The sequence below is a fragment of the Heteronotia binoei genome, unplaced genomic scaffold (assembly GCF_032191835.1).
Source record: "Heteronotia binoei isolate CCM8104 ecotype False Entrance Well unplaced genomic scaffold, APGP_CSIRO_Hbin_v1 ptg001438l, whole genome shotgun sequence".
Taxonomy (NCBI): domain Eukaryota; kingdom Metazoa; phylum Chordata; class Lepidosauria; order Squamata; family Gekkonidae; genus Heteronotia; species Heteronotia binoei.
Window position 1 is genome coordinate 1 of NW_026800274.1, and position 56,923 is coordinate 56,923.

Consider the following 56,923-nt stretch of genomic DNA (forward strand, 5'->3'; position numbering starts at 1 on the left):
CCAGCAACTACTCATTTGCATAATAGGCCACACCCCCTGACAACACCATTGTTTCACACGGGGCTTTTTTGTAGGAAAAGCCCAGCTGGAACTCATTTGCACATTAGGCCACACCCCCTGACATCACCATTGTTTCATGCAGGGCTTTTTTGTAGGCAAAGCCCAGCAGGAACTCATTTGCACATTAGGCCACACCCCTAGGGCTTTTTTGTAGGAAATGCCCAGCAGGAACTCATTTGCACATTAGGCCACACCCCCTGACATCACCATTGTTTCACACAGGGCTTTTTTGTAGGAAACGCCCAGCAGGAACTCATTTGCACATTAGGCCACACCCCCTGACATCACCATTGTTTCATGCAGGGCTTTTTTGTAGGCAAAGCCCAGCAGGAATTCATTTGCACATTAGGCCACACCCCTAGGGCTTTTAATGTAGGAAATCCCCAGCAGGAACTCATTTGCACATTAGGCCACACCCCCTGACATCACCATTGTTTCACAAAGGGCTTTTTTGTAGGAAACGCCCAGCAGGAACTCATTTACACATTATGCCACACCTCCTGATGGGGCCATTGTTTCACACAGGGCTTTTTTACCAGCAGGAACTTGTTTGCATATTATGCCACACCCCCTGACACCAAGCCAGCTGGAACTGTGCTCCTGCGTGTTGTTGCTCAAAAAAAGCCCTGAGGAACTCCATTTTGCCTAAAATGGAGTCTGGAGGAAACTTCGGGGCTTTTGTCAGACAAAAAACCCACATCCAATGAAGCTAAAATGTATCTGTGTTTTTTAAAATCTCTTCTTCCCTGCTGACCAAAGAGGCTTCAGGTGGGTCAGAAGAGGCTGACCAGACTATTCAGCTGGGGTGGGGGGCGGAATTCTGTATATTCCTTAGAGAAGGATCGCTAGTTTGGGACCCATTAACGCCTTTCCTGGCCCTCACCGAGTGTTTTTAGGAAGTGGGCAGAGCCAGGTAGGGCGTTTGCCCAGCAAGGTTTTGATTGGCCACTGGAGATTTGATTGGTTGTGCATATTTTTAAAGAAGAAGAAGAGATTGGATTTATACCCCACCTTTCACTCTCCGAAGCAGTCTCAGAGCGGCTTGCCGTCTCCTTTCCCTTCCCCTCCTCACAACAGACACCCTGTGAGGCAGGTGGGGCTGAGTGACAGAAATGGCTCCGAGTGAGTTATGACTGACCAAGGTCACACCAGCTGCATGTGAAGGAGTGGGGGATCAAACCCGGTTCGCCCAGATAAGAGTCCGCACACTTAACCACTACACCAAATACATTGCTTTGGCAGCAGGTGTCACTGCAACACAAGGTTCTTCATGGTGTGACTGAAGCCAAGCTGTGGCAGCCATTTTATGGCTGTGCCCACTACACTGTGTTATAAGTGCAAATGTGCCCAAAGAGGTTGGGACTGGATAACCACTGCCTGGTTAGTCAACAGAGTTCATTTAAAGAAGAAGAAGAAGATGTTGTGAGCCGCCCTGAGTCCGCTTGCGGAGAGGGCGGGATATAAGTAGAAAGGAAGGAAGGAAGGAAGGAAGGAAGGAAGGAAGGAAGGAAGGAAGGAAGGAAGGGAGAAAAAAGAAAGAAAGAAAGAAAGAAAGAAAGAAAGAAAGAAAGAAAGAAAGAAAGAAAGAAGAAAGAAAGAAAGAAAGAAAGAAAGAAAGAAAGAAAGAAAGAAAGACTGCAGATTTATACCCCTCCCTTCTCTCTGAATCAGAGACTCAGAGCGGCTCACAATCTCCTTTTATCTTCCTCTCCCACAACTGACACCCTGTGAGGTAGGTGGGGCTGAGAGAACTTTTGCAGCAGCTGCCCTTTCAAGGACAACGCCTAAGAGAGCTATGGCTGACCCAAGGCCATTCCAGCAGCTGCAAGTGGAGGAGCTGGGAATGAAAACCCGGTTCTCCCAGATAAGAGTCCGCACACTTCACCACTAAACCAAACTGGCTCTCTAAAGCGACAGAACAAACTGCGAGATTCTCTTTTTGTTTTCCAAAAAAATAACACCTGCAGGATTTTCTGAGAAGCTAGAAGACAGTAAAAAAATTGGCAATGTCTTGATGTAAATCAGGGATAAATTAAAGATATAGGTAATGAAGAATGAAGGTAACGCATGTAATAAATTATTACTAAAGAAGCTATGAAGATAAAAGAGAATGTTAGAATAAAGAAATGTACAAAGATCATTTAAGCAAGTTTCACATTAGTACAAGTAATTATATGATATATAGGATGTATATGTTTGTAGGTTTTAGAAAATTGATGATTGAGTTACATATTTATGTTACATGTTAACAGGGCTTTCTTGTAGCAGGAACTCCTTTGCATATTAGGCCACACCCCCTGATGCAGCCAGTTCTCCTGGAGCTTACAGTAGGCCCTGTTCTAAGAGCCCTGTAAGCTCTTGGAGGATTGGCTACATCGGTGTGTGTGTGTGTGTGTGTGCGGCCTAATATGCAAATGAGTTCCTGCTACAAAAAATGCTCCGCATGTTGTATGTATGATTTAGAGATCGTAAGTATTTTCTTTTTTTTGTGTATGTTTGATGGTTGAGATTGTATATGTTTCCTTTTTTGGAGTATGTTTTATGTTTTGCTTAGCAATATAAACTTAATTTTAAAATTGGGGAAAAAAAGATTTGGCAATGTCTTTATGCAGGACAGGAAAGGGAGAAAGAGAAAAGAAAAGATGCTTACGAGCAAATTTCAAACTCTTCTGGAGAACGAGCCCAAACTAATCCAATATGTGCAACGGCTTTGAAGCCATTCCCCTGGAGAAGGGCCTTCCTCAAAGTGCGCTGGGGTCTTTTCTTCTTTCAGGGGTTTGTGCATCCTGATTTGGAAATACAAAGTGTGTCCTCCTGATTTTAGGATTAGGAATGAAGGAAGAGCCATGCAGCCCACTCTCAGCTCCTTGGAGAAGGGTCAGGATAGAAATCAGATAGACGGGCAAGCTGACAGATAGATATAGATAGAAGAACAAATCTTCGGCATTAAACTGCTAAAGGATAAAAAGAAATGAAGCATAAAGGGCACACTTGTTATGAAGCTGTTGGCAGCTCAGATGAATTCAAACAGAACAATTTAAACATAAATAGCTTCCCCGAAGGATATTGGAAGACGGGAGGGCCTGGCGTGACTTTGTCCGTGGGGTCGCAAAGAGTCGGACTCGACTGTGCGACTGAACAACAACAACAGCTGTCCCAAAGCTGTCTAAAGTGCAGGCCTCAGATTCAGCAGGAGCTCACAGGAGCGCAGGTCTTGAACCTTTTCGAGGGTTCCCCTCTTCCTTCCCACCTACCTTGTGTCAAGTCGGCAGATTCAGTAATGAGTCGTTGTTGATACAAAGAAACTACTTTATTGATACTGATACTTGAGGCTAGGCCAGCATTGAAAAGACAAAGAATAACCTGTAGATACATTGCATATAAGGGACACTTCAAAGCGATTCCTAAGACTCAGAGCAGCTCACAATCTCCTCTGTCTTCTCCCCCCACAACAGACACCCTGTGAGGTGGGGGCAGATTTATACCCCGCCCTTCTCCCTGAATCAGAGACTCAGAGCGGCTCACAATCTCCTCTGTCTTCTCCCCCCACAACAGACACCCTGTGAGGTGGGGGCAGATTTATACCCCGCCCTTCTCCCTGAATCAGAGACTCAGAAGGGCTCACAATCTCCTATGTCTTCCTCCCCCACAACAGACAACCCTGTGAGGTGGGGGCAGATTTATATCCCGCCCTTCTCCCTGAATCAGAGACTCAGAGCGGCTCACAATCTCCTATGTCTTCCTCCCCCACAATAGACATCCTGTGAGGTGGGGGCAGATTTATACCCCGCCCTTCTCCCTGAATCAGAGACTCAGAGCGGCTCACAATCTCCTATGTCTTCCTCCCCCACAACAGACATCCTGTGAGGTGGGGGCAGATTTATACCCCGCCCTTCTCCCTGAATCAGAGACTCAGAGCGGCTCACAATCTCCTCTGTCTTCTCCCCCACAACAGACATCCTGTGAGGTGGGGGCAGATTTATACCCCGCCCTTCTCCCTGAATCAGAGACTCAGAGCGGCTCACAATCTCCTATGTCTTCTCCCCCCACAACAGACACCCTGTGAGGTGGGGGCAGATTTATACCCCGCCCTTCTCCCTGAATCAGAGACTCAGAGCGGCTCACAATCTCCTCTATCTTCTCCCCCCACAACAGACACCCTGTGAGGTGGGGGCAGATTTATACCCCGCCCTTCTCCTGAATCAGAGACTCAGAGCGGCTCACAATCTCTTCTATCTTCTCCCCCCACAACAGACACCCTGTGAGGTGGGGGCAGATTTATACCCCCGCCCTTCTCCCTCAATCAGAGACTCAGAGCGGCTCACAATCTCCTGTATCTTCTTCCCCCACAACAGACACCCTGTGTGGTGGGGGCAGATTTATACCCCACCCTTCTCCCTGAATCAGAGACTCAGAGCGGCTCACAATCTCCTCTATCTTCTCCCCCCACAACAGACACCCTGTGAGGTGAGTGGGGCTGAGAGGGCTCTCCCAGCAGCTGCCCTTGCAAGGACAACTCCTGCGAGAGCTGTGGCTGACCCAAGGCCCTTCCAGCAGCTGCAAGTGGAGGAGTGGGGAATGAAACCTGGTTCTCCAGATAAGAGTCCGCACACTTAACCACGACACCAAACTGGCTCTCACTGCACCTGTGTCAAGAGGCCAGTTGCCAACCCAAGTGGCGTCAGCTCCCCCAGGCCCCAAAGAACCCCCCTGGAGATTTATGTGTGCTCTACAACTGAGCTCCATGACATGGATGCACATTTCAGATGTGTGCTGCCCCACCTACCTCACAGGGTATCTGAGTGAAGGGTATACGTCCACTCTTCTCCTCTCCTTCTCCTCCTTTTCCTTCTTCATGTTTCCCTCAGTGACTTCACCTCAGCTAACCCCTGTCTGTTCTGGGTTTTGCAGGAGGATTATCTTGCCGGAGTGAGGCATTACGACCAGGAGGGATACCATTTGGCCATCCAGTTCCTAGAGCGGGCGCTGGAGGCATACAGCACTGCCGATGTGGAGTGTCGGGTCTTGTGTGAAGGCCCCAGCGGTTTGAAGAGTATGAATATCTGGATTACAAAGTCACTCTCTATGAAGCCATCGCAGGTAAGGGCCCAGGTGGGAGAGGCGTGGGGCTTCTGGGCCCATGACCATAGAGCCTAAGCTGGAAGGGAACACAGCTGGGCCTAACTCATGCCCTCCCAGCAGCGCATGCAGAAAAGAGTGGGAAGGGGATTTTTGACAGCATTTCCTCAAAGGGGCACTTCCGCACAGGCTGAGACAACATTTCCATGAAGGAAAGTGTTATGGCAGATTTTTGGTTACCATGGAGAGCGGTAGGTTTCATAAAGTTTCTTCTAGGCCCCAGGATCCAAGAGGACATGTGCACCATCCACTAGATTTCTACAGCCATTACTCTCAGTTCCTCTGGAGGGCCAACAATAGGGCAGAGAGGCTGAGGCCATAAGAACATCAGAAGAGCCCTGCTGGATCAGACCAAGGAGAATCCATCTAGTCCAGCCTCTTGTCTCACACAGGGGCCAACCAATTCCAATGGAGGGCCAACAACAGGGCAGAGAGATTGAGGCCTCCATAAGAACATCAGAAGAGCCCTGCTGGATTAGACCAGTGATGGTCCATCTTGTCCAGCCTCCTGTCTCAAACAGTGGCCAACCAGTTCCTCTGGAGGTTGAAAAACAGGGCAGAGAGGAACATCAGAAGAGCCCTGTTGGGTCAGACCAGGGAGGGTCCATCTAGTCCAGCCTCCTGTCTCACACACTGGTCAACCAGTTCCTCTGGAGGGCCAACAACAGGGCAGAGAGGCCAAGGCCTTCCCCTGAGAAGAACATCAGAAGAGTCCTGCTGGACCAGACCAGTGAGGGTCCATCTAGTCCAGCCTCCTGTCTCACACAGGGGCCAACCAGTTCCTCTGGAAGTCCAACAACAGGGCATAGAGGCCAAGGCCTTCATAAGAACATCAGAAGAACACTGCTGGATCAGACCAGGGAGGGTCCACTAGTCCAGCCTCCTGGCTCACACAGGGGCCAACCAGTTCCTCTGGAAGTCCAACAACAGGGCAGAGAAGCCGAGGCCTTCCCCTGAGAAGAACATCAGAAGAGCCCTGCTGGATCAGACTAGTGAAGGTCCACCTAGTCCAGCCTCCTGTCTCACACATGGGCCAACCAGTTCCTCTGGAGGGCCAACAACAGGGCACAGAGACTGAGGCCTTCCCCTCATGTTGTCTCCTGGAAGCCGTATTCAGAAGCCTCTGAATGTGGAGGTTCCCTTAAGTTGCCGTGTCTAGCAGCCACTGATAGACCCGCCCTCCATGAATCTGTCTAATCCCCCTTTAAAACCATCTATGCCTGTGGGCATCACTACATCCTCTGGCAGTGAATTCCACATTTTGATCCCTCGCTACGTTTAGGAGTAGAAAAGAGTTAAGAATCCAGCAGCACCGTAAAGGCTAACCAGTAACACCTGAAGGACTAACAGATACAGCTAGAATTGTGTGAAGAAGAAGAAGAGTTAGATGTTGGATTAATATCCCGCCCTCCACTCCGAATCTCAGAGCGGCTCACAATCTCCTTCCCCTTCCTCCCCCACAACAGACACCCTGTGTGATGGGTGGGACTGAGAGGACTCTCACAGCAGCTGCCCTTTCAAGGACAGAGTCTCAGAGCGGCTCACAATCTCCTTTCCCTTCCTCCCCCACAACAGACACCCTGGGAGGTGGATGGGGCTGAGAGAACTCTGACAGAAGCTGCCCTTTCAAGGACAACTCCTACAAGAGCTATGGCTGACCCAAGGCCATTCCGGCAGCTGCAAGTAGAGGAGTGGGGAAACAAACCCAGTTCTCCCAGATAAGAGTCCATGCACTTAACCTCTACACCAGACTGGTGTATGTCCTTTTGTACGTTCTGAATCTACAGCCCATCAGCTGCCCAGGCAAATGTTAGATCTCCAGGATAATCACCTACAGCCATCCCAGGCTCTCTCTCCCTTAGTCTCTATGATTCTAGACTCCATTGCTTTGGAGCAGGAGAGCTAGCTTGGTGTAGTGGTTAAGTGCGCGGACTCTTATCTGGGAGAACTGGGTTTGATTCCCCACTCCTCCACTTGCACCTGCTGGAATGGCCTTGGGTCAGCCATAGCTCTGGCAGAGGTTGTCCTTGAAAGGGCAGCCGCTGTGAGAGTCCTCTCCAGCCCCACCCTCCTCACAAGATGTCTGTTGTGGGGGAGGAAGGGAAAGGAGATTGTGAGCCGCCCTGAGACTCTTCGGAGTGGAGGGCGGGATATAAATCCAATATCTTCATCTACCTCACAGGGTGTCTGTTGTGGGGGAGGAAGGGAAAGGAGATTGTGAGCCGCTCTGAGACTCTTCAGAGTGGAGGGCGGGATATAAATCCAATATCTTCATCTACTTCACAGGGTGTCTGTTGTGGCGGAGGAAGGGAAAGGAGATTGTGAGCCGCTCTGAGACTCTTCGGAGTGGAGGGCGGGATATAAATCCAATATCTTCTCCTTCTTCTTCTTCCCTCCCCACAAGGCCAATCTGAAAGCCTCACGGTCTGTTGAAGACCCACTTCCTTCCCCCAGTGGGTGAGCAGGACACCGTCCGGCAACAGCGAGGGCTCCGTTGCGAAGATGCGTCAGAAAGTCCGTGGAAAGAGGCAAGCGCTCGGAGGATCTTTCCCTCCCCGATCTGGCGCTCATCCCGGCAGGGTTAAGAATGCAGACTATCATGAATGGCTTGATTGGCCTTGGGGGGAAATGCTGAAGATCACCAGAGCCCGCTTGGCTGCAGGAGGTTTATTTAGCTGCTGTCGAGGCCTGACGCAGGCTGTGGCCTGAGGTTTATTTTTCCTGCTCTTGCAGCTACGACGGAATATAAATATCGCCGCTCAGAGCAAGAGACCTAGCGGAGGGCATCCGTACGGATGGGCGCAGAATCCAGCTGCCCTACCGAATTGACTCTGGCTTGGATTGTTCAAGGGGGGGGGCTGTTTCTATGGGGCTTGCTCTCGGCCATTCCTTCATCCCGAGTTTGTTCCTTCCCCCGCTAAGCTAGAGCCTGTTGCTCTTTCCAAGTGGAGTTGCTGCAGATGGGTTAAAGGATGATGATGGTATTGGATTGATATCCCGCCCTCCACTCCGAATCTCAGGGCGGCTTACAATCTCCTGTATCTTCTCCCCCCACAACAGATACCCTGTGAGGTGGGTGGGGCTGAGAGGGCTCTCCCAGAAGCTGCCCTTTCGAGGACAACTCCTGCGAGAGCTCTGGTTGACCCAAGGCCATTCCAGCAGCTGCAAGTGGAGGAGTGGGGGAATCAAACCTGGTTCTCTCAGATAAGAGTCCACGCACTTCACCGCTGCTCCAAAATGTCAGGGGCCAGGTGCACACCAGACCAAAGTTCCCTCTAAGCTGCAGAGTCTTGTGAGCAGAAATTCTACTTTGTGAGCTCCTGGCATTAAAGTTGTGAGCTCCTGCATCAATTAGTATGCTCTGGGGTCCTCCTTCCTGAGCTAAGACAAAAATGTGTGAGCTGGAGGCTGAAAATCTGTGAGCTAGCTCATGCTAACTCAGCTTAAGAAGAAGACGACGACGACATTGGATTTATATTCCGTTCTCCACTAAGAGTCTCAGAGCGGCTCACAATCTCCTTTCCCTTCCTCCCCCACAACAGACACCCTGTGAAGTGGGTGGGACTGAGAGGACTTTCACAGCAGCTGCCCTTTCAGGGACAACTCCTGCCAGAGCTATGGCTGACCCAAGGCCATTCCAGCAGCTGCAAGTGGAGGAGGGGGGAATCAAACCCGGTTCTCCCAGATAAGAGAGCTATGGCTGACCCAAGGCCATTCCAGCAGCTGCGAGTGGAGGAGTGGGGAATCAAACCTGGTTCTCCCAGATAAGAGTCCGCGCACTTCACCACTACACCAAACTGGCTCTCTATTAGAGCTATGGCTGACCCAAGGCCATTCCAGCAGGTGCAAGTGGAGGAGTGGGGAATCAAACCCGGTTCTCCCAGATAAGAGTCCGCGCACTTCACCACTACACCAAACTGGCTCTCTATTAGAGCTATGGCTGACCCAAGGCCATTCCAGCAGGTGCACGTGGAGGAATGGGGAATCAAACCTGGTTCTCCCAAATAAGAGTCCGCGCACTTCACCACTACACCAAACTGGCTCTCTATTAGAGCTATGGCTGACCCAAGGCCATTTCATCAGGTGCAAGTGGAGGAATGGGGAATCAAACCTGGTTCTCCCAGATAAGAGTCCGCGCACTTCACCACTACACCAAACTGGCTCTTAGAGGGAACACTGCTCCAGACCCCTCCTCTTTGGTCCGATCTTGGCTGCAGAGCGTGGGCTTCACCTGCTGGAAGGTCCACTACCTTTGCACCAGGCAGGCAAGTCACCATATGGTCAGTACGCGGTTTTGCCACCCATTTGTCTACTTGCCTAAGGATCGAATCACCAACTACCAAGACCCCCCCTCTCTCCCTGCCCAGGGATAGTTCCTTGGCACGAAAGGATTCCCACTCACCAACTGAAGAAGAGGTCCCTTCTGAGGGCGCATTCCCCTTATCCTCAGCACGGTGCCCTGTTCCCTCTCGACCCTCATGCTCCCTGGCAGCAACAGGGCTGCCACGTTCAGAGCGGGGCTCATCTAATACACCCCTGAGAGCCTTCCCTGAGCGCCTAACTGACTGTCTCTGCTTCTCCAGGTCAGTCACCATGGTCTCAAGGGTACGAACTCGTTCCCTGAGGACCAGGAGCTCCATGCATCGAGAACACACCCAAGACTTCTGTCCTGTGGGCAGATAGTCATACATGTGACACTCAGTGCAAAACACTGGAAAGCCCCCACCCCCCTGCTGGCATTGTACCTTCATGATAGCTTTTTTTTTGTAAATATACAGTCCCCTTTAAATCCTGTTTGTTTAAGTGGCTCCCCTTCTGGAGGGTCAGCTTACCTTATTGGGAGCACAAGGAAGTTAGGGATCTGGGTTCCTGGTCCTTACAGAGCCCTTTAGCTCTCGCCTCTGGCATGGCGCAGCTTAACAATGCAAAGAGGGTGGGGAACACAGCCACTCCTAATCAATCAGCAACAATCACCTTCACCTTCAGCCCACTCAACCAAACAAACAGCAGGTTCCCAGCAACCACAAACTCAGAATTTTCAGCAGTCACACAAACTCAGAAATTCTCAGCAACTTTCCCAGCTGCTCACCCTTATATCACTTATTCTCTGCTCTATCTCAGAGCTTCTCTGCTCTCTCTCAGAACTCTCTGAAATGCTTGCCTAGCCCTAGGACTTCTTCAGTGTGTGGGTGCGTGTGTGATGTGTGTGTGTGTATAAGGTACACGGTGCTCAAAGTAAAGAGAAAAGGGGAGGAAGGGGGCCCTATCCGATCTTAAATAGTCCTGACCTATCCTCACGAACCCTCCCCAGATAGACACGTTGAGAAAGGCCTCGAGACGACAGCCGGAGATTCACGAGATTCTCCCCTTGCGTTCCAGGCAGGTTCAGCTCCTGTACAGGTGGTATCTGGCCCTCTAGGTGCGGCTAGAGAATCTGCGCTGAATGATAGAGCGGGAGCAGCCCAACCCACAATATAGAAATGCTCTCTAGAGCCGTTCACACAAGTCAAAAATCACTCATTCATTCACACAACAGCCTAACTAGCAAGACTTTCTGGATGGTGTATTCCCACGTCTGGCTGTCTGAAGACACGCGTGTCGACTCGCTTGTGTTCAAACAGTCAGGATTCTGCCCACGCTTTCTCCACCAATATCTGTTAGCCAAAATGCCCTCCAAACAAGGTTGGGGAATTGACAGGTGGGCACCTGGCTTAAAAAGGATCTAGAATCTATGTATACAGGAGACGCGTCCAGAAATTATTGCCTAAATTTGCCAAGGACGCTAATTAAGTAAAACAATTAAAAATGTATTGTAGAAAAATATAGAACACACATACAAGGCAATGAATACATACAACACGCATACAGTCCTAATAAAAATAGAGAGAAATACAGAGACAGCACAAGGATGGACAAACAGGGTGATAATTACCGATCGTAGTCTTCAAGGAAGGCTCCAATGGCGACAAACGAGGGCTAGGGGGAGGGGATCCTCAACTGGCCAAGACTCGGGGATTTATCTAGACAGCGGAACTGGGGTACTTCTTCTCCTTCTCCTCCTTCTATGGGATAGAAATTGGCAGAGATATTGGGGGGCAGAAATGATCTCAACTGGAAGTGATGTCATCGCATCAGGGCAACACCGTGTCATGTAGGGCGTCACTACCACCTCATGATGTCACTTCCTGTTTCGGGGAGGGACGGTGGCTCAGCGGTAGAGCATCTGCTTGGGAAGCAGAAGGTCCCAGGTTCAATCCCTGGCATCTCCCAAAAAGGGTCCAGGCAAATAGGTGTGAAAAACCTCAGTTTGAGACCCTGGAGAGCCGCTGCCAGTCTGAGAAGACAATACTGACTTCGATGGACCGAGGGTCTGATTCAGTATAAGGCAGCTTCATGTGTTCATGTGTTCACACTTGAAGTGTTGTTATGTTTCAGCGTGATGCCAGGGTGGTCGTCACACTCCCCACCCCCCGCTGGTCACTCAAGAACAGGGTGCCCACCTGTCGCTGGAGTCCAGGCCCTCTGGTCGTGGGAAGTTCATGGAGCCCGGCTAGTAATGATCAGGGATTATTCCGGAGCACAGACCCTGTCAGCTGCATGTTGGCTTCAGCGGCATTTCTCCTGCCTACGCCGATGAATTTTGCTGGGTTCCTGCTGCGTTTATTCCTGCTGCACACAGCAGTATTTTTGGAAAGTGTGTGGAAGGTCTGACCTCCTCGCCCACGGTCAGCTCTCCAAGCTGCCCCGGGAGGAAAATGAGAAATTGCTTTAAGTTCCTGCTTGGTTGCACGGTTGCGCAGCAAAGTCCCAGGACAGGGGAACACATCTTTCGTTAGGAGCCTGCAGCTTTTCCTGAGACAGATTTGTAGCTCTTAACGAGACAGGACGTGGGGTACTAAGTCATTTTATTTGGAGAGTCTTGGGTCAGCCGTAGCTCTCACAGAGCTGTCCTCAAAAGGGCAGCTGCAGGGAGAGCTCTTTCAGCCCCACCTACCTCACAGGCTGTCTGTTGTGGGGAAGAGGGTAAAGGAGATTATAAACTGCTCTGAGACTCTGAGATTCAGAGTGGAAGGTGGGCATACAAATCCAATATCTTCTGAAGGGAGCCAGTTTGGCGTAGTGGTTAAGTGCGTGGACTCTTATCTGGGAGAACCAGGTTTACTTTCCCAATCCCCCACATGCAACTGCTGGACTGGTCTTGGGTCAGTCATAACTCTCTCAGAGCTTTTCTCTGAAGAGCAGTTTCTGTCAGAGCACTCAGCCGTGTCTGTTGTGGGGAGGGGAAGGGAAAGGAGATTGTAAACTGCTCTGAGACTCCTTTGGCTAGGGAAGGGCGGGGTATAAATCCAATTTCTTCTTCTTCTTCTTCTTCTTCTTCTTCTTCTTCTTCTTCTTCTTCTTCTTCTTCTTCTTCTTCTTCTTCTTCTTCTTCTTCTTCTTCTTCTTCTTCTTCTTCTTCTTCTTCTTCTTCTTCTTCTTCTTCTTCTTCTTCTTCTTCTTCCTGACCTCCTTAATTCAGGCAGGCAGTAATGGATGTGGCTGCTCAGTCTATGAACTTCTGCTTCCATCAGTTGAAAAGGCCAGGAGTAGCTGGAGTGTTTGCCCATTTGGCTTCATTAGGCAGAAAGCAAAGGAACCCACAGTGTAGGGTCAGAGCTCTTCCTCCTGTTTCCATGCATGTAGCGTAGCTGGGAGATCTTATGATTGTCTGCAGATGGGTTAAATGGCAGGGCTTACACACCGCACTGCACCATGAGGAGGCAAGCTGGAATTGGACCTCACTGAAAGATATCAAGGATATTCTTGTGAGCTGGATATCTGAAGGATATCAAAAGTGGAAAGACACCAGGCTTTGACTGTATCCCATAATGAGTTCTTGATCAGCAGCGGCATGTTCACTAAGAAGTGGCTTACAAAGTTTTTCACTGACATGAGAACAGAAAGACTCCCAGGGGAACTCAGGAAGAAGAAGAAGAAGAAGAATTGCAGATTTATACCCCGCCCTTCTCTCTGAATCAAAGATTCAGAATCAGAGACTCAGAGCAGCTCACAATCTCCTATGTCTTCTCCCCCCACAAGAGACATCCTGTGAGGTGGGGGCAGATTTATACCCCGCCCTTCTCTCTGAATCAGAGTAGCTTACAATCTCCTATATCTTCTCCCCCCACAACAGACACCCTGTGAGGTGGGGGCAGATTTATACCCCACCCTTCTCCCTGAATCAGAGACTCAGAGCGGCTCACAATCTCCTTTATCTTCTCCCCCCACAACAGACACCCTGTGAGGTGGGGGCAGATTTATACCCCACCCTTCTCTCTGAATCAGAGTAGCTTACAATCTCCTATGTCTTCTCCCCCCACAACAGACACCCTGTGAGGTGGGGGCAGATTTATACCCCACCCTTCTCCCTGAATCAGAGACTCAGAGCGGCTTACAATCTCCTCTATCTTCTCCCCCCACAACAGACACCCTGTGAGGTGGGGGCAGATTTATACCCCGCCCTTCTCCCTGAATCAGAGACTCAGAGCGGCTCACAATCTCCTCTATCTTCTCCCCCCACAACAGACACCCTGTGAGGTGGGTGCGGCTGAGAGGGCTCTCACAGCAACTGCCCTTTCAAGGACAACCTCTGCCAGAGCTAATGGCTAACCCAAAGCCATTCCAGCAGCTGCAAGTGGAGGAGTGGGGAATCACACCCAGTTTTTCCAGATAAGAGTCCGCACGCTTAACCACTACACCAAACTGGCTCTCACACCAAACTGGCTCACACCAAAGGTAGTTGCTATTCTGAAACCTGGAAAACCAAACCATCTGGCAGAAAGCTGCAGACCTATTTCCCTTTTGAGCTTCTGTCAAAAACTGCTTGAAAAGTTTACAAGTTTATGCATGGGATAGAGAATGCTCTTACGTTCTTATGATTTAGACCTCATTGTAGTTGTGAAGATCAGGCTCTCAGTTTAACAACTTTTATCACGGCAGGGTACCACAGGTGTCTTCAGACATCAGCAGTTTTTGTCAATCTGACTGCCACTTAACGACACAGTCTGGGAGGGATGTGCAAGTTTTTACACGTTTTTCCCTCTTTGGAAGGGAGGGGAAAGTGAGCGTGGAGCTGAATATCACCGCCTGCTCAGGTCTGCAAGTCTAGAGGCTTAGGAGCAGGGGATGATGAAAAAGATGCCCGTTCCCAGGTAGGGTGAGGTCCTTTGCCTACCTTCACGAGGACAGGGCTCAGTCCCACTGTGCAGTTCACAATATCTGGTCCAGACCATTGACGTCGTGGCTGAGTCTAGACCAGCTGTTTGGGGCACGTGGGAGATGTCTGGAAACCAGCCGGCTCAAAGAGGAACGACCAAATCCCCTCCACATGTACAGGGGTAGGGAACAGTGGCTTTCCAGATGTTTTTTGCCTACAACTCCCATCAGCCCCAGCCATCATGGCCAAAACATCTGGAGAGCCACTGTTCCCAACCCCTGTAGCAAAAGGCACCCCTATCCTGCCCGCAGGGCCTCTCCCTCCCTTCTTCTTCCCCCATATATTTGCTTTCTTTCCACCTTTCTTTCAATTTTTCCTCTCTCCCTCCCTCCCTCGCAGCTCTCAAACATCTGACGTTTATTCTATGTGACTCTTATGTTAAGCAGGTTTGGTCACCCCTTGTCACATTCTCAGGGCACAGGCAGGCAGGAGTCCAAAGCCAGCCCAAGGTCAAAGTCCAGGAAGTCAAGCAGGAGCCAAGTCACCAATGCAGAATCACAAACCGGAATCAGAAGTCAATGTCCAAAAGCCAAAAGGTCAGGGTGCCAAGGAAATCAAGCAGGTCAGGATCAGGAAGAAGCGTGGATGCAAACCAGAGAATAAACTTGTTGGGAGCTATATGGGAGTCACAATCAGCCTGCTCCCTGGGTGGCAGTGACTCTGCTAGAACTCAGGGCTGAGAGAACTGAAGCATCGGTGTGCCTCATGTCTTCGCTCTGAAAGTTCTTTCCGGAGCCTGCTTCGAACTCTTGAGATGGGAGGAGAGCTTGGAGGAGATTGATTGTCAACAGCTCACACTGGTGCCTGGAGAGTGATTGATGGGCCAGCTGCTGTTTGTTCAGCTGAGGAACTGGCTGGCAACTCTTCCAGGTCTGTTAACCCTTCCAGCTCCTCCTTGTCAGGGCTCATGATACCCCTGTTCTAGATTCTCTATGGTAATTGTGGGTAACTGATCTGTACAGATCTGGATGGAATGGAAGCCCAAAGAGACTTCAGTCTGGCGTCCAGAGATTAAATGCCTTGCGCTAGGAACGCTAGTCTCAAGGGCAGCCAACTGCGGGTGGCCCACGTTCCCTTCTGTTTACGCAGCCACTTTAAACTTGTGCATTTTCAGTTGACCTTCAACCCTCGGGGTGATGGCACCTCATCTTTCCTGAAGCAGCTGCTTGTAGTCTCTTCTGCAGAACGTGTTCCAGCTGGGGGGGGGGGGGAACCATTATTTTCTCCTCTGGCAGCAAAATGTGTCTTTTAAGGCAGGAGTCTCCAACGTGGTATCCATGGATGCCGTCACCATGGCGCCTGCCACTTGTTTCTTAGAAAGTAGACGGGGTGATATGGGCCTTTTCCCCCAGCAAGGTTTCTGACTGGCTGAACAGATTTTTAAAATGTCGTTTGGGCAGCACAAGAACCTTCTGGCCGTCACTGTGTGACTGAAGGTATGCTCCGGTGGCCATTTTGTAGCTGGCTCTGCCTCCTGCAGACGCCATTTTGGGGTCAGGAAACAGGAAGCTGTCCGGGCTTGTTCAGAGCTGCTCTTTATGATCCCAGAGGATGCTCTCAGTGTTCTTAGAGTCAGTTTGATGTAGTGGTTAAGTGCGCGGAGTCTTATCTGGGAGAACTGGGTTTGATTCTTCACTCCTCCACTTGCAGCTGCTCGAACGGCCTTGGGTCAGCCATAGCTTTTGTAGGAGTTGTCCTTGAAAGGGCAGCTGCTGTCAGAGCTCTCTCAGCCTCACCCACCTCACAGGGTGTCTGTTGTGGTGGGGGGGGGGGGAAGGTAAAGGAGATTGTGACCGCTCTGAGATTCAGAGTATAGGGCGGGATATAAATCCAGTATCTTCTTCTTTTTATACACACCACAGTGTCACAACAGAGTTCAGCATATAGCAAATTACAATGAGATTTTGTTCATGTTCTTGCTTTTCATTCCCATCTGAAGTGTGTGCTTTTTGTGTTTCTTCTCTCTCCCCCTCACCTCAGATCACTACATGCAAGTCCTTGTGTGTCAACACGAGTGTGTGCGGGAACTGGCCACGCGGCCCGGGCGTCTCTCTCCCATCGACAACTACCTCCCCCTCCATTACGACTTCTTGCAGTTTGCCTATTACAGAGGTAAAGCTCACTTGCCTGGATTTCCCCCCGATTCAGACATTCCAGGGATGGCGTGGCAGCCGCCAAGACCTTAGGAATAGGATGGCCAACTCCAGGTTGAGAGATTCCTGGAGATTTAGTAGTTGAACCTGGAGAGAGCAGGATTTCGAGAGGGGAAGGACCTCAGCGGGATATCACGCCACAGCATCTGATGGTCAAAGAAGCCGTTTTCTCCCTGAGAACTGACCTCTGTCGTGGGGTTGCCAAATCCCCCGTGGCCTCTGGTGCCATAGAGTTTCTCTCCCAAATTGCCAAAGCATCTGGAGAAACCATAGAGTTTCCCCAGAAGCTCCTAGAGCAGCCGGCGCACGACGTCGCCGGCACGATGACATCACTTGCGAGTGATGTCATTGCACCAGCGACATCGGAAGGGGTTCCCCCAGCTGGCCCAAAGGGGGCCGGCGGGTTGGGGACCTCCAGAGGGAGAGAACCCTCGCCCAAGAGTTTGGCAACCCTTCTCTGTTGTCTGGAGATCAGTTGTAATCCCGGGAGATCTCAGGTAGTTGGCAATCCTACTTAGCAATTGTGTGTCCCAACGCTTACTGCCTGGTCCTTTTTAATTGGAGAGGCCGGGATTTGAACCTGGGACCTTTTGCATGCAGAGCAGGTAGGCTCTCCCACTGAGCCAAGGCCCCTCCCCAAATCAGTCTTGTCTACTCAGACCGGCAGCGGCCCTCCCCTGCTGGATTCTTGCTTTTTCCCGCCGCTACAGACAGACTGATGTGGGTGGGAAATTTTTCATTTTTCCACCCACGTAACAGCCATTTTTCATGAAGCTGTCCCCACGGTGGCCATTTCCTCCTTTTTTATAGTTGGTTTTTTTTTGGTTTTTTTAGATGGACAATTGAATATCTATGGTACCGTAGAGCAGGGGTGGCCAACGGTAGCTCTCCAGACGTTTTTTTGCCTACAACTCCCATCAGCCCCAGCCAGCATGGCCAATGGCTGGGGCTGATGAGCGTTGTAGGCAAAAAACGCCTGGAGAGCTACCGTTGGCCACCCCTGCCATAGAGTATTCCTTCCAAATTGCTACAGCGTCCGGGAACATATGAACATATGAAGCTGCCTTATACTGAATCAGACCCTGGGTCCATCAAAGTCAGTATTGTCTTCTCAGACTGGCAGCGGCTCTCCAGGGTCTCAAGCTGAGGATTTTCACACCTACTTGCCTGGACCCTTTTTGGAGATGCCAGGGATTGAACTTGGGACCTTCTGCTTCCCAAGCAGATGCTCTACCACTGAGCCACCGTCCCTCCCCATGGAAAACCATGGAGTTTCCCCGGAATCTCCTCGAGCAGCCAGAGCGCGACGTTGCCAGTGCAATGATGTCACTTATGAGTGATGTCATCGCTACGTTAGGAGGGGATCCTCCCACCGGTCCTTATAGGCTGGCGGGTCGGGGATCCCCAAAACCGGAGAACCCCTGCCCGCCCTTGACCTTGGCCATCCTGCAGCAAAGATACAAAGAAGGCTTCTCTCGCCAACGAAAGAGACTTCCTCTTGAAGGTGAGACTTGGAGGATAAAAGGAAGTACTTCTTCACCCAAAGGGTGATTAACATGTGGAATTCACTGCCACAGGAGGTGGTGGCGGCCACAAGTATAGCCACCTTCAAGAGAGGTTTAGATAAAAATATGGAGCACAGGTCCATCAGTGGCTATTAGCCACAGTGTGTGTGTATATATAGAATTTTTTGCCACTGTGTGACACAGAGTGTTGGACTGGATGGGCCATTGGCCTGATCCAACATGGCTTCTCTTATGTTCTTATGTTCTTACTTCCTCTCTGAGAAATCAGAGAAGCTGCCGCGGAGGTTCTCGGAGCATAACGTGTGTCCTTATTCAGTTGCCTCCCCATTCAGACTGGAGGCAACCCAACCCTAAAGGCACAGGAGTTATTTAATGAAACCTTAAAGCAGTCAAAACACAGGCCACAACCATTTCCCAATTATAACAATCTGTCAACACCCCCCCGTGTAAAACACAGCGTAGGCCCTCTTAAACCGTTCTGCCCTGTGCAACTTCCTGAGCGCTTGCATTCCTGATCAGCCCAGGGAATCGCACTACAATGCAGGCTTGTGCTTTCTCTAGTATGCTTTTTAAAAAAAAACAACAACCAAAATCCAGCACAAGCATTGTCTTCATGCAGCCCAAACGTTGAGGATATCCTTTGGGTTTAGCACAGAGCGGCATAACGCACACACACCCCTCCCCCCAAGGCTGAAAACTAGTCCCTGGGATTGGGGAACGGCTAGCAGCGGGTTCCCCTCGTTTCACCGTTAAAGCTCCAAGAATATGGAGGCTACAGGAAGGGATATGTGAGGGGGAGAACTTGTGGCTTAGTTTTCGGCGGTTGCCCGATTTGATCTCTTCTGTGAGCTGTCTCCCAGTCCCAGGCAACGCTCCCTCTAAGTCTTTGTGAGCAAAAATTCTATTTTGTGAGCGACTGGCGTCCAAGTTGTCAGCGAGCGATTCGGCTTCTGCATAAATTAGTTTGCTCTGGGGCCATCTATATTTTTAGCTGGTGGCTAAAAAACCCTGTGAGCTAGCTCACACTAAGTCAGCTTAGAGGGAACTCTGTGATTTATACACCGATTGCATTTTTAAAGGTAAAGGTAGTCCCCTGTGCAAGGACCAGTTGTTTCCACCTCTGGGGTGACGTTGCTTTCACAGCGTTTTCACAGCAGACGTTTTTACGGGGTGGTTTGTCCTTGCCTTCCCCAGTCCTCTACACTTTCCCCCCCAGCAAGCTGGAGACTTATTTGACTGACCTCAGAAGGATGGAAGGCTGAGTCAACCTGGAGTCAGCTACCTGAACCCAGCTTCCTCCGGGATCGAACTCAGGTCGTGAGCAGAGAGTTCGGACTGCAGTACTGCAGCTTGACCACTCTGTGCCACAGGGCTCTTTTTTTTTATCTTGCCGTATCTTCATCTTGCCGTATTTCCAAGATGCTCAGAGACATGGGTCACCTCCATTTTTATCCTTCCCCTGTAGGGAAGGTTAGGCTGAGGGGGAGGAAAGTGAGGAGTTCAAGATCACCCAGTGAACATCACGGTAGGGTGGGGAATTGGTTCTAGTTTCCTGCAGACTTAATCAGGGGAGGAACTGTGGCTCAGCGGTAGCACATCTGCTTGGCATTCAGAAGGTCCCAGGTTCCATCCCAGAAGGTCTGATGATTCAGCAGCCTCATATGTGACCAGGGCCAACCCTGCCGCTAAGCAAGCTAGGTGATTGCTTAGGGCGCCAGCCTTCTAGAGGTGCCGAATTGGGTGCTCCCCATATGCCTTGGTGATGTTAGTGCGGGGGTGTGTGTGCCTAGTGTCCCAGACAGCCTAGGGTCAGCCCTGTATGTAACATTCTAACTACCAGGGCTTTTCTTTTTTTGTAGAAAAAGCCCAGGAGGAACTCATTTGCATATTAGGACACACCCCCTGGCATCATACTTGTTTCACACAGGGGTTTCCTTTTGTAGAAAAAGCCAGAAGGAACATATTTTCATATTAAGAACATAAGAATATAAGAGTAGCTGTGTTGGATCAAGCCAGTGGCCCATCCAGTCCAACACTCTGTGTCACACAGTGGCCAAAAACTCAGGTGCCATCAGGAGGTCCATCAATGGGACCAGGACACCAGAAGCTCTCCCATGCGGCCCCTCCCTCCAAGCACCAAGAATACAGAGCATCACTGCGCCAGGCATAAGAACATAAGAGAAGCCATGTTGGACCAGGCCAGTGGCCCATCCAGTCCAACACTCTGTGTCATACAGTGGCCAAAAAACCCAGGTGCCATCAGGAGGTCCATCAGTAGGGCCAGGGCACCAGAAGCCCTCCCACTGTTGCACTTCCCAAGCACCAAGAATACAGAGCATCACTGCCCCAGACATAAGAACGTAAGAGAAGCCATGTTGGATCAGGCCAATGGCCCATCCAGTCCAACACTGTGTCACACAGTGGCTGAAAAACCCAGGTGCCATCAGGAGGTCCATCAGTGGGACCAGGGCACTAGAAGTCCTCCCACTGTTGCCCCCCCGCAAGCACCAAGAATACAAAGCATCCCTGCCCCAGACATAAGAACGTAAGAGAAGCCATGTTGGATCAGGCCAGTGGCACATCCAGTCCAACACTCTGTGTCACACAGTGGCCAAAAACCCAGGTGCCATCAGGAGGTCCATCAATGGGGCCAGGGCACCAGAAGCCCTCCCACTGTTGCCCCTCCCAAGCACCAAGAAGACAGAGCACCACTGCCCCAGACATAAGAACATAAGAGAAGCCGTGTTGGATCAGGCCACTGCCTCATCCAGTCCAACACTCTGTGTCACACAGTGGCCAAAAAACCCAGGTCCCATCAGGAGGTCCACCAGTGCGGCCAGGACACTAGAAGTCCTCCCACTGTTGCCCCTCACAAGCACCACACCCCCTGGTGCCAAGCCACACCCCCTGGTGCCATGCCAGCCAGAACTGCGTTCGTGCTCAAAAAAGGCCCTGCTAACTACTAGACCTCATTGGGTCTCTGCTTTATGACTCTCTCCGCATAGGTTTTTGTAGATTGCCCCTGTGGTTTCAATGGGCCTGTGGACAGGTCGAGTTGTCTTATGTCGAATCAGACCCCCCCCCCCCGGGTCCACCAAAATCAGTCTTGTCTACTCAAACTGGCAGCTGCTCTCCAGGGACTCAGGCAGAGAGAAGTCTTTCCCATCTTCAACGGCGTGATCCTTTTAAACTGGAGATGCTACCGCGGATTGAACCAGGGACCTCCTGCAGGCCAAGCTGAGGCTCTGCCGCGGAGCCACGGCCCCTGGGGCTCAAGACAGGATGCAGGAAATGGTCTGTGGAATTTCCAGCCTGTGGCAATTGTCCCCCAATCCCTCTTTCAGTTGGCGATTACGTGCGAGCCCTAGAGTGTGCCAGGTCGTACCTTCTCTTCCATCCGGATGACGAAGATGTCTTGGACAACGAGAGCTACTACGAAAGCCTCTTGGAAGGGTCTGTGGATCTATTGAGCATCAAGCCCAGAGAGGTAAGAAGCTGATCTGTTAAACCAGGCATGTCAAACTCATTTGTTACATCTGGCCAGATGTGACATAAATGAGACCTTGTTGAGCTGGGCCGTGTGTACCACCAGGCCAGGAAGCAGAGGTACAAACTTTATAAAGGACACAGAGGTGCTGTCTTTCTTTTTTTAAAGGTGCTTTCTTTGTGTCTCTCCCGTGGGATCCAGGGAACTAGGCTGGGTCAGACCAGTGAGGGTCCATCTAGTCCAGCCTCATGTCTCACACACTGGTCAACCAGTTCCTCTGGAGGGCCAAAAACAGGGCAGAGAGGCCGAGGCCTTCCCCTGAGAAGAACATCAGAAGAGCCCTGCTGGTCAGACCAGTGAGGGTCCATCTAGTCCAGCCTCATGTCTCACACATTGGTCAACCAGTTCCTCTGGAGGGCCAACAACAGGGCAGAGAGGCCGAGGCCTTCCCCTGAGAAGAACATCAGAAGAGCCCTGCTGGTCAGACCAGTGAGGGTCCATCTAGTCCAGCCTCATGTCTCACACACTGGTCAACCAGTTCCTCTGGAGGGCCAACAACAGGGCAGAGAGGCCGAGGCCTTCCCCTGAGAAGAACATCACAAGAGCCCTGTTGGTCAGACCAGTGAGGGTCCATCTAGTCCAGCATCATGTCTCACACAAGTGGCCAGCTAGTTCCTCTGGAGGACCAGGAACAGGGCAGAGAGGCCGAGACCTTCATAAGAGCACTAGAAAAGCCCTGTTGGGTCAGACCAGTGAGGTCCATCTAGTCCAGCATCCTGTTCCACACAGTGGCCAACCAGCTCCTCTGGAGGACCAGGAACAGGGCAGAGAGGCCGAGACCTTCATAAGAACATTAGAAAAGCCCTGTTGGGTCAGACCAGTGAGGTCCATCTAGTCCAGCATCCTTTTCCACACAGTGTCCAGCCAGTTCCTCTGGAACCTCAGCAACAGAGCACAGAGGCCGAGTCCTTTCCCTGCTGTTGCTCTTAGCCCTGGGATTCAGAAGTTTGCTGCCTCTATAGATGGAGGCTCCCTTTTGTCACCAGGGCTAGTAGCCACTGATAGATTCCTGCTGGATCAGACCAGTGAGGTCCATCTAGTCCAGCATCCTGTTCCACACAGTGGCCAACCAGCTCCTCTGGAGGCCCAACAACAGGGCAGAGAGGCCGAGGCCTTCATAAGGATATCAGAAGAGCCCTGCAGGATCAGACCAGGGAGGGTCCATCTAGTTCAGCCTCCTGTCTCACACAGTGGCCAACCAGTTCCTCTGGAGGGCCAACAACAGGGCAGAGAGGCTGAGGCCTTCAAAAGAACATCAGAAGAGCCCTGCAGGATCAGACCAGGGAGGGTCCATCTAGTTCAGCCTCCTGTCTCACACAGTGGCCAACCAGTTCCTCTGGAGGGCCAACAACAGGGCAGAGAGGCCGAGGCCTTCATAAGGATATCAGAAGAGCCCTGCTGGATCAGGCCAGTGGTCCATCTAGCCTAACATCCTTCCTGTACCATGCAGTGGCCAGCCAGTTCTTCTGGAGGGCCAACAACAGGGCAGAGAGGCTGAGGCCTTCATAAGAACATCAGAAGAGCCCTTCAGGATCAGACCAGGGAGGGTCCACCTAGTCCAGCCTCCTGTCTCACACAGTGGCCAACCAGTTCCTCTGGAGGGCCAACAACAGGGCAGAGAGGCTGAGGCCTTCAAAAGAACATCAGAAGAGCCCTGCTGGATCAGACCAGTGAGGTCCATCTAGTCCAGCCTCCTGTCTCACACAGTGGCCAACCAGTTCCTCTGGAGGGCCAACAACAGGGCAGAGAGGCTGAGGCCTTCCCCTGAGAAGAACATCAGAAGAACCCTGCTGGACCAGACCAGGGGGGGTCCATCTAGTCCAGCCTCCTGTCTCACACAGTGGCCAACCAGTTCCTCTGGAGGGCCAACAACAGGGCAGAGAGGCTGAGGCCTTCATAAGAAAATCAGAAGAGCCCTGCTGGATCAGACCAGTGAGAGTCCACCTAGTCCAGCCTCCTGTCTCACACAGTGGCCAACCAGTTCCTCTGGAGGGCCAACAACAGGGCAGAGGGGCCGAGGCCTTCATAAGAACATCAGAAGAGTCCTGCTGGATCAGACCAGTGAGGTCCATCTAGTCCAGCCTCCTGTCTCACACAGTGGTCAACCAGTTCCTCTGGAGGGCCAGCTACAGGGCAGAGAGGCTGAGGCCTTCATAAGAACATCAGAAGAGCCCTGCAGGATCAGACCAGTGAGGTCCATCTAGTCCAGCCTCCTCTCTCACACAGGGGCCAACCTGTGGCCATCACCACATCCTCTGGCGGCAAATTCCACATTTTAATCACATGCTGTGTAAAGAATGATTTCTTTTTGTCCATTTGGGAGAACTCAGGCATTTGTGTTATGGCTGGGGCTGTTGGAGATCCTATGCTGGGACAGCCAAACTTGCTTAACAGAAGAGCCTCATGGAATAAATGTCAGATGTCTGAGAGCCGCAAAGAAGGAAGGAAAGGTGGAAAGAAAGCAAAAAGATGGGGAAAGGAGGAAGAGGTGGGAAGAAAGCAACTTTGAATGCATTCTCCAAGCCATCAGCTGGCTTGGCTTGGAGAAGAGATGGAAAGAGACAAATGCCTTCTCCAAGCTGGCTGATGGGGTGGGTGGGGGCTTCAAGAGCCACACAATATGTATGAAAGAGCCATGTATGGCTCCTGAGCCACAGTTTGGCCACTCCTGGCCTATGCATAATGCCCATGTTCTGCTTGCTGCTGGTGAGCACCTGCTGATCTTTTCCTGAGAGCCAGTTTGGTGAAGTGGTGAAGTGTGCGGACTCTTATCTGGGAGAACCCGGTTAGATTCTCCACTCCTCCACTTGCACCTGCTAGCATGGCCTTGGGTCAGCCATAGCTAGCAGGTGCAAGTGGAGGAGTAATGCCCCTGTATAAATCGATGGTCTGGTCTCATTTGGAATACTGTGTACAATTCTGGTAACCGAACCTCAAAAAGGATATTACAGCATTGGAAAAAGTGCAGAAAAGGGCAACTAGAATGATTAAAGGTTTGGAACACTTTCCCTATGAAGAAAGGTTAAAACGCTTGGGGCTCTTTAGTTTGGAGAAACGTCGACTGCGGGGTGACATGAGAGAGGTTTACAAGATTATGCTTGGGATGGAGAAAGCAGAGAAAGAAGTACTTTTCTCCCTTTCTCACAATACGAGAACTCGTGGGCATTCAATGAAATTGCTGAGCAGTCGGGTTAAAACGGATAAAAGGAAGTTTTTCTTCACCCAAAGGGTGATTAACATGTGGCATTCACTGCCGCAGGAGGTGGTGGCGGCTACAAGCATAGCCAGCTTTAAGAGGGGATTGGATAAAAATATGGAGCAGAGGTCCATCAGTGGCTATTAGCCACAGTATATATATGTGTGTGTGTGTGTGTTTGTATATATGTATGTATGTGTGTGTATACACACACACACACACATATTTTCCACTGTGTGACACAGAGTGTTGGACTGGATGGGCCATTGGCCTGATCCAACATGGCTTCTCTTATGTTCTTATAGCTCTGGCAGAGTTTGTCCTTGAAAGGGCAGCTGCTGTGAGAGCCCTCTCCAGCCCCACCCACCTCACGGGGTGTCTGTTGTGGGGGAGGAAGATAACGGAGATTGTGAGCCGCTCTGAGACTCTTCGGAGTGGAGGGCGGGATATAAATCCAATATCATCTTCTTCTTATATATGAACGTATGAAGCTGCCTTATACTGAATCAGACTCCCCTGGGTCCATCAAAATCAGTATTGTCTTCTCAGACTGGCAGCGGCTCTCCAGGGTCTCAAGCTGAGGTTTTTCACGCCTATTTGCCTGGACCCTTTTTTTAGTGGAGATGCCGGGGATTGAACCTGGGACCTTCTGCTTCCCAAGCAGATGCTCTGCCACTGAGCCACCGTCCCTGCCCTTCTTCTTCTTTAGATCGGGGTGGCCAAACTGCTGCTTGGGGGCCACATGTGGCTCTTTTGCACATATTGTGCATCTCCTGGAGGTTGAGAAGAAGCTTAATGCAGGCTTACTCTCAAGTAAGTGTGCTTAGCATCAGAACCTCCGTCAGCCTCTGAGCACTGACCCATAGGTCGGTGACTGTTTCCGCCATGTGTAAAGCAGGGAAAGGGGAGGGGAGGAAATAGGCTTGCAACCTCTTCTCCTCCACCACAAAGGTTACCCAGAGACCTAGAGTGGAGAATGAGAATGCAAGAGCTGAGGGAGCCGCTAAAAGGAGGGACGGAATTAAAGAGGGTGGTGCAGAGTTCCCCCTTAGTTTCATAGCACTAACCTTGATGTGAAGGCAAAAAGAGATGCATAATGATGCAAATGCTGGTCAGTGCTCTATATGGTATATAGATCCCACTGGTGCAAAAAGAAATATTCCCTTATCTTTCCCTGTGCTGGTTTTATGGGGACTGTTATTCCCAGCCTTTTTTTTTTAAAAGTGTCCTAGCATGGTCATGTTATAAAGTGCATAAAAGGTAAAAGTAGTCCCCTGTGCAAGCATCAGTCATTTTCAACTCTGGGGTGACGTTGCTTTCACAACGTTTTCATGGCAGACATTTCACGTGGTGGTTTGCCATTGCCTTCCCCACATCTACACTTTCCCCCCAGCAAGCTGGGGACTCATTTTACTGACCTCGGAAGGCTGAGTCAACCTGGAGCTGGCTACCTGAACCAGATTCCTCTGGAATCGAACTAGGGTCATGAGGAGAGGGATTCGACTGCAGTACTGCAGCTTTACCACTCTGCGCCATGGTGCTCTTTAAGAACATAAGAGAAGCCATGTTGAATAAGGCCAATGGCCCATCCAATCCAACACTCTGTCGCATAAGAACATAAGAGAAGCCATGTTGGATCAGGCCAATGGCCCATCCAGTCCAACACTGTGTCACACAGTGACCAATATATACGTGTGTGTATATGTATATATACACACACAAACACATATACATACATACATATACACACACATACATATACAAACACATATACATACATACATATACACACACTCTATATATATATATAATATTGACCTAAAGTTCAAGATGGCGACCTAGGAAGGAGCTCAGGTGCTAGAGCTCCCGAGTATCAGGTTCTTATCCATCTGCCACCTTCGAAAACCCCCTGACAGGCTGGCATCTGATGTTGGCGAGGAACGAGACATCGGAGACAGCAGAGGGCTATCACCGCCGCCGCCGACGCTCCCGGTAACAACAACAAACAACAAACCGGGCGCGAACCGCGCGGCCTACCTGACCGCGAGTACAATCGAGGCGGCGGAGTGGACTGCAGCCGATCGCGGCAACGACGTGGACGCCCGGGCCGGGACCAAAATCGACATCGTGGTCCGGCGGCCTGGTGACCCGGCGTCTGAGCGTCTGAGCGGGGACGAGCGCTGGGAGAGCGAGACAGACGGAGTGGAGTGGAGAGCGGGGCGAGTACAAGAGACCCCCTCCCCCCTGTGCTTGCGAAGTGGAGTGACGGAGGAGTAGCGGCGAGCCGGGAAGGCTGTGAGAGACCCCTGACGCTTGCAGAACAGGAGCGACGGGAGGAGTCTCAGAGCAACGAAGGGGCCGACGCCCAAGAAAGCGCCTGATGCAGGTGACCCGGGTGCTTTTGCCTGAAATCAACAACTGGCCGTACAGGCATTATAGGGCTCCATACGAATTGGTTGTCCCTACAGGCAACACAGGAGGGGCTTTACGGCGCGGCGGGGAGTACGAGGGGGGCTTCCACCCACCACGGGCTCACCAGCCTGCGCGAGATACAACGAATAAGCCCCAACCACGAGACCTTTTTTGCACCCGGAGCCTGCAACTTCTTAGAACTATCTGGCGCATTTACATGACTGGGCACAACCATCGACATTTGGCCCTGGACCCTGCACTCCGCACTTTACTTTATTTTACTTTGCTCTGTACTGACTGGCCGACTATTGACTGTAATCTGCATACCCATCGGTGGCTGCTAATCCATAAGGAACGCCCAAACTGCACGCACGCCGCACTTTAAGAACTGCCAACCCACTCCGGAACTTAGTAGTTAAAATTAATTTATTACTAATTAACTCAGTGTTTGATTATTATTATATATTTGAATTAGACTATATAAATATTATTAGCAAACTGATGGGAAATAGGGAGGGGTAAATTAATTGCTATTTGGAATAATTTTTATCAAATACATATAAGGAATTGGAGGGGTTTTTTGGGTTAATTGGAATTAGGGTTTAGTTAGACGGAGTGAGGAGGGTGTGTAATTAGACGCCAGCCTGATAGTAGTTTCATTGCAGCTGCTGCCAGCGAGGAATGGCTGGCTCAGGGATTCCGGTGCTCCTGGGGAGGGGGAGGTATGGCGGTGGGAGCAGATATTATAAGGGAGGCGGACAGAGACAAGTCGGTGCTCGGCCCCCCTCCAGTCTGCGGCCCATCCCAAGGGTGACAGGTAGCAGGACCAGGAGCAACCCGCCTCCGTCATTGGTGTTATGCAACGCCAGGTCCATCAATAATAAGACCTCAACTCTCCGAGAGTTCATGCTTGAGCAGAATATGGACCTGGCTTGCGTGACCGAGACCTGGATCCGGGAGGGTGATACAGTGGCCCTCTCGCAAACAGCTCCCCCAGGTTACTCGGTCTTCCACCAATCGCGGACGAGCGGGCGGGGGGGAGGAGTGGCATTATTTGCACGGGAGGCTTACTCCTTTAGGGCGCTCCCGGCCCCAAAGATTGAGGGCATTGAATGTGCCGGGCTGGCGTGGGGGGATGAAGAGGGGTTGGCGATTTGGCTGGTGTACCGTACGCCTAACGCACCGGCCAACACCTTACCGTCCCTGCTTGAGGCGGCGACAGGCTGGGCGCTGGAGCACCCAAGGCTGATAATCCTGGGTGACTTCAACGTCCATGCCGATGACCCGTCCTCCAGTCAGGCGACGGACCTAGTGTCTTCCATGGCGACACTGGGACTCTCTCAATTCGTTGTGACCCCCACCCACCAGGCCGGGCACATGTTAGACCTGATCTTTGCGGCCGGGATTGTAGTGAGCGATATAACCACAGAGGTTGTGCCATGGTCGGATCACTTCGCCCTCAAGGCCCGTGTGAATATGCCCCCCCGAACCTGTTTAGGCGAGGAGCCGATTATGGCTCGCCCGCGGAGTCAAATGGACCCGGAACGGTTCCAGATGGCTCTGCGGGACTCCTGGCCCTCTGGCGGCTCCCTTGATGGCCTGATTGAGACCTGGAATAGCCGGCTCTCTAGGGCCATCGAGGAGATCGCACCTCGGCGCCCTCTGCGACCTCGGATTAAGCTGGCTCCGTGGTATACCCCGGAATTACGCCAGCTGAAACAAGGCCTTAGACGGCTAGAGAGGCAATGGCGACGCACTCGTGACGAGGCGACTAGAACATCTTATAGGAAGTTTATGAAGTCCTATGAGATGGCAATCAAGGCCGCAAAGAAAACATACTTTGCGGCTAGGATTGCATCCGCAAATTCGCGCCCAGCCCAATTATTTAGAATAATTCGGAATCTGACTACATTGCCTCAGGGCAATTCTAAAGCTAAGGAATTGGAAATCGGCTGCGAGGCCTTCGCGAAATTCTTTGCGGATAAGGTCCAATCGCTCCGCCAGGACTGCCCCGCCAACTTGGAGGCAGTAAGTGGACTCGAAGCCCAATGCGTGTCTTCTGATTCAACTCTGGATTGCTTCGACCCGCTCAGCTTGGAGGAAGTCGACAGAATTCTTGCCACTGCACGTTCCACGACTTGCGATCTGGACCCCTGCCCCTCCTGGCTAATTAAGGCCTGCCAGGAGGAATTAAGATATCCTATACGGGATATTATAAATCGATCCCTTTCAGAAGGTGTTTTTCCAACACCTCTGAAAGAGGCACTGGTCCGCCCTCTCCTGAAAAAACCGTCATCAGATCCGGCCGAATTGGCACATTACCGGCCGGTCTCAAACTTGCCCTTTTTAGGCAAAATAATCGAGAGGGCCGTGGCGGTGCAGTTACAGGAATTCCTGGAGGACGCTTCCGTCCTAGACCCATGCCAGTCCGGCTTTCGCCCGGGCCATGGGACAGAAACAGTCCTGGTCGCCCTCATGGATGACCTCCGACGGCAACTGGATCGAGGCGGCTCGGCAGTATTGCTGTTGTTAGACCTATCGGCGGCGTTCGATATGGTTGATCATCGGCTGCTGACCCGCCGCCTCGCCGACGCAGGAATTCGGGGGCTAGCCTTACAGTGGCTCTCCTCCTTTCTTGAGGGTCGGGGACAAAGGGTGGCGATCGGGGGGGAACTGTCTCAGAGGTATCCACTCCATTGCGGAGTGCCTCAGGGGGCAGTCCTCTCCCCGATGCTGTTTAACATCTTTATGCGCCCCCTTGCCCAGATTGCACGGAGGTATGGGCTGGGTTGCCATCAATATGCAGATGACACCCAGCTCTATCTATTGATGGACGGCCGGGCTGGTGATGTCCCAGCAAATTTGGACCGGGCACTACAAGCCGTGGCTGACTGGCTCAGGCTGAGCGGGCTGAAGTTGAATCCGGCGAAGACTGAGGTCCTTTGCGTGGGCCGCGGCGGACCGGGAGGGGAGACTACTTTACCGGCCTTTGACGGTGTGCCACTGGTACCGGTGCGCAAAGTCAAGAGCCTGGGGGTGCTACTGGAGTCCTCCCTATCAATGGAGGCCCAAGTAGCTGCCACTGCTAGATCCGCCTTCTTCTATCTCAAGAGGGCGAGGCAGTTGGCCCCCTTCCTGGAACGCACCGACCTGGCAACTGTGATCCACGCAACGGTCACTTCGAGGTTAGACTACTGCAATGCCCTCTACATGGGGCTGCCCTTGTACCGAACACGGAGACTCCAGGTAGTCCAGAACGCGGCGGCCAGGCTGCTGGAGGGACTACCACGGTGGGAGCCTGCACGGCCTGGGCTGCGCAATCTGCACTGGCTGCCGGTTGTCTACCGTGTTCGCTATAAGGTGCTGGTCATTACCTTTAAAGCCCTATATGGCCGAGGACCTGCCTACCTAAAGGACCGCCTCTCCCCATATGTACCCCGGAGAGCACTGAGGTCTGGTTCTCAGAACTTATTAACAATCCCTGGGCCAAGAGAAGTTAGGTTGAAGGCCACTAGGGAGCAGGCCTTCTCGGTGATAGCCCCTCGCTGGTGGAACGATCTCCCAGAGATGGTGCGAGCCCTGCGGGACCTGAACCAATTCCGCAGGGCTTGCAAAACATTTCTTTTTCAGTTAGCATTTGAGTCACCATGTGGCAACTAAGACGGAACCTGATTAATGAATGAATAGACACTCAGCCATCTTAAATACATCATTTTAGCACCTATTTTTATATCTTATATGTTTATATGTTTTTATGTATTTTAAATAATTTATTGTAATTAATGTTTAAGTTGTTATGTTTTATGAATCACGGGACTCCCATGTCTATTATTGTTTAATGTGAATCATGAGACTCCCGTGTCTGTTAGCCGCCCTGAGCCCGCCTAGCGGGGAGGGCGGGATATAAAAATAAAATATTATTATTATTATTATTATTATTATTATACACTACGCACATATATACTGTAGCTAATAGCCACTGATGGACCTCTGCTCCCAATTTTTATCCAATCCCATCTTAAAGCTGGCTATGCTTGTAGCTGCCACCACCTCCTATGGCAGTGAATTCCGCATGTTAATCACCCTTTGGATGAAGAAGTACTTCCTTTTATCCATTTTAACCTGACTGCTCAGCAATTTCATTGAATGTCCACGAGTTCTCCTATTGTGAGAAAGGAAAAAAGGACTTCTTTCTCTGCCTTTTCTATCACATGCATAATCTTGTAAACCTCTATCATGTCACCCCACAGACGACGTTTCTCCAAGCTAAAGAACCCCAAGCGTTTTAACCTTTCTTCATAGGAAAAGTGCTCCAAAGCTTTAATCATTCTAGTTGCCCTCTTCTGCACTTTTTCCAATGCTATAATATCCTTTTTGAGGTGCAGCGACCAGAATTGCATACAGTACTCCAAATGAGACCACACCATCTATTTATACAGGGGCATTATGATACTGGCTGATTTGTTTTCAATTCCCTTCCTAATAATTCCCAGCATGGCATTGGCCTTTTTTATTGCAGTCGCACACTGTCTCGACATTTTCAGTGAGTCATCTACCATGACCCCAAGATCTTTAAAGTGCATACAGATGTGTTTTATCTTTCTGTGCAAAGAAAGTATTAAGAATTTCAATTAAGATGCACGTGTAGCATTTGTTCATGTCTTGGGGCTCTCGGACATCTGACTTTTGTTCTTTGTGGTTCTTACGTTGAGCAAGTTTGGTCACCCCTGCTTTAGACCCTTCTCCTGGTTCTTTCAGTACGCCGTGATGTTCCTGAGGCGACATAAGCTGGAAGCTTACCTGTTGCAGACGGCAGCAGCAGGCTTGGGTTTCTCATACACGGAGCCGGTAAGAACGCACAACTGTGAACTTCTGAGGTGGAGATTCGGACGGGGAGTCCTGCAATTCCATGGTCTTGAGGAAGCCGTTCTTTTCTCATTGCAGAGTTATTGGAGCATCTCTGGGTCTCGGCAGGATGAACACAGGTAAGCCTCCGGATCCGCGGCCCCCTCTTGCGATAAAGGTGTCGTCTCCCTTGATGCGAGCAAGCTTTTAAAAGGGCCGTCCGTGGCGCAAAACGTTCTGTTCTGCCCGCCTTCTGGTTTGACATAGAGCTCTTCAAAAATCAGTTTTGCGGCTGATGCGCTTTAAATCACTGGGAAAGAAGGTGTTCTGAGGCATCAGGGTTCCTCTTTGCGAAGCGCTTTAATCGAGTCCGGAGACCAAGTCCTGTGAGGAAAGGTTGAAGGCGCTGGGGATGGGCTCTCCTTCCTTGGAGGTTTTTCAACAGAGACTAGATGGCCATCTGACAGCGATGAAGATCCTGTAAATTTAGGGGGAGGTGTTTGTGGGTTTCCTGCATTGTGCAGGGGGTTGGACTCGATGACCCTGGAGGTCCCTTCCAACTCTAGGATTCTATGAACTTCCTGACGGCCAGAGCGGTTCCTCAGTGGAACAGGCTTCCTCGGGCGGTGGTGGGCTCTCTTTCCTTGGAGGTTTTTCAACAGAGGCTAGATGGCCACCTGACAGCAATGAAGATCCTGTGAATTTAGGGGGAGGTATTTGTGAGTTTCCTACATTGTGCAGGGGGTTGGATTAGATCAGGGGTGGCTAACTGGCTCTTTTAAGTGGGGGAGCAAAGATTGGGCTTCTACTCACCTGTTCAGTTTTGGGCACCACATTTTAAGAAGGATGTAGACAAGCTGGAAGGGGTCCAGAGGAGGGCGACGAAGATGGTGAGGGTTCTGGAGACCAAGTCCTATGAGGAAAGGTTGAAGGAGCTGGGGATGTTTAGCCTGGAGAGGAGGCGGCTGAGAGGTGATAGGATCACCATCTTCAAGTCCTTGAAGGGCTGTCATCTAGAGGATGGTGTGGAATTGTTTTCTGTGGCCCCGGAAGGTAGGACCAGAACCGGTGGGTTGAAATTAAATCAAAAGAGTTTCCGGCTCAACATTAGGAAGAACTTCCTGACCGTTAGAGCAGTTCCTCAGTAGAACAGGCTTCCTCCTTGGGAGGTGGTGGGCTCTCCTTCCTTGGAGGTTTTTCAACAGAGGCTAGATGGCCATCTGACACCAATGAGGATCCTGTGAATTTAGGGGGAGGTGTTTGTGAGATTCCTGTATTGTGCAGAGGGGTTGGACTAGATGACCCTAGAGGTCCCTTCCAACTCTAGGATTCTGAGGGGTGACATGAGGGGTGAGGAGTCTGGAGACCAAGTCCTATGCGGAAAGATTGAAGGAGCTGGGTATGTTTAGCCTGGAGAGGAGGCGGCTGAGAGGTGATACGATCACCATCTTCAAGTACTTGAAGGGCTGTCATCTAGAGGATGGTGTGGAATGCCAATGGCAGTTTCCTGGGCCTCAGTTTGCCTCATTGCTGTGTGGGTAAGAGAGAGGTTTAACCCTTCACTCTCAGTAATCCCTGCAGAGCTATTGGTAGAATCCTAGAGTTGGAAGATATCTCCAGGGTCATCTAGTCCAACCCCCCTGCACAATGCAGGAAATTCACAAATACCTCTCCCGCCACCCACCCGGTTAATGCTGTCCAGAAGGTGGGGGAAAACCCTCTAGTATCCCTGGCCAAATTGGCCTGGAGGAAAATTGTCGCCTGACCTCAGAGTGGCAAACAGCATATCCCTGGGTGTGTAAGAAAGAGCCGCCAGAACTGAACACCGACGCAGCCCTTCCTGCCCTTTCTCGCATGATCTTCCTAATTCACAGAATCAGTATTGCTATCAGGTGGCCCTCTAGCCTCTGTTTAAAAACCTTCAATTAAGAGAGCCCACCCCCTACCGAGGAGGAAGCCTCTTCTACCGAGGAATTGCTTCGTTAGGAAGTTCTTCCTAATGTTTATCTGAAAATTCTTCTGCTTTAAATTCAAGCCATTGGTTGTGGTCGGATTTTCTGGGGCAACAGAAAACAACTCTGCAGCAGTGTTCCCTCTAAGCTGGGTTGGCTAGCTCACAGTTTTTTAGCCTCCAGCTCACACATTTTTGTCTCGGCTCAGGAAAAAGAGCCCCAGAGCACACTCATTTATGCAGCAGCCCAGGGGTGGCCAACGGTAGCTCTCCAGATGTTTTTTTGCTACAACTCCCATCAGCCCCAGCCAGCATGGCCAATGGGAGTTGTAGGCAAAAAAAAACAACAACACCTGGAGAGCTACCGTTGGCTACCCCTGCAGTAGCCAAATAGCTTACTCACAACTTTGACGCCAGCAGCTCACAAAGTAGAATTTTTGCTCACAAGACCCCACAGCTTAGGGGGAACACGGCGTTGCAGCTCCCTCTATGTGACAGCCCTTCAAGTATTTGATGATGGTGCTCCTGTCACCTCTTTGCTGTCTCCTCTCCAGGCTAAACATGCCCAGCTCCTTCAGCCTTTCATATGAACATATGAAGCTGCCTTCTACTGAATCAGACCCTTGGTCCATCAAAGTCAGTATTGTCTTCTCAGACTGGCAGCAGCTCTCCAGGGTCTCAAGCTGAGGTTTTTCACACCTATTTGCCTGGACCCTTTTTTGGAGATGCCGGGGATTGAACCTGGGACCTTCTGCTTCCCAAGCAGATGCTCTACCACTGAGCCACCGTCCCTCCCTTTCCTCGTAGGACTTGGTCTGTTTACTATTTTAAAAGGGGGGGGGGGCGCGGAACAATCAAAGCAGTGGAAGTAAAAAGGCTTGTTAGAAAAGCTGAGGGTCTTTCACTGCTTTGTACGTTTGCCAGGATTGGATAACTGTCAGAGGTCTTGATGCGTTAGATGGGAAGTGAAATCGTGTTATCGAACATGTGGAAAGTTTCCTTGCAGTGCAAGGAATGGACTTGATTACCTTCTCAGACATGACTTATCTGTTAACAGTCCCTCTCTCACAATGGAGGTCCAAGCAGCTGCGGATGGCGAGGCAGCTGGTCCCCTTTCTCGCGCGTGACGACTTGTCAGCTGCAATCCATGCTACAGTCACCTTGAGGCTGGATTACTGTAATGCCCTCTACATGGGGCTGCCCTTGTCGGAGGAGGTTAGAGCCCTGCAAGAGATTCCACAGTTCCGCAGGGCCTGTAAAACGGCCTTCTTCCGCCACGCGTTCCCATAGTGGTAACTTCTATAGCAACGGATTAGGCTAGGGTTGCCAAGTCCAATTCAAGAAATATCTGGGAACTTTGGGGGTGGGGCCAGGAGACTTTGGGGGTGGAGCCAGGAGCAAGGATGTAGCAAGCACAATTGAACTCCGAAGGGAGTTTTGGCCATCACATATAAAGGACTGCGCACCTTTTAAATGCCTTCCTTCCATAGGAAATCACGAAGGATAGGGGCACCTTCTTTTGGGGCTCATAGAATTGGAACCCCTGGTCCAATCTTTTTGAAACTTGGGGGGTGTTTGGGGGGGAGGCACTGGATGCTATGCTGAAAATCTGGTGCCTCTACCACAAAAAAGGCCCCCCCCAGAGCCCCAGATACCCGTGGATCAATTCTCCATTATTTCCTATGGGAATGAGTCTCCATAGGGAATAACAGAGTTCCCAGCAGACATTTCCCTCCCCTCCCCCCGCTTTCTGATGACCCTGAAGCGGGAGGAGGGCCTCCAAACCTGCCCCCACCTGGGGATTGGCAACCCTAGATTAGGCCCATAAATCTAAACATTACTCTGGATTTATTTTACCACGCTATGGCGACCTGGGGGCCTTGTTGGAACATCTGATACCAACCATCCAGTTGTATTGCTTCCATCGGAATTTTAGCTGTTTGTACGAACCGTTGCCCTAGCACTCGTTGATACAGTTGTTTTAAAAATTGTTTCGTGTTTTATTGCTGTTTTATCTTTGTTGGTCATTGTTTGACCCCGAACCTGTGAGCCGTCCTGGGCCTGCCTTCGGTGGGGAAGTTGGGATATAAATTACATTAATTAAATAAATAAAAATAAAATATAGGTATATAAACTACGTTAAGTTTAAAAAAATGGGGGGGCTTCTCCTTTAAAAATGCTGACTGCAAAGAAAAGATGCCTGTTTCACGAATATATTTGGATTTCTATCCCACCCTGTACTCTGAATCTCAGAGTCTCAGACCAGTCACAATCTCCTTTACCTTCCGTTCCCCACCCCCCCCACAACAGACACCCTGTGAGATAGGTGGGGCTGACAGGCTGCCTTTGATTCCCCACTCCTCCACTTGCAGCTGCTGGAATGGCCTTGGGTCAGCCATAGGTCTCGCTGAGCTGTCCTTGAAAGGGCAGCTTCTGTCAGAGCTCTCTCACCCCCACCTATCTCACAAGGTGTCTGTTGTGGGGGAGGAAGGTAAAGGAGATGGTGAGCTGCTCTGAGACGATGCGATACAGCCTGGAGAACAAGACGGTTTGTCTTGGAGCTTACGGCTATAAAGGCCAAGCGCCAGGCAGAGTTCATCGGGGAGGGCCTTCTTTGACCGAGGTGGCACCACTAAAAAGACCCTCTCCCTGGTAGGCATGCACTTCCCTTCTGAATAGGGTGGGGTGGCACAGAGAGAAGGACCATACTGGATGATGAATTCCCCCCATTTTCCTCACAACTTCTGCTCTACAGGATACCTTCTGGTGCCCACAGCGACCAATCGGATGGCCCGGGGCCCCACCCAGGGAAGAAAACCACATGCAAACGGGACCGTGAGCTGAGGGAAGGTAAGATTCTGGCCACAGGCCATGCATGGGATCCAGGAGTTCAGGAGATTGGGAAGAGCCAGCTTCTATCCTTGCAGACTAATTACTGAAAGGGTAGAATTTCTGGACTCATCTTGGCCCTTGCTTGGATGCTTCACCCCCCACCCCATCCCTTCTTTCATCCACACCGTGTGGGTAGATGGACAGGTTGTAGCTCCTTGGTGGTAGAAGTGCTTTTTAAAGGGCTTTTTTTGTAGTAAGAACTGCTTTGAGTATTAGGCCACACCCCCTGATGTAGCCAATCCTCCATGAGCTTACAGGACTTTTCGTACAGGGCCTACTGTACATCGGGGGGTGGGGGTGGGCAGTGGCCTAATACGCAAAGGAGTTCCTGCCATGAAAAAAAGCCCTGGACACTTTGCATATGCTCAGATAGAGAAGGTAGAGAAAGAAGTATTTTTCTCCCTTTCTCACAATACGAGAATTCGTGGACATTCAATGAAATTGCTGAGCAGTCAGGTTAGAACGGAGAAAAGGAAGTCCTTCTTCACCTAAAGGGTGATTAACATGTGGAATTCACTGCAAGCATAGCCAGCTTCAAGAAGGGATTGGATCAACATATGGAGCAGAGGTCCATCAGTGGCTATTAGCCACAGTGTATTGATGGAGCTCTCTGTCTGGGGCAAGTGATGCTCTGTACTCTTGGTGCTTGGGGGGGGGGCAGTGGGAGGGCTTCTAGTGTCCTGGCCCCACTGGTGGACCTCCTGATGGCACCTGGGTTTTTGGCCACTGTGTGACACAGAGTGTTGGACCGGATGGGCCATTGGCCTGATCCAACATGGCTTCTCTTATGTTCTTATGTTCTAAACCCACCTTCTTTTGCTTAACATGATCTTCTTCGTGGTCTCTGTGCATCACACTTGTGGGGATACTGCGCCTGCGCGGGTCCCCGATCGGTATCTGTAAGAAGCCCGGGAATTTTCCGCGGTCGGCGCCACTGGGCATGCGCAGGCGTCCCATTGCGCACGCCCAACGGCGCCACCGCGGTAATCCCGCCAGTTCCTTTCTGACCGCTGCGCGAAGAAGCTGCGTTTTCATCGTGTTCCCGGTCGGTGAGCTTCGGGGTTTTTCACCCTTTTTTCCCCCTTAGCCTCTGTATATATATTAGCCTGTTTATTGTTTTTTCTTAGAATAGTAGTTAGTTCTTAGTAGTTAGCTAGTTAGTTTAAAAAAAAAAAAAAAGTTGTTTTTTCTCAGGGTGCGTGTCGCGGGGTTTGTCCTCCGGGACTCCCCCCCCCTCCCTGCTCCCAAAAATTTTTTCTCCTCTCAGAGGACTCTGAGAGGACCCTCCTAGCGACCACTGTCTATGGACAGTCGCTGGGGTTTCTTCAAGAGGTGCCAGGCCTGCGGGAAGAAGATCGCCCCTCCCGACGGCCATTCCCTGTGTCTTCTTTGTTTGGGAGAGGCGCACCGCGTGGAGACCTGCCCACACTGCCAGCACTTCTCCAAACAGACAAGGAAGAACAGGGCGGCAAGACTTTCGGCAGCGCTAACCGCCTCGGCACTGAGACCTCCAGTTTCGGCTTCGGTACCGAAAATGGCAAATGCCCAACTGTCGACGGGTCCATCGGTCGATGCCCCCGTAGTCGACACGGGAACGCCGAGAGATCAGCACTCGGCGAAACGGTCCCTCGAGCTATCGACCGAGAAGCCGTCGAAGAAGCGACGCGAGGAAGCGGGCCGCGAGTCCTCCAAGAAGGAGAAGAGTAAAGAAAAGAAAAAGCGACCTCGCTCCTCTCCTCCGCCACCGGACACGGCGGCATCGACCGCCACTGAGCCGCGCAGAAGGGTTCCTCCCTCTCCGCTCCGCAGCCCCGCGACTCCAGCGGTCGACGCGCATACGTCGCACAGCCCTACAACTCAGCGGGCTAGCGTCCATCGGCCGCGCAGTCCCTCAACACCGAGGACTAGCGCTCATCGGCAGCACACCTCGCCGATCCTCGACCCGAGCGCTAAGGGGCAGCACATTCCAGCACCAGAAGCGGAGATCGACCTAACCCGTCGATCCCCTTCGGTGGCCTCTCGTCGGAGGAGCATCGACTCGGCATCGGACGTCGAGCCCCTACCATCGGCTGACGAGGCGACGCCTGCAGCGCCCAAGCGACCGAGACAAGGGGACCCGTCGGTCGAGCGCGTGAGGCGAACCGACCCATCGGTCGAGCGCGTGAGACGAAGGGACCCATCGGCCGACCCGCGCCGCTTCCCATCTATGCCCCCCTGGGAACAGCACAGATGGCAGCCTTCGTATCCCTGCTGCCCGCCTTACCACTGGTACCAGCCACCGGAACACCAGGAATGGGAGCGTCGGTCCGATACGTCCTCCTTCTCTAGGACATCACACCGACCCAGGCAACCATCGGCATCACTCTCGATCCCGCCGGAGGAACGCGCCGCCGCGACAGACCCCCCGACCCGACCGCTGACGCCGATCCAGCAGAGGGAGCCAACACCACCTCTGTCGACACACTCGGACTGTGAAGAGTCCGAGCCATCGGGTTCGGAGAGCGACGAGGGGAGGACCTGGGAACCCTCGCCCGACCCAAATACTGCGGAGGACCTCCCGGTTTCACCCTCCGAGGACCTGAGCTCCTATGCGGAGATGATCAAGAGGATGGCATCGACCATCGCTTTACCCATCTCGCAACCCAAGCCAGTGGTGGACGATAGCGTCTTCGATATCGTCCAATGCGACGCCTCCACAGCCATAGCCCTACCGATGACCAGGGTCATGTTGCAGGCACTCAAGGACCCATGGAAAAAGCCATCATCGGCACCGGTGTCCTCGAGGAAGTTGGATCACATATACAAGATCCAGGAGGCGGGGGCTGAGTTTTTATTCACTCATCCAACACCCAACTCAGCCATCGTCTCGTCTTCCTCGAGGTCGCGCAAGGTGCATTCTGCCCCCCCTGACAAGGAGGGGAAGAAACTAGACTCCATGGGCAGGAAGATCTATTCTGCAGCATCCTTGGGTGCCAAGGCCTCCAACTACACAGCCTGCATGGCGAGATATCAATACGCCATGTGGGAACAGTTGTCCCCGCTCCTATCCGCCCTGCCTGAGGACAAAAAAGCGGCTGCCAAGAAACTGCAGCAGGAGGGCCTGAAGGTGGCCAAGCAGCAATTGACAACTGCAAAGCACCTAGTGGACGTCTCTGCCTCACACATTATGTCCGCTGTCGCCATCCGCAGGCACTCTTGGCTGAGGTCCACCGCCCTGCAGCAGGACACCAGGGCACTTATCGAGGACCTGCCGTTTGAAGGGGACGGGCTCTTTAGTTCCACTACAGATAACGCCCTGCAGGAACTAGATAAGAACCTTAAGATCTCCAAGAGCCTGGGAGTGCAGGCACCCTCCAGACAGCCCAGGGCTAGACAGTGGAGTAGATCCTGGACTAGGAAACCCTCCCACAAGTCGTCCACAGACCAACAGTGGCGCCCACGCCCTTCGCAGCCCGACAAGCAGGCCTATTCGGGCAATAACACTAACAGGGGGCGCTACACCACCCAGCATTCAGGCAAACCTAAGGGTGCCCGCCCCTCCAAGCAGGGACTTTGACTTTTCTGTCCCACGCATCGTCGCCCCTGCCCGCTGCACCATCCGCCTCCGCCCCTTCCTCCCTGCCTGGGAGCAGGTCTCCTCAGACAGGTGGGCTCTCTCCATCATCAAAGAGGGCTACAAATTAGACTTTGCTCAGATTCCAAACCAGTCCGTGGTGGTTACCACCCCCCCCTCCCCACCGCTGCTGGCAGAGGTGGCCACCCTCCTACAGAAACAAGCCATAGAGGAAGTACCTCCAGAGGACAGTCCCGGGGGTTTCTACTCCCGTTACTTCCTGGTTCCCAAGAGGGACGGGGGACTGAGACCCATCATGGACCTTCGGAATCTGAACAAGTTCATCCTATACCGCAAGTTCCGGATGTCCACACTGCAATCCATCCTGCCCCTCATCAACCAGGGCGATTGGATGGCCACCCTAGATCTCAAGGATGCCTATTTCCACATCAGCATCCACCCAGAGTTCAGACGGTTTCTAAGGTTTGCGGTAGGCCCACAGCACTTCCAGTTCACGGCCCTACCATTCGGACTTTCCACAGCACCCAGGGTGTTTACGAAAATGATGAGCGTAGTGGCTGCCCACCTCAGGCTACAAGGGGTGATGGTCTTCCCATACATAGACGACTGGCTCCTGGTAGCCAGTTCAAGGGAAAGCCTATCTGCTCACATCACGTCCACGCTACGCCTCCTGGATGCCCTGGGCCTACAGGTCAACCTAGAAAAATCGAAACTCACCCCATCAAGGTCAGTGCAGTTTATAGGAGCAGTGCTGGATACAAACCTGCACCGAGCGTTCTTACCCGCCCAAAGGGCAAAAGACATTACCAGCTCTGTACAATTGCTCCAGAGGCAGGGATGGGGCACAGTCAAACAGATCCAGCGGATGCTGGGCCTGATGGCAGCGACGACAAGCGTGCTTCTCTTCGCGAAACTGAGGATGAGGAACATGCAGCTATGGTTCCTACGTCAGTTCCGCCCAACCAGGGACTCACCTCGAAAGAGGTTCACTATTCCCCCCATAGCGCTCCACTCGCTTCACTGGTGGGGGTCAAAGGACAACATCTGCCAAGGAGCGCCCTTCCACCTTCCGGCCCCCACAGTGACCATCACCACGGACGCTTCCCAGTGGGGATGGGGCGCTCACATGGAAGGACTATGCGTGGGGGGCCAGTGGCCACCCGAGCTAGCCCTGCAACACATAAACTACCTGGAACTGTTAGCAATCCACTTTGCTCTGCGTTCATTCCGCCCGAAGCTGACAGGGAAGACGGTGGCTCTGCTCACAGACAACACCACCGCCCTGGCATACATCAACAGACAGGGTGGAACAGTGTCCCGTCGCCTTTGCGCACTGGCAATGGACTTATGGGCGGAATGCATCCAGCAGGACATCTTCGTCAAGGCCGCGCACCTCCCAGGGGTCCTCAACATACAGGCGGACTCCCTGAGCAGAGGGGGGGCCTCACCGCACGAGTGGGAACTCCAGTGGCGCTTCCTGCAGCCAGTCTTCCAGCTGTGGGGTTACCCTCAGCTGGACGTCTTCGCCACAGCACACAACAAGAAGTGTCCCAGGTTCTGCTCCAGAGGGGGTGCCGACCCGGCATCCCTAGGGGACGGCCTTCTCATCTCCTGGGAGGGCCGCTTCCTCTATCTCTTCCCGCCCCTCCCCCTTTTGACGAGGGTACTCAACAAGATAGCCAGGGACAGGCCACGCTGCATCCTAGTGGCCCCCTGGTGGCCACGTCAGAACTGGTTCTCCTCCCTACTACGCATGGCAGGGAGGAACTTCTACCACTTCCCAGCGGACCCAGACCTCCTGTCATCTCAAGGGGGGCTAGTGCTGCACCACAATGTGCCACACCTGAAACTGACAGCGTGGCTCATAGACCCCTAGACTTCTCCAGCAGGGTCCAGGAAGTCCTACTAAATAGCAGAAAACCCTCTACCAGGGCTTCCTACGATAGAAAGTGGAAGAAATTCTCCAGCTTTCTGGCCGACCGGCCAGGCACACCGCAGAGGGCAGGCCTGCCGGCAATCTTCGACTTCCTATTGTCTCTAGTCGACGCAGGCCTAGTCTTTTCGTCCATCAAGGTCTACTTGGCAGCAATATCTGCCTTTCACGACCCTGTGGGCGGATACTCAGTTTTCGCCCACCCTCAGTCCAAAAAGTTTATGAGGGGACTATTTAGACTACATCCACCGTCTAGACCTCCCACTCAGCTGTGGGACTTGACTCTGGTCCTAGACATGCTAACCAGGCGTCCCTTTGAACCTATGGCCACGTGCTCTCTGCAGCTCCTGTCCTGGAAGACTGCCTTCCTCGTGGCCATCACCTCTGCTCGTCGCGTGGGGGAACTCACGGCGATGCGCTGTGACTACCCCTACCTAGCTTTTACAGAATCTGGTGTCTCCCTGGCCCCAGATATCAACTTCCTCCCCAAGGTACCCTCCCAATTCCACCTCAATCTTGAGGTCTGCCTACCCACCTTCTTCCCTAACCCCTCCTCGGACGAGGAGCGGAGGCTGCACTCCCTAGACGTCAGGCGTGCCTTACTCTTTTACCTAAAGCGCTCTAAAGCCTTTCGCAGGGACCAACAGCTGTTCGTCTCATATACTTCGCCCAGGCTAGGGTCTAAGATCTCTTCACAGCGATTCTCGAAGTGGCTGACGGAGACCATCAAGACCTGTTACCTCCTAGCAAAGAGGCCGCTGCCAGGACCTGTTCGCGGACACTCCACCAGAGCAATGGCGACATCAGTGGCGTTCCTGAAAGGCGTCTCCTTGGCGGACGTATGCAAAGCTGCCACCTGGTCCTCCCCGCATGCCTTCATGAAGCACTACGCGCTGGACGTGCATGCTCAGCAGAGGACTCGGTTGGGGACTGCGGTGCTGCAATCTGTCGTCTCCGGTTGACCGTCTTCCCACCTCCAGGTATGCCTTGCTTGCTAATCTCCCACAAGTGTGATGCACAGAGACCACGAAGAAGATAGACAGGTTGCTTACCTGTAACTGTAGATCTTCGAGTGGTCATCTGTGCAGTCACACTACCCGCCCTCCTTCCCCACTGCTGACGGTCTCCCTCCTATGGGGGGCTTTTTTCAGCGGTCATGAAGGAACTGGCGGGATTACCGCGGTGGCGCCGTTGGGCGTGCGCAATGGGACGCCTGCGCATGCCCAGTGGCGCCGACCGCGGAAAATTCCCGGGCTTCTTACAGATACCGATCGGGGACCCGCGCAGGCGCAGTATCCCCACAAGTGTGACTGCACAGATGACCACTCGAAGATCTACAGTTACAGGTAAGCAACCTGTCTTTCCAAAGGTTTGCCTGGACATTGAAAACAAGCTTGGAGCTTTTTCCTTCCTCACCATTCTCCTTCCATGTGGCTTCATAGAAACTCCTCCAGCTTCTCCAAATATAGTAAAAAGGTCAAGGTAGTCCCCTGTGCAAGCACCAGTTGTTTCCGACTCTGGGGTGACGTTGCTTTAACAACGTTTTCACGGCAGACTTTTGACGGGGTGGTTTGTCATTGCCTTCCCCAGTCCTCTACACTTTCCCCCCAGCAAGCCGGGGACTACTTTTACTGACCTCAGAAGGGTGGAAGGCTGAGTCAACCTGGAGCCGGCTACCTGAACCCAGCTTCCACCGGGATCGAACTCAGGTCTGAGCAGAGCTTGGACTATAGTGGTGCAGCTTCCCACTCTGCGCCACGGGGCTCCTTCCAAATATAGTACTGAGAAATGTACTGTAGACCTGATGTTCAGGGATATCAAAAGGATTATTTAAATCTCTGTAAATAGCAGAACATGAAGATTTGCAGACAAATGGTTCAAATAGTTAGCAGAAATATTACTTTTTCCCCTTTACTGTTTGTAATATATATATATATTAGCCAGGCTGCAGCTGGTCCTCTGTATTCTTGGTGCTTGTGGGGGGGCACAGTGGGAGGGCTTCTAGTGTTCTGGCCCCACTGATGGACCTCCTGATGGCACCTGGGTTTTTTGGCCACCGTGTGACACAGAGTGTTTGACTGGATGGGCCATTGGCCTGATCCAACATGGCTTCTCTTATGTTCTTATGTGACACAGAGTGTTGGACTGGATGGGCCATTGGCCTGATCCATCATGGCTTCTCTTATGTTCTTATGTGACACAGAGTGTTGGACTGGATGGGCCATTGGCCTGATCCAACATGGCTTCTCTTATGTTCTTATGTGACACAGAGTGTTGGACTGGATGAGCCACTGGCCTGACCCAACATGGCTTCTCTTATGTGACACAGAGTGTTGGACTGGATGGGCCACTGGCCTGATCCAACATGGTTTCTCTTATGTTCTTATGTGACACAGAGTGTTGGACTGGATGGGCCACTGGCCTGATCCAACATGGCTGCTCTTATGTTCAGAAGAGACTGGGAATATGGAGGGCAAAGCCAAACCTTGCTCTGGAAGGCATCAGGTCTGGGTAGTTCTCACCCTTCCCAGTGCAAGCTCCAGATCTTGGGAAGATCAAAGAAAACATAAGAGAAGCCATGTTGGATCAGTGGCAAACCCCACCCCCCCCAAACAGGTGCTATCAGGAGGTCCATCAGTGGGGCCAGAACACTAGACGCCCTCCCACTGTTGCCCCCACCCCAAGCACCAAGAATACAGAGCATCACTGCCCCAGACAGAGAGTTCCAACAATACACTAATAGCCACTGATGGACCTCTGCTCCAGATGTTTATCCAATCCCCTCTTGAAGCTGACTATGCTTGCAGCTGCCACCACCTCCTGTGGCAGTGAATTCCACGTGTTAATCACCCTTTGGGTGAAGAAGGACTTCCTTTTATCTGTTCTAACCTGACTGCTCAGCAATTTCATTGAGTGCCCACGAGTTCTCGTATTGTGAAAAAGGGAGAAAAGTAGTTCTTTCTCTAGCTTCTCTATCCCGTGCATAATCTTGTAAACCTCTATCATGTAACCCCTTAGTTGTTGTTTCTCCAAGCTAAAGAGCCCCAAGCGTTTTAACCTTTCTTCATAGGGAAAGTGTTCCAACCCTTTAATCATTCTAGTTGCCCTTTTCTGCAGTTTTTCTAATGCTATAATATCCTTTTTGAGGTGTGGTGACCAGAATTGTACACAATACTCCAAATGAGGCCACACCATCAATTTATACAGGGGCATTATGATACTGATTTGTTTTCAATTCCCTTCCTAATAATCCCCAGCATGGCGTTGGCCTTTTGTATTGCAATCGCACACTGTCTTGACATTTTCAGTGAGTTATCTACCACGACCCCAAGATCTCTCTCTTACTCAGTCTCTGCCAGTTCACACCCCATCAACTTGTATTTAAAGTTAGGCTTTTAAGAGGGTAATGTGCCTTCCAGAACAAGGTGGAGTAAGAATTTGCAAGCCCAGCTTTCCAGGAACCTTTTGTGGGTTTCTACTGAGTCTGATGTAGAAGCGATGGATTAGTTTTGCAAGGGGCTTCCCACCCGTCGCCCCTATTCGCAGCTTCCAGGAAACAGAACCCTTCATTGCAGGTAAAAAAAAAAAAACCTGGCAGCTTGGATGAGGGTTCTGCCTTCTGCTGACTTCAGGCAGAAACTGTGCTGTGGTTGACAAGAAAAGCAAAAGTGATTTCCCTGGAAACATCCCAGAGCGCCGCAAGTTCCAGATGTCTCCCCCACCCTTCTTCCCCCGTGCAATTCTGTGAGCCCAGATCAATTTCCCAGGATTTAAAGCCCCTTCGCTTTCCTCCCATCTGGTTTGCTTTGCGACTGCTCTGTTCCAAAACTCGGGGCTGAGCATTTCCAAATGCCTGGCTTTGGTCTCCCGTCAGATGTATTTTTGTTGCTATCTGACCGTCTGGGGGGGACGGCTACAAGCCCTCTGGACCAGCCTGAGAAACATGCCACAGTCTCGATCCACACCAGGGCCAGTGAGAGAGAGGGCATCACATCTATCGTGCTTCTTGTGGCATGTGGCTGGTTCACTGGGCTGCCCCTGAAGACCCCCCACCCGTACTCCAAAGCAGGCCGGCACTAGTTGGGAAAACCAAGGCCTTTTTTTGTAGCAGGAACTCCTTGACATATTGGACCACACCAGGCCTTGGATTCAGCAGGATCTCACAGGAGCATACCTCCTGAACCTTTCTGAGGGTTCAGAAAAAGAGCCAGTTTGGTGTAGTGGTTAAGTGTCTGGACTCTTATCTGGGAGAACCGAGTTTGATTCCTCACACCTCTACTTGCATCTGCTGGAATGACCTTGGGTGTGGGTCAGTCATAGCTATCTCAGAGTTGTCTTTGAAAGGTCAGCTGCTGTAAGAGCTCTCTCAGCCCCACCCACCTCACCGGGTGTCTGTTGTGGGGGGGGGGATATAGGAGATTGTAAGCCGTTCTGAGATTTGGAGTGGAGGGCAGGATATAAATTCAATATCTTCTTCTTTCTGAGCAACAAAGTTTTATTCAAGGTATAGTCTTCTTCTTCTTCACCTCTGAGCCTTGCTTCCCATAGTCGACTTGGAGACACCATAAATTGTCTGTTCTTCTCTTCTGGTGTAGTATAGAGCCAGTTTGGTGTAGTGGTTAAGTGCATGTACTCTTATCTGGGAGAACCGGGTTTGATTCCCCACTCCTCCCCTTGCACCTGCTGGAATGGCCTTGGGTCAGCCATAGCTCTGGCAGAGGTTGTCCTTGAAAGGGCAGCTGCTGGGAGGGCCCTCTCAGCCCCACCCACCTCACCGGGTGTCTGTTGTGGGGGAAGGAGATAAAGTAGATTGTAAGCCGCTCTGAGTCTCTGATTCAGAGAGAAGGGCGGGGTATAAATCTGCAATTCTTCTTCTTCTTCCCCCTCTTCCTTTCCACCTTGCCCATTGAATATTAGGTGCAACTACATAACAATCCCTGGACGAGCTCCGCCACCTATTTTCCTGCAAAATGACCCCTGGGCCACACAACCCTGATGTAGCCAATCCTCCAAGAGCTTACAGGGCTCTTATTCCAGGGCCTACTGTAAGCTCCAGGAGGTTTGGCTACATCAGGGGTGTGTGGCCTAATAGGCAAAGGAGTTCCTGCTACAAAAAAAAGCCCTGGGGAAAACACACGCCTGGACCGATTTCCCATTAGTTTTATGCCGCTCTCACTCTCCTCTTCTCCACGGGGCTTGCGTCGGATTTCACCTTATCTGCCCCGGGGTTGCAGCTCGCTCCGCCTCTTTCCCACAGCAAACAAGATCCTCTAAAAACCAGTGAAACTAGTTGCAGCCTTGGGGCAGATAGTGTGAAATCCGACGGAGGCCCCGCAGAGAAGAGAAGCATGAGAACGGCATAAGGCTAGTGGGGAAGCGATCCTGGGCTTCTTCCATATGCTGGCTAGTTATTATTTACCAAGGAAAAGAAAGAAGGGAAAGAAACTTAACCCAAAAACTGGAGTAAGAAACCTGAAAGGTTAATATGCAATTAAAGGATCAAACATTACTATAACTGGTTATTTATTTAATTATTAATTATATTATATATTGTTTTAGTTGTATCATGGTTTTACCATGTCTTGTTAGCCGCCCTGAGCCTGCCTAGGCGGGGAGGGCGGGGTATAAATAAAAAGTTTATTTATAAACATTAAAAACAAACTGTAAAATAAATCATAAACCAACATGCATGTATTTATTGTAGAAAGCTAAAACCATTTAAGGGCCCATCGTAAGCCTCTAACCAATGTACAGTCCCTTTGGGGAGGGACGGTGGCTCAGTGGTAGAGCATCTGCTTGGGAAGCAGAAGGTCCCAGGTTCAATCCCTGGCATCTCCAAAAAAGGGTCCAGGCAAATAGGTGTGAAAAACCTCAGCTTGAGACCCTGGAGAGCCGCTGCCAGTCTGAGTAGACAATACTGACTTTGGGAAGCACGGTGGCTCAGTGGTAGAGCATCTGCTTAAGAAGCAGAAGGTCCCAGGTTCAATCTCTGGCATCTCCAAAAAAGGGTCAAGGCAAATAGGTGTGAAAAACCTCAGCTTGAGACCCTGGAGAGCCGCTGCCAGTCTGAGTAGACAATACTGACTTTGATGGACCAAGGGTCTGATTCAGTATAAGGCAGCTTCATATGTCCATAAAACCACAATGGGAACCCACTCAACTTGACCTGACGCATTTCGACCTAGACTGGTCTTCTTCAGAGGTCAGAAAGGTAAGTACACCTATTGGCTCATAGTACAGAACAGAATAAAACAATAGAACAATGCTGCACCGCAAGGAAATTTAATGAAGTGACAAAGGCTGAAAGATATTCTTGAGGCCTCTTATTCTACAGCCTTATGTCTTAATCAAGGGCATACACACTGCATCCAGTGTCTGATTGTGTGCCGCATGGTCCAGAATTGATCAAGATAGGTGTAAGGTCAGAGCCGATGTGCCAAGAGTTAACTGACTCGTAATCTGGAAGTTGACCTACGATGAAGAATTTTGGCCCAATGGAGCACCCGTGTGAGCTTTCTTCGAGCTCTTCCTACCGCTAAGAACTTGGTTCATGTTTTAAAAAACATTCCTTTGGGGAAGTGCCACCTGCGTTATGTTCCTCTGTTGCGTCTTATCCATTCTGACCAGCTGGAAGGAATTTCGAGGGCCTCAAAACATCCCTCCCCCAGGCCTGCCAGCTGGCACAGCTCTGAAACAGACAGGGGACAGCTTGTCCCTCGGAACAAAAAAGCCTCCGCTAATTTTGGATAATAAAGTTTTGACACATCTTGGGTTCTGGAGACTCCGGAGGCGACATTCCTAAGAGAGTTTGCCAGGCAGAATGAAGAAGTGGTGGAAGAACAGCCCAGTTGGCTAAGGCTGGCGTTGGAGCAGGACAATGGGGAACCATTGCCAAGTAGACACCGTCCTTTTCATTTCGCTGCTCTCCAGCTGGGTCACAGCTTCCCTTGAAAAGCTTATGGGAGGCTCACAGCAGCAGTTTAACACAAGCGCAACCGGCATAACAAAATTGTGAGGCACAAAGAGGGACAAGACCTGCAGAGGGGGGGGGGATCAGCATGGCTTCTGCAAAGGGAAGTCCTGCCTCGCCAATCTTTTGGAGTTCTTTGAGAAAGAACAGAAGAGAAGCCATGTTGGATCAGACCAACGGACCATCCAGTCCAACATTCTGTGTCACGCAGTGGCAAAAACAACAACAACAAAACAACCAGGTGCCATCAGGAGGTCCACCAGTGGGGCCAGGACACTAGAAGCCTTCCCCCTGTTGCCCCCCCCAAGCACCAAGAAGACAGAGCATCACTGCCCCAGACATAAGAACATAAGAGAAGCCATGTTGGTTTAGGCCAAGGGCCCATCCAGTCCAATACTCTGTGTCACACAGTGGCCAAAAAACCCAGGTGCCATCAGGAGGTCCATCAGTGGGTCTAGAAGCCCTCCCACTGTGCCCCCCCCACAAGCACCAAGAATACAGAGGGCCAGCTGTAGCCTGGCTAATATATATATATATATATTACAGAGCATCACTGCCCCAGACAGAGAGTTCCATCAATACGCTGTGGCTAATAGCCACTGATGGACCTCTGCTCCGTATGGTGATCCAATCCCCTCTTGAAGCCATCTAGGCATGTAGCTGCCACCACCTCCTCTTCTCCTCCTCCTTCTCCTCCTTTCTTTTTCATCTTGTTCTCCTTTCTTCTTCTTCTCCTTTTCCTTCTCCTTCTTCTCCTCCTTTCTCCTCCTCCTCCTCCTTCTCCTTCTTGCTCAGGTCTTGCAAATGGAGGGCCATGCAAACTGAGAGCCACTTTGGTGTAGTGGTTAAGTGCACGGACTCTTACCTGGGAGAACCGGGTTTGATTCCCCACTCCTCCACTTGCAGCTGCTGGAAGGTTAGTCCATAGTTCTCGCAGAGCTGTCCTAGAAAGGCAGTGAATTCCATGTGGGTGAAGAAATATTTCCTTTTATCCATTCTAACCTGACTGCTCAGCAATTTCATGGAGTGCCCCCTTCCATCAAAGCCTATTAGCCACAGAGTATTGATGGAACTCTCTTTCTGGGGCAGGGATGCTCTGCATTCTTGGTGCTTGGGGGGGCAAGAGTGGGAGGGCTTCTAGTGTCCTGGCCCCACTGGTGGACCTCCCAATGACACCTGGGTTTTTTGGCCACTATGTGACACAGAGTGTTGGAGTGGATGGGTCATTGGCCTGATCCAACGTGGCTTCTCTTATGTTCTTACGGAAACCTTCCTAGGATATGTTGTATCATTCCATGGCCCCTGGGTGCGGTGCAACCAGGAAGATCTTACAAAGGTTCTTCTGTTTCTCTTTCTAGGGGGTCCCCTCCTATACAGTGACGTGAAATTTGTCCATAACTCAGAGCAGCTGAATGGGACCCAGCGGGTGCTGCTAGACAACGTGATCTCGGAGAAGGAATGCCGGGAATTGCACCAGATTGCCAATGTGAGTCACCGGCAGTCCAATATCTGTGAATTTTGCAAAGCTACAAATGCTCTTTGCTCATGGAATTCCTACCTTGATATCCCTGATATTCACTGGGGTCCACATATTGAGGGGGGCTGGGTACCTGGTCATGGATATGCGCCCACCCCGGAAGAAAGCTTCCATTCTCAAGGAATCCTGCTTTGGTCCCTAAGTATATCTCTTAGACCGATTTCCCACTACCCTAATGCCGCTCTCACGCTCCTTTTGTCTGCAGGGCTTCGTCAGATTTCACACTCTGCCCCAGGGCTGCAACTCGCTCCGCCTCTTTCGCGCAGCAGACAAGATGCTCAAAAAACTGGTTTCTGTTTGCCGCACAAAAAAGGCAAAGCTAGTTGCAGCCCCGGGGCAGATAGTGTGTAAGCTGCTCTGAGTCTCTGATTCAAAGAGAAGGGCGGGGTATAAATCTGCAGTTTTCTACTTCTCCTTTCTTCTTTTCCTTCTCCTCCTTTCTCCTCCTTCTTTCTTCTTCTTCTCCTCCTTCTTTCTCCTTCTCCTTTTCCTTCTCCTCTTTCTCCTCCTTTCTTCTTCCTCTCCTTCTCCTTCTCCTCTTTTCTTCTCCTTCTCCTTTCCTCCTTTCTTCTTCTTTTTCTCCTTTTCCTTCTCCTCCTTTCTTCTTCTTCTCCTTCTTCTCCTCCTTCTCCTTTCTTCTTCTTCTTTCTTCTTTCTTCTTCTTCTCCTTTTCCTTTTCCTCCTTCTCTTCCTTTCTTCTTCTTCTCCTCCTTCTTTCTCCTTCTCCTTTTCCTTCTCCTCTTTCTCCTCCTTTCTTCTTCCTCTCCTTCTCCTTCTCCTCTTTTCTTCTCCTTCTCCTTTCCTCCGTTCTTCTTCTTTTTCTCCTTTTCCTTCTCCTCCTTTCTTCTTCTTCTCCTTCTTCTCCTCCTTCTCCTTTCTTCTTCTTCTTTCTTCTTCTTCACCTTTTCCTTTTCCTCCTTCTCTTCCTTTCTTCTTCTGTTCCTCCTCCTTCTTTCTTCTTCTTCTTGTTCTTCTTCTCCTCCTTTCTCCTCCTCCTTCTTTCTTCTTCTCCTTCTCCTTTTCCTTCTTTCTCCCCCTTTCTTCTTCCTCTCCTTCTTCTCTTTTCTTCTCCTTCTCCTTTCCTCCTTTCTTCTTCTTTTTCTCCTTTAACTTCTCCTCCTCCTTTCTTCTTCTTCTTCTTCTTCTTCTTCTTCTTCTTCTTCTTCTTCTCCTTTTCCTTCTCCTTCTCCTCCTTCTCTTCCTTTCTTCTTCTCTTCCTCCTTTTTCTCCCCCTTTCTTCTTCTTTTTCTTTTTGTTTTTCTTCTCCTTCTTTCTTCTTCTTCTTCTTGTTCTTGTTCTCCTTTTCCTTCTTCTTCTCCTTCTTCTTCATGGCTTCTTTGATGGAGTCCATCCACCTCTGGTTGGGTCTTCCCCTTTTCATGATAGGTGCCCCGTGGCATGGAGTGGTCAGCTGCAATACTGCTATTCAAGCTCTGCTCATGACCTGAGTTTGAAAGTCATCGCTCCCCACAGCGCCTTGTCACCATGGTGCTTCAGTTGTGTCAACAGCTACCAGCCTACCTGCTGTTGCGTGGTTTTCCTGCCAACGTCTGAACTATTTTTTTACTGTGTTGTCTCTGATTTGATAGTACCTGTTTCTATGATGCTGTTTTAATTTTGATCAGGGGTGGAATTCTAGCAGGAGCTCCTTTGCCTGTTAGGCCACACAGCCCTGACGTAGCCAGTCCTCCAAGAGCTTACGAAAAAGAGCCTTGTAAGGTTTTGCAGGATTGGCTACATCAGGGGTGTGTGGCCTAATATGCAAAGGAGCTCCTCCTAGAATTCCACCCCTGGTTTGATAATGTGGTTTTTAATATGTTGTTTTTATTGTTGTAAGCCGTCCTGAGCCCACTTGCAGGATAAGGCAGGGTATAATTAAAAAAAATAATAATTAAATCCTGGCAGAAGCTGGATTCAGCTTGGTTGAGACAAGGTTGACTCAGCCTTCTGTCCTTCTGAGGTTGATAAAAGGAGCCCGCAGCGTGCTGGAGGTCAAGTGTAGATGACTGGGGAAGGCAATGGCAAACCACTCCATTAACAAAAAAGGTCTGCCAAGAAAATGTTGTGTTGTGATGTCACCCCATGGGTCGGTAATGACTTGGTGCTTGCACAGGGGACTACCTTTACCTTTACTTTAGCTTTTCTTGAAGCCTTCTGTGCCGTTAAAACACTTGGGGCTCTTTAGCTTGGAGGAACGTCGACTGCGGTGGGTGACGTGATAGAGGTTTGCAAGATTATGCATGGGATGGAGAAAGTAGAGAAAGAAGTTCTTTTCTCCCTTTCTCACAATACGAGAACTCGTGGGCATTCAATGAAATTGCTGAGCAGTCAGGTTAGAACAGATAAAATGAAGTACTTCTTCACCCAAAGGGTGATTAACATGTGGAATTCACTGCCACAGGAGGTGGCAGCGGCTACAAGCATAGCCAGCTTCAAGAGGGGATTGGATAAAAATATGGAGCAGAGGTCCATCAGTGGCTATTAGCCACAGTGTGTGTGTGTATGTGTGACACAGAGTGTTGGACTGGAGGGGCCACTGGCCTGATCCAACATGGCTTCTCTTATGTGGCACAGAGTGTTGGACTGGATGGGCCGTTGGCCTGATCCAGCAGGGCTTCTCTTATGTTCTTCTGTGACACAGAGTGTTGGACTGGATGGGCCATTGGCCCAACATCCAGTCCAACACTCTGTGTCACAGAAGAACATAAGAGAAGCCATGTTGGATCAGGCCAATGGCCCCTTCAGTCCACGAGTTCTTGTATTGTGAGATAGCGAGAAAAGGACTTCTTTCTCTACCTTCTCCATCCCATGCATAATCTTGTCAACCTCTCTCATGTCACCCCGCAGTCGACGTTTCTCCAAGCTAAAGCACCCCAAGCATTTCAACCTTTCTTCATGGGGAAAGTGTTCCAACCCTTTCATCATTCTCTTCTCGTAACGTAACCAAAGCACAATATCCTCAATTGGGTCACTTGAATTTCATTTCGTTGAAAGAACAGGCTGTAGTGCTGTTAGAGACACTTTGCAAGGCTCCTGCTGGTGTGAGTAGACAACACCGGCCTTGATGGACCAGTAGGGCTGATTCAGTAGAAGGCAACTTTGTGTGTTCATGTATGTGTGTGTGTGTGAGAGAGAGAAAGAGGGGGCGGGGAGGGAAGGGATAGCTAGAAAGACAGAAGAGTCCCTAAGAATCCTCTTAGCTCATCCCTCTCCCTTCCTTCTGTTTAAGGGCATCATCCTGGCTGGCGATGGGTACAGAGGGAAGACCTCGCCCCACACCCCCAACGAACGCTTCGAAGGGGCCACCGTTCTAAAGGCTCTCAAGGTGCGAGTTTTGCTGTACAACTTCGGTTTTACAGCTCTATGATTCTACGGAGGGTTTTGCAGCTCTGTGATTATATGGAGGCTTTTGCAGCTCAAGGATTCTATTGAGGGTTTTGCAGCTCCATGATTCTATGGAAGGTTTTGTAGCTCTATGATTCTATGGAGGGCTTTGCAGCTCTTTGATTCTACGGTGGGCTTTGCAGCTCTATGATTCTGCTGAGGGTTTTGCAGCTCTTTGATTCTATGGAGAGCTTTGCAGCTCTATGATTCTATGGAGAGCTTTGCAGCTCTATGATTCTATGGAGGGCTTTGCAGCTCTATGATTCTATGGAGAGCTTTGCAGCTCTATGATTCTATGGAGGGCTTTGCAGCTCTATGATTCTATAGAGGGCTCTGCAGCTCTATGATTCTATGGAGGGCTCTGCAGCTCTATGATTCTACGGTGGGCTTTGCAGCTCTATGATTCTGCTGAGGGTTTTGCAGCTCTTTGATTCTATGGAGAGCTTTGCAGCTCTATGATTCTATGGAGAGCTTTGCAGCTCTATGATTCTATGGAGGGCTTTGCAGCTCTATGATTCTATAGAGGGCTCTGCAGCTCTATGATTCTATGGAGAGCTTTGCAGCTCTATGATTCTATGGAGGGCTTTGCAGCTCTATGATTCTATGGAGAGCTTTGCAGCTCTATGATTCTATGGAGGGCTTTGCAGCTCTATGATTCTATAGAGGGCTCTGCAGCTCTATGATTCTATGGAGGGCTCTGCAGCTCTATGATTCTACGGAGGGCTCTGCAGCTCTATGATTCTACGGAGGGCTCTGCAGCTCTATGATTCTACGGAGGGCTTTGCAGCTCTATGATTCTACGGAGGGCTTTGCAGCTCTATGATTCTACGGAGGGTTTTGCAGCTCTATGATTCTACGGAGGGTTTTACAGCTCTATGATTCTACGGAGGGTTTTGCAGCTCTATGATTCTATGGAAGGGTTTGCAGCTCTATGATTCTGTGCAGGGCTTTGCATCTCTATGATTCTATGGAGGGTTTTGCAGTTCTATGATTCTGTGGAGGGCTTTGCATCTCTATGATTCTATGGAGGGTTTTGCAGCTCTGATTCTATGGAGGGCTTTGCAGCTCTATGATTCTGTGGAGGGCTTTGCAGCTCTATGATTCTATGGAGGTTTTGCAGCTCTAGGATTCTGTGGAGGGTTTTGCATCTCTAGGATTCTATGGAGGGTTTTGCAGCTCTATGATTCTATGGAGGGCTTTGCAGCTCTATGATTCTGTGCAGGGCTTTGCAGCTCTATGATTCTATGGAGGGTTTTGCAGCTCTGTGATTCTGTGGAGGGCTTTGCATCACTATGATTCTATGGAGGGTTTTGCAGCTCTATGATTCTGTGGAGGGTTTTGCAGCTCTATGATTCTATGGAGGGCTTTGCAGCTCTATGATTCTGTGGAGGGCTTTGCAGCTCTATGATTCTGTGGAGGGCTTTGCAGCTCTATGATTCTGTGGAGGGTTTTGCAGCTCTATGATTCTGTGCAGGGCTTTGCAGCTCAATGATTCTATGGAGGGTTTTGCAGCTCTATGATTCTGTGGAGGGGTTTGCATCTCTATGATTCTATGGAGGGTTTTGCAGCTCTATGATTCTGTGGAGGGTTTTGCAGCTCTATGATTCTATGGAGGGCTTTGCAGCTCTATGATTCTGTGGAGGGCTTTGCAGCTCTATGATTCTGTGGAGGGCTTTGCAGCTCTATGATTCTATGGAGGGTTTTGCAGCTCTATGATTCTATGGAGGGTTTTGCAGCTCTAGGATTCTGTGGAGGGTTTTGCAGCTCTAGGATTCTGTGGAGGGTTTTGCAGCTCTATGATTCTATGGAGGGTTTTGCAGCTCTATGATTCTATGGAGGGTTTTGCAGCTCTATGATTCTACGGAGGGTTTTGCAGCTCTATGATTCTATGGAGGGCATTGTTTCACTTGACTTCTGCAGGTGAGAGCAGCTGATCGTACCTGCCAGGCAGGTTGATATCGCAGAAGACAGTCCTTTAAAGACTCAGCAGCATTTTTTCCCCCAAAGGAAGTACCAGTTTTTTTGAGTTGCGTCCAGAATCAAATTGGCAGCCCGTTTGAGGGCATTCAGCCCATCGTGGGGGTCAGCGGAGGAAATATTTCAATTTCTGCCCCCCCCCCCCCATATACAAGGCTTGGACACGTGCGCCTCAGACCGATGGAAGCAAGAAGGTTTTTCATTTCCAGCCTCTGAGCGCCCTTGGCTCATCCCGAATCCTCCTGGTTGGACTCGAAAGCAGCGTTGCTGTATTTTGAAAAGCAAAAGCGACGACAGATATCCTGACTTGATTACTCCAAACAAGGGATCACTGTGACAATTCCACTTGAAATAACCCTGCTATCAGCTTTCTTTAAAACGGCCCAAAAGAGGACAGAGACGCACAAAAAAGAGGACATGACTTGTTTTGAGGCTGAGAGGTGAAAGGATCCCCATCTTCAAGGACTTGAAGGGCTGTCCTCTAGAGCAGGGGTGGCCAGCAGTAGCTCTCCAGATGTTTTTTTTTGCCTACAACTCCCATCAGCCCCAGCCATTGGCCATATTGGCTGGG

The 56,923-nt window shown here is 50.9% G+C and overlaps 1 protein-coding gene and 1 non-coding gene across 2 annotated transcripts; both read left to right on the forward strand.

The window, feature by feature from the left end:
- Positions 1 to 4,971: 4,971 nt before the first annotated feature.
- LOC132591067 (prolyl 3-hydroxylase 2-like) lies at positions 4,972 to 54,316 on the forward strand (the record flags this gene model as incomplete). The annotated part of the gene is given in 9 exon segments (XM_060263953.1): positions 4,972 to 5,098; positions 5,101 to 5,160; positions 16,436 to 16,567; positions 21,479 to 21,621; positions 32,048 to 32,137; positions 32,234 to 32,274; positions 36,841 to 36,935; positions 50,813 to 50,940; positions 54,221 to 54,316. Coding segments are annotated over 9 exon segments (912 nt in total), but the record flags the coding sequence as incomplete, so codon positions are not given.
- On the forward strand, positions 48,419 to 48,485 carry TRNAL-AAG (transfer RNA leucine (anticodon AAG)). Its single transcript has one exon. It is a non-coding gene; the product is annotated as a tRNA-Leu (tRNA).
- Positions 54,317 to 56,923: the final 2,607 nt, after the last annotated feature.